Source organism: Prosopis cineraria, unplaced genomic scaffold, assembly GCF_029017545.1.
Source record: "Prosopis cineraria cultivar Desert tree isolate PC_DT_omini unplaced genomic scaffold, ASM2901754v1 PC11, whole genome shotgun sequence".
Taxonomy (NCBI): Eukaryota; Viridiplantae; Streptophyta; class Magnoliopsida; order Fabales; family Fabaceae; genus Prosopis; species Prosopis cineraria.
Window position 1 is genome coordinate 24718306 of NW_026555342.1, and position 72089 is coordinate 24790394.

At 31.8% G+C, this 72089-nt stretch overlaps 3 protein-coding genes across 8 annotated transcripts in view; 1 reads left to right on the forward strand and 2 right to left on the reverse strand.

Annotated features, from left to right (window-relative positions):
- Positions 1–25803: 25803 nt before the first annotated feature.
- On the reverse strand, positions 25804–30594 carry LOC129285354 (G-type lectin S-receptor-like serine/threonine-protein kinase At1g11410). Its single transcript, XM_054920998.1, has 6 exons — positions 29291–30594; positions 27941–28072; positions 27567–27712; positions 27208–27418; positions 26349–26496; positions 25804–26258 (listed from the first exon to the last, which is right to left on the reverse strand). The coding sequence occupies exons 1-5, from the start codon at positions 30105–30107 to the stop codon at positions 26450–26452; spliced, it is 1353 nt and encodes a 450-aa protein (XP_054776973.1). The 5' UTR covers positions 30108–30594; the 3' UTR covers positions 25804–26258; positions 26349–26449.
- A 2083-nt stretch (positions 30595–32677) lies between these two features.
- On the reverse strand, positions 32678–50976 carry LOC129285355 (uncharacterized). Of its 6 annotated transcripts, XR_008587169.1 has the most exons (4): positions 50696–50976; positions 49190–49308; positions 44285–44396; positions 36038–36285 (listed from the first exon to the last, which is right to left on the reverse strand). XR_008587169.1 is itself a non-coding variant. In XM_054921003.1 (3 exons), the coding sequence occupies exons 1-3, from the start codon at positions 50931–50933 to the stop codon at positions 33010–33012; spliced, it is 363 nt and encodes a 120-aa protein (XP_054776978.1). In that variant the 5' UTR covers positions 50934–50976; the 3' UTR covers positions 32678–33009. The 6 variants fall into 6 exon arrangements, 5 of the variants coding, with proteins under 5 accessions (XP_054776978.1, XP_054776977.1, XP_054776976.1 ...); XM_054921003.1 differs by lacking the exons at positions 36038–36285; positions 44285–44396 and adding an exon at positions 32678–33015; XM_054921002.1 differs by lacking the exon at positions 44285–44396.
- Positions 50977–70102: 19126 nt separating this feature from the next.
- The window catches only part of LOC129286368 (uncharacterized), an 8748-nt gene continuing 6761 nt past the window's right edge, over positions 70103–72089 (forward strand). Inside the window, exon 1 of the mRNA XM_054922339.1 lies at positions 70103–70190. Within this exon, the coding sequence (XP_054778314.1) occupies positions 70103–70190 (88 nt within the window). The remainder of the gene's footprint in view (positions 70191–72089) is intronic.

Consider the following 72089-nt stretch of genomic DNA (forward strand, 5'->3'; position numbering starts at 1 on the left):
AATTATGAAGGGAGAATCATATTGAAGGACCTAGCAAGAAAGTTATTTGTAGATAAAAATTAATATAAAATGTATTATTATTAAAATGAGAACATAGACTTTTTTTTTCCTTTGAATGAGATTTGTTATTAGATCTTATTTGTAAATAAATTTTTTTCCCAAACCCTTGGGTGTGATTCTCCCAATTATAGACCCTAACATTTTTTAGCATTGAAGTGCAAATAAATAATTTTGAAAATTACAAAATTGTACCTAGAGTTGGAAAATGAACTATAGGTTTTTCCAACCCCGGTAAATTGTCTCAAGTATGCTTCTAAGATTCTCATGGGTGTTTTGGAGCTGGTCAAAGTAAGGAAAAGCTTTTAAGATAGAACCAGAAGGAATAAGCATAGCCTAGAAAAGCACTCGTCAACCTAAAATCAGTCTTGAGAAACAATTAGTTTCCAATTGTACGGAAGTGAGGTCATTTCACAATATTTTGCCCTTAGGTCCTGAGTTCTCCCAGAGTTTTATTGTGGCAAATCTTACTACAAAGTGGGGTTGTGATAGATCTCATGAGTTATAGAATATCCTGGAAGGACCCAAAGAGATTACAATAAATCCTATGGTTGCAGAAGACCTTTACTAAGTTAAAAAAAAATTATAATAATTCTTTAGGATGATTATGATTTAGGATGAGTTTGAAAGACAGAGACTTTTGAGTTTGGAAAAGTATTACAGAGAATTGATTTAGAACTTTTCCTAAATTGCTGAGTTTCTAATTAGGTTGACAAAAAGGAAAAGTAAGAAGTAAAGAAATTAAGAGAAGTATAGTAAGGAGAATAAGAAATAGATATATTTTACCTCTGCTATCATGTAACTTGATTAAGGGAAGAAGAAATTCTTATGTGCTAAATCAAGTGTAATGGCATGTACTGTGTAATGAGTTAGGTAATGTTCTTGAAAGTAGAAATATTAAGATGTTATAGAAAGAGTTGAGATATTGAGATAAGGAATAGTTATGGTATGAATTAGTAATCCTAATATTGAGCTAGCACTTGAAGCATTACCAAGAGATAAGCAAATATATGTAAGTGCAGCAAAAAGCTTGACTTTGAAATAGTTGAAATGGCTTCAGGCCTTTCTATTCAATTTTTTAGAAAGCCGAAATTTTTTTGTAGATTGGGCTCTCATACCTATGCTATTGTAAACCCAATATAAGTTAAGCATTTTGGGCCTATGTATATAGTTGTTTATAAGTCCAAGATTATTTACTTGTTTAAGAGTGCTAGAGGAGTTGAGTGTTTTGGGCCTTTTGTTTAGTCTCTTGTAAGCCCAAGAAAACATGTTTTTGGTAGGAAGCCCAAGAAGACATTGAGTAATGGTTCTTGTATGTTAAGCTCTTAAGCCCAGAGAAGTAAGGTTAATAGGGCCCTTATGTATAATAAGAGTAAAGTCGAAAAGAATTTTTATTTTAAGACATAACAAATTAACTGTCATTCCTTAAGTCTAATGAAATAGTTAAAAATTCTTTATAATAGAGTCAAGATGAAGTGTTCAAAACATTTCAAAAATATAAAAAATGAATATAGAATGTATTTATAGAGTGACATAGAAAATATGGCTGTGTATGAAATTTTTGTAAATATGTAATATAAACCATGACTGTAAAATTGTAGTTTATATATTGATAAGGTAAAGAGTCAGATGAAAAAACCAACATAAGTTAGTGGAACTACGAGAAGCTATGACACATTAAATAGCATTACTAAAGCTAAAGAACTCTAAAATGCCACTGAATAAAGTAACATATTATCCAGGGTCAAGTTATAAATTCTAAAATGAGTGACCATTGAGGTGTAAATAAATATTTTTGAAAATTATAAAATTGTGAACTAGAGGTTTTCTCAACCTTGGTAAATTGTCTCAAGTTTACTTCTAAGATTCTTGAGGGTGTTTTGGAGCTGGTCAAAGTAAGGAAAAGATTTTAAAATATAACCAGAATTAATAAGTGTAGCCTAGAAAAGCACCCACGACATCTAAAATCGTTATTACAGAACAATTAGTATAGTTTTCAAATTGTATGGAGGTGAGATCATTTCACAATTTTATGTCCTTAGGTCTTGAGTTCTCCCAAAGTTAGATCATAGCAAATCCTTCTTTAAAGTGGGATTCTGATAGATCTCAAAGGTTGTAGAAGATTTTAGAGGGGCTCAAAGAGGTTCTTGTAAATCTTATAGTCATAAAAGATCTTATGGAGTTACTTAGCTACAAAATTACAATAATTTTCTAGGATGAAAATGATCTAAGATGAGTTTAAAAGATAGACCTTCTAAGTTTGGAAAAATATTATAAAGATAACATTTCTTAAATTGCCGAGTTACTAATTAAGTTGACAAAAAGGAAAAGTAAGAAGTAAATAAAGGTAAGAGAAGTAAAGTAAGGAGAATAAGAAATAGAGCTTGTACACCACTACTACCAAAGTAACTTGATTAAGGGGCAGAAATTCTTGTTTGCTTAGATAGTGTATTTAAATCAAGTGTAATGGTATGAACTATAAATGTAATGAGTTCACTAATGTTCTTGAAAGCAGAAATATTAAGAGGATTTATAGAAAGAGTTGAGATAAGGAATAGTTATGATATGAACTAGCTTTTACTTCCCCATGCCAAATATTCAAAAACGAAAACTTTTACAGTCATCACTATTTATCCCTTGATATATATATATTACCACTCCATTGCTTTGCGGGATACAATAGTAGATGTCCTTCGCTTATTGTTAATCAGCACATGCAACAAAGAAAATGTCAATGCAATATACTCAGTCATGAAATGATACCTACATTGGACAACATGAATACTGGAAACATGATTATGTCTAATCTCCCAAGTCCCTAAAATTTTCTCTGTACACATTTTTTATTGTACTTGATCCACTATTTTCATGATGGTGCAATAAAATTTTAAGTTCGTCAATGCTTTTTACTCTTGACCATGCCACATACAATTGTCCATGCATGAATAATGGTTTTGTTAGATACAACCCAACATGATACAATGATTGACCTTGAAATTTATTTAGGGAAAATTACATACCTGTGCCCCACAAGGAAACTAATTACTATAAGTGGCTTTAGTTCAGTTGTTAATGAACCTTATAGTAATTAGTTTTCTTGGGTGGGACTTCAACGTAACTCTCTTATTTATTTATGGTCATTACAAATGATAGAGTCATTAAGAATTCCCTTTGTCACATGCAAAATGGCCGTATACTTTCAAAAGGGTTCATGTCTATCCTATGAATTAAAACTCTTTGTTTTTGCCTCGAACCATTTAGTTTTATGCCCTCAATAACATTTTCCCCAACTGACTTATGAATAACTGTGGGCAATTGCATAGACCTGAAGCTTGATTAATATTCCTCAATGAAAGATTATGTGGTGGTAATCCAGAGCAGTTAATTGTATTGAGAAATTCAATTGTATACAAAACTTTAAAGGAATTGTTGTCTTATGTGAACTTGCATGCTGAGTTACAACTTAAATATTCCATTGATTCACCAAGAATACCCTTCACTTTGATAACATATTTGGGACAACATATCTATTGTCTAAAGGAATACCTTCACTTCAATAACCCTTCCATAATCTCTATTTTTTTAAAATAGGGTATCCATATTCATCAAACATGTTTGGTTGTTGAAACTTTTTGGAATTTTTTTTTTGCATTTCCATGACTTTTTGTTTCCCTCTTTCTAGTTCTCTTTTGTTCGCTTTTATCCTCCCTTTTGACATGTGTCCTTTTTCATGATTCTTGGGTTTTCTAGCCTCCCTTTAGTCTTCTTCCATATCTGTAAGAGTTGTAAATCTTGATGTTGTCTCCTTTCTAACCCTTGCTGTGCCACCTTGTGTAACATCTTGAGTTTTTAACTTCAAAATTTTAAGTACTTAGGAAGAGTAAATTAGTCAAAATAAGAGATTTATGAATTAATGATGTTTTTAGATGACTAATATGATTTTTGAATCATTGGACAGCTTGAGAAGAGGGCTAACTTGGAGTTCCAGCAGATCGGTACACAGAATGAGGTTAAAAATCGTGTTTAGCCATTTTGTGCCATGTGTCGTGATGGATATGCAAAAATTTAAATATATTAGATATGCACATGGGTTGAAATGAAAGAGGAAAAATAGAACAAAACGTGAAAGGGCGACGGTGGAGGATTTGGGTCTGCTAAGGCATGACTCTTAGAGCATTTTGGAGGTATTTAGAGCTTGCTCTCCTTCTTCCGTCTCATTTATGTGAAATTTCTGTGGTTGTTGGGTTATGTAGGATTTGATTTCTATTTTCTGAGATTATAACCAAACCCATTAGCTTAGTTAAGGTCTTGAAGAGTTAAATCAAGCTTCCAAACCTATGTTTATAGATTTTATAGTGATTTGGAATTTTTAAGGATTGGATGAATCCAAAATGAAATTTGAGAATTTGGGGGCAATGTGGGAGGAGATTTGTATTTATCTAAATGTTTAGATGTTAAATAAGATTAATGGAATATATTGGAAATGTTGATGGTGTTAAAGTAGGATTTTAGGTATAGTAAGTATCTAAAATTAGTTTAAAAAAGGATTAATTAGAGTGATAATTGATGATTAAATGTTTAATCTTGTAGATTAAATATTGATCGTGCCCCGTTATGTGAGTGGACATACGTGAAGTTGGTAATTGACCATGGTAACCCTTTTTGTGACAAAAGGGTTGATGTAATCGAATTATCTAAACTTATTATTTGTGTACTTGGATGGTTGTGTGGTATTGTGAAAATTTATTCAACTATTATTTTGAATTAGTATACTATTAGTGAAAATAATTATAAATTTAGAAACTCTATATGAAGTGGAATGTATGTTTATAAATATGAGATTTTGAAAGTTTTATGTTAAATCCTATATATAAGTGTATGTATATGTGAAAATGTATGATTTAATATCGAAATGATTGTTTAAGAATAAATCATATGTATGGCTATGTGTTAATTGTTGAGCATAATGTTTGGCACGATCATTATGAGAGGATGGGGGTTCACTCTAGTGTTGCTTGGGAACATTGTTTGAAAATTCATATGGTACACTAGTATTATGGAGGTTGTGGTGCACAATTCTATTGTTGTTTGGAAGTCTCATTACTATTTGAGATATATTAGATATATAACACCCCGGGTATTCATAGAAAGGGAGAATTTATGGTCCATAATGAGTGAAGGCGCCTTTAGTCGGGGTTGTCTCCTATGATTGGTGAGCTTGAGCTAATCCAATCACGCGGAATTTGGTTCTATTAAATTGTCAGCCCATAAATTCAGTCAGAGGAAATAAGGAGGATATAAGGTGGTGTGTTGATCATGCATATCATTATTGTATAGCCATATGTGTGTATGTAACTTGATATATATAGAGTATATGTTTAATTACCACTTTACATACTCGCTAACTGTTCTCATACATGAATAGTTTGTTTTGATTATTTGGTTACTGAATTCTCGACTCACCCCGTAGTTATATTTTATAAGTGAAGGCTCCAATAGGGACAAAGGGAAGGAATGTGCTATGGAGAATGGAGGGACTTGTGTTTGTATAGTCCTCTTTCTTTATCTTTTGGTTTTGTAATGAATATTATTTGATATTTATGCCAATTCATGGACATGTCTTGTTTTGAAATCACTTGCATAATATTGTGTAATTGTGGTATCTCCATCTAAAAGGTTCAATTTGTGATGAAATTATTTTTGGGGTTGAGATACTAATGCAAGCAATGTTATTGTAATGTTTTATGTGTATTATGGATGGGCAAAGATCATCATATGTGATTAATTCATTATCCCTTGAATTATTGTGATAATGGGAATTTGATGGCCAGTTTGTGTTTGGATTGCTTTTGTTATTGTATGATTGGTCTATCAAATTGTGTGTGGTCCAGTTGAGTTAGTTCAAGAGGTTCTAAGGCTATTGGCACTAGGTTAGTGTTTTTGGACACCCTTGTGTTTGTTTTGAAAGAAAAATAGACAAAACCATGTTTGGGTGTCTAACTTTTTAATGGTAAAGTGTATGGGTGTGAAACTGATGCTAATAGCTAGAGGGCTCAATGATCTATGTGTGAACACTTGATTGCTTAAATCAAATGTCGAATGGTGAAATGGCACATTTTGAAAGTTGGACCCGAAGTGTTGTCATAACAATAGGGGTGTGCTGCAGTGTCAAGTGTGTGTGTTGCGATGTATCACATAACGAGAGCTTTGAGCTTTCTGTGCCATTTGCCGTTACGGATGGAGCATTATAATGGTCTGAAATGCCCTTTTTAATGCTTGTTTGTGATGTTATTTGGCTTTTATGCTTTCGCTACCTTATTTAATTGATTTTAAACTATAGTTTGAGCTTAAACGCCTTTTTAAAAGGGTTTTCTTAGGATCCCAATCTTTTAAACTAATTTTGTAACCCTTTTTATTATGATAACCTTAGATAAGGAGTTTAGTTAATCCTGGTTATTATAACAGTGTTATGTGTCTTGTGTTTTATGTGTTTGGTAATGTCAAGGTGTATATTACACCTTAACCCTATCCTTTCATCCTTATAGCTTGTAATTTTGCCTTATCTGGCTTTAGTAATCATGCACAGAAGGTGTAATGTCTGTCTTGACATGACTAAACACACATAACACCAGATATAGAATAACGTTATAATAACTAAGAATAATTAAATCCCTTGAAAATGATTATCATAACTCAAGGGTTATGAAAAGATTTAAGAAATCAGGATTCTAAGAAAAACTCTTTAAAAGCTGTTTGAGTTCAAATTATAGTTTAAAATAAAGCATGAGAGATAGCGGAAGCAATAAACAAATAATATCTAAAACAAGAACAAAAAGAGGCAATTATATCTCCCTTATAATTGCTCCATCCATCATAGTGGATGGCATAAAGAGCTAAGGCTCTTGTTAAGCATTGCTTTGCGGTCTGCCTCTACTGTCATGACAATACTCTAGGCCAAACTTTTAGAGTGTGCCAATTTTTCATTCGACGTTCGATTCAAGAGATTCAAGCGTCTACACATAGCTCTTTAAACTACCTAGCTATTGGCATCAGTCACACATCTAAACACTAAACCAAATAAAAGTTGGACACCTGAACACAAAATGGTACATTTTCTTTCCAAAACAACAACCAAGGTGTCTAGACCCACATACCAAGCGCCAATAACTGTGGAACCACTTAAACCAGCTCAAATAGGCCACAACCAAGCTATTTATACATCTAAACCATATGAATAACATTTCATACAAGATTTGACCATCAAAGCCCTAGTTTTAACATAATTTACTAAGGGTAACAAGAATTTGTCATAAATAGTTCTAAGACCACACAACCACATAACTATCTATCAAAACAACACTTATACTAGTATATTGATCTTTCACAACTATTATATCACAATTATAACATTCTAGGTTGAGATGCCTATAATTGCAATAATATTCATGCAAGTGTCCTCAAAATGACATATATTTCTAAGTTGGCATATGCATATTAATATGTTACAAACTAAAAGAAAGAGAAAGGACTATACAAATACTAATCCCTTCATTGTTCAGTAAAACCTTCATTCCCTTTACCCTTATTGGAGCCTTTACCTGAAAAATATAACTACGGGGTAAGTCTAGAACTTAGTAACCAAATAATCTAATCAAACTACTCATATGTAAGAATAGAGAGTACGTATGTGAAGTGGCACATAAAACACATAACAAGTTATATGCACATACATATAGCTATAAAAGGATATGCATGATCAACACACCCTCTTATACCCTCCTTATATCTTTTGATTGAATTTATGGGCTGACAGCTCAATAGAACCAAATTCATGTGATTGGATTGGCCTAAGCTCACCAATTATGGAGACAGCCTTGGCCAAGAGTGCCTTCGCCCATTATGGACCACAGATTTCTCTTATCTATGAATACTAGGGGTGTTGATGTCCAATCTGTCTCACATAGTACTGGGACTTCTAAATAATATAGAACTTTGCACTGAGGCCTCTGCAGTGCCAATATGCTATATGAATTTTCAAACAATATCCCTAACACCACACTAGTGTGAACTTTCACTCTCTCATAATGATTGTTGCAAACATATGCTCAATGATTTCTACATAACCATAACAAGTAATTTCGACTAAAATGATCACTTCCACTCACGCCATAGAATTTTGCAAATAACTATACTTGAATATAAGGTTTAATCTTTCAAATCCACAACGTTCAAAACACAATTTTCATTCCACTTCACATAAAGTTTCTAAATTATAATCATTTCATATTAATACTATACTAATACAACAAAGAGTATTAGCTTTTAAAAAAATAATCACACAACCATCCAAACACGCAAATAGAGATTTTAGACAATTCGGTTAGCTTAACCCTTTTGTCACTAAAAGGGTTATCATGGTCAAACAATAGCCCCACACGTATCCACTAATGTAACAATGCTCAATCAATATTTAATCTATAAGATTAAACATTTAATTATCAATTCACACACTAATTAACCCCTTTTAACACAAATTTCGGGTATCCATTATAACCAAAACCTTAATTTAAACCCCATTAATTCTCCCAATACACTCCATTAATTCCATTTAGTGTTTAAACACATAAATAACACCATTCCATCACCCACATTGCTCTTAATCTCCTAATTTCTATTTAGGGTTCATCTAAACCTTACCCAAAAACTTCATATCACTATAAAACCTATAAACCTAAGTTTAAAGGCTTAATTTAACTCCCCAAAATCTTAATTAAGATAATGGGTTCAGTCACAACCCAAGAAAAATGAAAATCAAGCCCCATATCACCCTAAACCTTTAGAAATTCGTAAAAAGGAAGAGATGTAGAAAGCTTACCCAAGGATGAATCTTGTCCCAATTGCTTCTAAAATTGCTCCTAATATCAAGCCTTAGCACCCACCGATTGCTCACCGTCACCCTCTTGTGTTTTTCTATTTCTCTCATTTTATTTTTGATCTAGTTCGTGAACCTGATAAGTGTAGATTTTTTCCTGTCTGCCATGCCTATGGTGCGTCAGCTATAGTGAAAGGCACATAAAGGCTTAGACTCGTTTTAGGCCTCTCTTCATGCTATAGTTTGTTCGAACTTCAGCTTAGCCCTCTTCTAAGGCTATCCATGATCCAAAAACCATATTATTCTTTCAAAAACATATTTAATTAAAAAAAGGATTTGAAACACTTTAATTTACCAATCTACCCTTCTAAACACTTGAAATTTTCAAGATTTGAAATCTAGGATGTTACAAAAGGGATTCTTGGGGAGTATCTATGTTCTATACCCTTCCTCTAGTGGTATACTATCGTTAATCATTGGTATAGAGCTTGTAATGTCCATCTTGATATTATAAAAACACACTATACTTTACTTTATCATGGTAACTAGGATTAGATAAATCCTTATATTAAGTTACCAAAATAGACAAAAGGGTTAAATTAAAACTTCTAAAAGACATGTTTTAAAGACTAGAATCCCAAAACTTTTTTTAAAAAGTGTTTGAGCTCAAGTATAAGTTAAAATATCAAAAAAGAAGTTGCAAAAGTGTAGCAATAGTGAAAAACAAACAAAACGTGACACAGCAAGAACAAAATGAGCATTCTACTCAAATAATTTCGTTCTCTGTGGCAAACTGGTCATTCACTATGACAAATGACTCAGTTGGTATCTATCATGGCCAATGGTTATGGCATGATTAGCCAAGGCGAAACATGCTTATAAGTGTGATGAACATGACTTATCATGACAGCATACTTGTTGTCATGACAGCACCTAGAGACAAACTTTAGTAGTGTGCCGTTTCACCATTTGAACTCCAATTTGAGAGATTCAAGTATCCACATGTAGCTAATAAGCTATATAGCAAATGACATTGGTTACACAAAAAAACACTATACCAATTTAAAGTTGGACATCTAAGTACAATACCATCACCTTTCCTTTTTAAAACATTTCAAGATGTCTAAGTTTTTCCAACAAATATCAAAAGCCTTTAGACCTCTTAAACCAACTCAAATACACCAAACTATACTTAACAAAGCAATCATACAATCTAATCAATATACCAATCACTTTTTGACCATTAAACCATATTTACTAATAATAACGAGGCATAACATCATGATTCATGGAAATATACCATAATGGCTAATCATATCATCGTAGCCAAAACAAAACATATACTTGAACTAATATTTCAGCCTCTCATCATGTATTTAACTCATACATATTATCCTAAGCCAAAATACACTAAAAAGACACGCTGCTATTATGCAAGTGTAACTAATGAATGTCTATCTTAAGTTGACAATGATAAATATATATACATACATTAGTTACACATAACCAAAAGAAGAAGGTTATACAATGAATAGCTCTCTTACTCCTTTGTTGCTTCTTCCTTCCCCTTACCCTTATAGAGCCTTCACTTATAAAATTGTAACCACAAGAGTGAGAAGAATGTTTTAATAACTAAATAATCTAATCTATCTATTACTAAGTTAAGAAAAATTATAAGCATGTAAAGTGGCAATGAAATAGGTAAGTAATTACAGAGTATAACAATATATTTTTACATCCATATAATGCATGATATCTCCCAACAACCTTATATCCTCCACGTTACCTTTGATTGAACCTGTAGTCCAATAATTTAAGAGAACTAGGTTTATATGACTAGACTAGCCCAAGCTCACTAATTATGGGAGGCAGCTTGGCCAAAGGCAGCTTTACTCATTCTTGGACCATAGATTCTCTCTTTTTGAATACTTGGAGTGTCATATGCCCAATTTATCTCATTAGCAGTATTGAAACTTTCAAACAAGTAAAACTGACCACTGAGGCCATCTAAGGTGCTAGTATCCTATGGATTTATGATTATACTCCTCTTGGATTGAACTTCCACCCTTTCATAATGATCATGCTCATACAATGTGTCTCAATAAGGTATGTATATATTCCAAGTATATATTTACATCATATTGTATCTAATTCAAAAACCATAAACTAGCATCTCAAAGTTTAAAATTGATTCATAAACATTTATATAAATACTTATGTTTGGCATAAAAACCTCTCCAGAAAATTTCCACTTTACATAAGTTTTTCTAAAACCATAAACATGTATATTTTATTGTAAAATAATAGTATAACATTTCATAAGAACTCATAACAAACCAAATAAACAAGTAAAAGAATTAGATCATTTGGTTATGTAAAGTCCTGACTCAATCTGAGCTTTAGCATTTCATATCACACAATTTATAAATCAAAATTAGAGTAATAGCGTTTTATTTATTTTCAAATCATGGGATCCTGACTCCTTAAAATATATATTCAAATAAGAGGGCTAGCGAAAGTGCCAACATAGTCAAAAGACTCAAAAGACATAACATCTACTCTAAAAATGGGTAGTGCGTCGTGGCATGTACCATATACACTGTGGCATGTGGTATAGAGCAACCTACTTTATTTTTATTTATGTTATGTGCTGCGGTGTGAGACACCATGTGCCAGTCTAAATTTTTTGCTATCATTTGACAATAAAAATAATAAACTTTTAACATGCTCCATTTTCACATCTGACGTCCGATTGGAGTAATTCAAGTGTCTATATGAAGCTTACAAGATATACTAGGTAATGGAATAAGTTTAGAACTGATCTAATGGTCTGATCTAAATTTTAATATTTGAGTGTAAAAAGTTACTTTTTGTTTTAAAAACTTACACCCTAAGTGCTAAATTCACATTCCTTGTCTCATTAGATCACTTTGGGCCTTGAATCAAGTCCAAAAGGATCATGTACACTTGATTAACACCACATATATCAAATATCACATCAGTAGCCTATTTTGACTTCTTAAAGCTACATTACACAATTGTAGACTTATATAAGGAATACAAATATATAACACATAATCACATATACAATTAAATTTGTTCTACTTTCAACCCTCCGACTCTTACATATGAGGCTCCACCTCACTATAAAGTTGGGAATCAATATGTAATTGACTCTTTAAAAGGGGGCTCCGCCTCACCATTTATGTCAAGTTCTAACATATTTACATAATTCACAATCAATTCACAATTAACACATATATACACAAGTGAAACAAGTTACATAATATCATACACTTACTTGTTTTAGCATCTAAGCCTACCGGTGTACCCTCTTAATAGGGAACCCTTAGCAAGATGCAATATCATATAAATATACAAGCAAGATTCACAACATAATTTACCTTCTCATATTCACATATACTTATGCATCTTAGTTAGCAACCTAACTCTATCAACACATTATACATTCATTTACACTAATGGTAGTCATACTATTACACAACAAAGCTACTCTTTCCTAGCTTCTTTCCTGACCTTCTCGTGCTCTCTTCGCCTGTGTTCAAAAGTAATGGAGTAAGATGTAATATTCTAAATTTAAATCCTAGGAACTAGTTGCTAATCAAGAGTGGATTAGTAATTAGTGGATTGATTGTGATTTATGTGTTGAGTTGATGCTTTGTGTTGTTTGGGTGTTACATTGATAGGATTGAAGGGCAGAAGACAATCTGAGGCATAATGCACAAGCACAAGTGAGATTGAACTCACTGTGCTACTTGCCACAGCGAAAGCTGCGTGCACTACAACACACCATCTAAGAATCACTTAAAGCTGACATGATTAGCTTGTGAAATTAGAAGTGAGATTGTTAAAAATACATCTGGAGGGGTGGAGGAGTTCAGCTTTGCTAGGGCAAGCAATATCTGAGCTTAGGAGTCCGCTTCGATTAATAACTTGCTGGGTAAGTATCGTGCAAACTCAAGTTTCAATTCTATCCCTTTTTCATTGAATTTCATCGATTGAGAAATCAAATTATGAGATCTTAAGTTGTAGTATTCTAAAATAAAGGATTAAAACAGGATATCAAATATAGAACAAAGATTTTATGACTAGTATGGAGTTGAATGGTTGAGCTTTGAGCATTTATGATTAAAATGGCCTAAAAATTAGGTTAATAGTAAGAATTTAGGTGAATGAGTGGATTAAGAGATTGTTATGGTTATTTAGATAGTCTATAAGGCTAACAATTATAAATAATGGATAAGTGGATTGAAAAGGGTAGTTAAATTGTTTTATGTGTTAAGAAATTCATTTTAGCCGAATCAATGCCTATGAAATGTGTTGGAAATTGACTGAGGGGTACTGTGTTATGTAGATTGAGCACCTGTGAAATTGTTCATGAGAATTTACGCCCCTGAGAGGTTAGTGTAGCTGGTAACCCTTAGTAGTAAGGGTTAAAGGTAAGTGGAGTAACTCTTTTACTTGTTTGTTTGTGAAATTATTTATAAGTATTTTGATATAACTACGTGCATTGTATTATGAATTGATAGAGTAGCAACATTGTGAAAGTATATGCATGCAGGTGTATGAGTATTAATTGAAATGAATTTCAAGTGGCACGTGTACTGACATGCATTGCACCCATGAGATATATCATGGATTATGGTAGGGGGATGCAGCCTTACCGTGAAGAGGTCTAGGATGTCCTAATGATCTAGAGCATAGAGCTTGAATCCGCGAGGACAGACCTAAGAGAAGAATCCTAATGATCCAGAACGTAGAGCTTGACTCTATTATGATGGATCTAGGATATTAAATGATCCATGATGTTACCCTAGACTAAGGTAAGGGGTCATGGTCCTACTTTGTATAAGGCTAGGAAGTCTTGATGATCCAGAGCATAGAGCTTGACTCCATCATGATGGCCTTAAGAGACCACCCATATGTAAAGAGCATTACCTGGTTTGAGCAGTGGTATGATGGGCCCTATTCCTTATGACTGGAAGTCCTAGTTCGGGTGTAGAGATTACTCTGCTAAGGGGAACTAGGAATGCATTACATGAGCATAATGAGATTGTTGAGAGTGAATTCCTGTATATGCATATGTTATTGTTTTATTAATACACATACTACTTTATCGCTTGTTTATGATTTTGCTTACAAACTGGTAATTGGAGTTATTTTCGAGTTATTGGGACGTATGTCTTACTTCGTTGCTTTTGAACATAGGTGAAGAGAGCATGAGAAGGCTTGGAAAGGAAGTGAGGAAAGAATAACCTCGATTAGTAGTGGTATGACTATCATTTGAATGAAATGAATGTATAAAGTTATTTATAGAGTTAAGTTGCCAACTAAGATGCATAGATGTATGTGAATATGAGAAAGTGAATTGTGTTGTGAAACTTGCTTATATATATGTATATGATGTTGCATTATGCTAAGGGTGCCCTAGTGGAGGATACGTGGGTAGGCTTAAATGTGAATCAAGTAAGTATATATTGTGTTGTAACTTGTTCTACCGGTATATATATGTGTTGATATGTATTGAATGTGAAATGAATGTGATTTGTATTATTATGTGAGAAATTAACACAAATGATAAGAACTTGACACAAATGGTGAGGTGGAGCCCCATTTAGAAGAGTTATGTACATTTGTGATTTTTGACCATATAGTAAGGTAGAGCCTTATATGTAAGAGTCGGAGGGTTGACATCAGATTATTATTGTCTTTGCTAGAGGTGCAGCTTAAGGCATCAAATTAAACTTTGAATGCGATTTACTCAACCATAATTTCCAATGAGTTTTAGAAAGAGATACGGGGAAGCTCAGTTAAAAGATAAGTTTTTATTAAATGTACAGGAAGATATAGAAGAAGGTCGTACTACTTTGTTTTAGTTCAATGATTACAGGTTCATCCTGTATAAAGAATGAATTGGTATATCGTGGATAAGGAGATTAGAAGGAGATTATTGGAAGAAGCTCACCAGAGTAGATACACGATGCATCCTAGTATGATTAAGATGTACTGTGACATGAAGAAGTATTGGTGGTGGTAAGGTATGAAACGAGATGTTATCGATTTTGTGAGCCAATGTCTCATGTGTTAAAAAGTAAAGATCGAGCATCAGAGACAAGTTGGTATGTTACAACCTCTAGAGATTCCCTAGTGAAAGTGGGACAGTATTTTAATGGACTTTGTGTTTGGTCTACCAAGGACTCAGACAAAATAAGACTCTGTGTGGGTTATAGTAGATTGATTGATGAAGTTAGCACACTTCTTGCTAGTTAAGACCACCTATGTGTGGAAAAGCATGCAAAAGTATATGTAAGAGAGGTGGTAAGATTACACGGTGTACCTAAAGACATAGTGTCAGATAGAGATCCTCAATTTACTTTGAGGTTCTAGGGAGTATTGCAGAAGGCAATGGGTATTGAATTGAGGTTTAATACCTCTTAACATCCACAGACCGATGGACAAACTAAGCATACAATACAGACTCTAGAAGACTTGTTATGATCATGTGCCTTTAAGTGGAAAGGCAGTTGGGATAGCATTTACCTTTGGCTGAGTTCGCTTATAATAAGAGCTTTCACTTGAGTATTCAGATGGTACTATATGAGGCATTGTATGAGAGAAGGTGTAAATCACCCTTGTGTTAGGTTGAGTTGAGTGAAAGAAGTGTGTAATTGGTCTTCATATAGTAGATCAGACTACTAAGAAGATAAGTTGATAAGCGATGTCAGCTGTTAGAGTTTATAGTAGGAAATCATGTATTTCACCGAGTTTCTCCTTTGACTGGCATTAGTAGATCTATAAGGGACCATATCATATTCTAAGTAGATTATCATATTCTAAGTAGAGTAGGTCCTGTAGCATATAGAATCGCTTTACCTCTTCCTCTATCCAGAATACACGATGTGTTATAATTGAAAAAGTATCAATCGAATCCATCATATGTGATTGAGTTAGAAAAAATAAAATTTCTGGAGAATTTAACTTACCGAACTAAATCGAAACGGATAGTGGATATCAAAGAGAAGCAATTACATAATAAGACTATCTAATTAGTTAAAGTGTTTTGGCGAGGAATGGCTCCTGGTGATGCGATGTGGGAGACAAAGGAAAGTATGAGGAAGCAATACCCTTACTTGTTCCTATAAGGTGAGTTTAGGATTTTGTTTGAATTTCAGGGAAAAAAAATTCCTCTAAAGGAGGGGAGAATTGTAACATCTTGAATTTCAATCCCAGGAACTAGTTACTAATCAGGGGTAAATTAGTAATTAATGGATTGATTGTGGTTTAGGTGTTGAGTTGATGCTTTATGTTGTTTGGGCATTACATTAATAAGATTGAAGGGTAGAAAGACAATCCATGGCATAATGCACGAGTACAAGTGAGATTGAACTCACTGTGCCATGTGCCACAACGCACCGTCTAGGAATTACTTAAAACTGATGTGATCAACTTGTAAAATTAGAAGTGAGATGCTAGAAATGCATTTGGAGGGGTGGAGGAGTTTAGCTCTGTTAGGGCAAGCGATATCTGAAGCTTGGGAGTCCACTTTAATTAATAACTCACTAGGTAAGTATCATGCAAACCCAAGCTTCAATTCTATTCCTTTTTAATTGAATTTCATCAGTTGAGAAATCAAATCATGAGATTCTAAGGTGTTGTAATATAAAAGAAAGGGTTAAAACTGGATATCAAATATAGAACTAAGGTTTTGTGACTAATATGGAGTTGAATGGTTGAGCTTTAAGCATTTAAGCTCAAAATGGCCTAAAAATTAGGTTAATAGTAAGAATTTAGGTGAATGAGTAGATTAGGAAGTTGTTGTGCTTGTTTAGATAATCTATAGGGCTAATGACTATAAATAATGGATAAGTGGATTGAAAAGGGTTCAATTGAATTGTTTTATGTGTTAAGGTATTCGGTTTAGCTGAATTAATGCCTATGAAATGTGTTAGAAATTGACTTAGGGGCACTGTGTTATATAGATTGAGCACCTGTGAAGTTGCTCGTGAGAATCTATGCCCTTAGGAGTTTAGTGTGGCTAGTAACCCTTAGTAGCAAGGGTTAAAGGTAACCCTTAGTGTGAAATTGTTTGCAAGTATTTTGATATAATTACGTGTATTATATTGTGAACTAATAGAATAGCAACATTGTGAAAGTATATGCATACGAGTGTGTGAGTATTCATTGAAATAAATTTGAAGTGGCACGTGTACTGACATGCTACTTTATCTCTTATTTATGATTTTTCTTACTAACAGGTAATTCGGGTTATCTTCGAGTTATTGAGATGTATGTCTTACTCTATTACTTTTGAACATAAGTGAAGAGAGCACAAGAAGGTCGGGAAAGGAAGTGAGGAAAGAGTAGCCTCAATTGGTAGTGGTATAACTATCATTTAAATGAAATGAATGTATAAAGTTATTTATAGAGTTAAGTTACTAACTAAGATGCATATATGTATGTAAATATGAGGAAGTGAATTGTGTTGTGAAACATGCTTATATATATGTATATGATGTTGCATTATGACAAGGGTGCCCCAGTAAAGGGTACGTGGGTAAGCTTAAATGCGAATCAAGAAAGTATATGTTGTGTTGTAACTTGTTCTACTGGTGTATATATGTGTTGATATGTATTAAATCTGAAATGAATGTGATTTGTATTGTTATGTGAGAACTTAACATAAAAGATGAGAACTTGATACAAATGTTGAGGCAGAGCCCCATTTGGAAGAGTAAAGTACATTTGTGATTCTCGACCATATGGTGAGGCGGAGCCCTATATGTAAGAGTCAGAGGATTAAAAGTGGAACAATTCTAGTTATATGTGAATATGTGTTGTATAAATTTTTTTCTCATATAAGACCACAATTGTGTAATGTGGCATTGAGAGGTCAAGATGGGCTATTAATGTGATATATGTGTATATGATGCTAATCAGGTATATGTGGTCCTTTGGGACTTGGTTTAAGGCCTGAAGTGGTCTAATGAGACAATGAACGAGAATTGAGCACTTAGGGTGTACGTTTTTGAAAGAAAAAGTGACATTTTACACCCAAGTGTGCAATTTTAGATCGGACTGTGAGATTGAGTCTAAACTTATTCCATTAGCTAGTATACATTGTAAGCTTCATGTGGGTATTTGAATCACTCTAATTGGACATTGGATTTAAAAACGGTGTACACCAAAAGTTTATCATTTTTACTGTCAAATGACAGGAGAAATTTCAGATAGGTGCACCGTAGCGCATGGCATCTCACGCCATGATGCATGACATAGAGAAATCAGGTGTGTGGCTCTGTGCCACATTCCGTGGTGCATGTATTGCACGCCGTGGCGTCTAACCCTTTTTTATGGTTGAGAAATTATTGTATTTTGAGTCTTTTGATTGTGTTTGTGCTTCCACTAATCCTTTTATTTGAATATATGTTTGAAGAAGTCAAGATCCCATGATTTGAAAAAAAAATAAAGGGCTATTAATCTGATTTTGATTAATTGATTGTGTGATGTAATGGTAAAGCCCGGATATAGTTGGGGCTTTATATGAGACATACGTTCCAGTAACTCAGAGGTATTCCCAATTATTGTTAGTAAGCAAAATTATAAACAAGCGATAAAGTAGCATGTGTATCAATAAAACAATGACATATGCATATACAAGAATTCATTCTCATCAATCTCGTTATACTCATGCAACGTATTCCTGGTTCCCCTTGGTAGAGTAATATCTACACTTGAACTAGGATTTATAGTCACAAGGAACAGGGCCCACCATACCATTGCTTAGACTAGGTAATCCTCTTCGCGTATGGATAGTCTCCTAGGTCCATTATAGTAGAGTTAAACTTGACGCTTTGGATTATCAGGACTTCCTAGCCTTATACAGAGTAGGACTGTGACCCCCTACCCTAATCTAGGGTAACCTTGTGGATCATTCAATATCTTAGGTTCATCGTGGTGAAGTTAAGCTCTATACTCTAGATCATCAAGATTCTTCTCCTAAGTCTGTCTTGGTAGAGTCAAGCTCTACATTCTAGATCATCAAGGCTTCCTGGACCTCCTTACGGTAGGGCTGCATCCCCCTACCATAATCCATGGTATATCTTGTGGATGTGATGCATGTCAATGCACGTGCCACCTCAAATTCATTTCAATCAATACTCACATATCCGCATGCATATACTTTCACACTGCTACTACTCTATTGATTCATAACACAATGCATGTAGTTATATCAAAATACTCGCAAACAATTTCACAACCAAACAAGTAAAAGGGTTACTCTAGTTACCTTTAACCCTTGCCACTAAGGGTTACTAATCACACTGAGCTCCTACGGGTGTAGATTCCTATGAGTAACCTCACGGGTGCTTAATCTACATAATACAGTACCCCTATAGGCTACTCAAACAATCATAATAATCTCCTAACACATCAACCATATTTTTACCATTTAACCTAACTTTTAGGCCATTTTAAGTATAAATCCTTAAAGCTCAACCATTCAACTCCATACTAGTCATAAAATCTTAGTTTTGTATTCAATATTCCATTTTAAACCTTTTTTTTAGATTAGAACACCTTATAATCTTGAGATTCGATTTCTCAACTGATGAAATTTAATAAAAAAGGGGTAGAATTGAAGCTTGGGATTGTGCTATACTTACCCAGAAAGTTATTAATTAAAGTGGACTCCCAAGCTCCAAATATCGCTTGTGCTAGCAGAGCTGAATGTCTCCACCCCTCTAGATGAGTTTTTCACACTACCTCTTCTAATTCCACGAGCTAATCACGTTAGCTTTAAATGATCCTTGGATGATGAGCCATGGCACACATAGCTTCCATCGTGGTACGTGGCACAGTGAGAAAACTCTCACTTGTGCTCACGCGTTTTGCCTTGGATTGTCTTTCTGCCCTTTAATCTTATCAATACAACATCCAAACAACATAAAACACCAACTCAACACCTAAACCACAATCCATGTACTAATTACTAATTTACCCCTGATTAGTAACTAGTTTCAGGGATTGAAATTTAAGATATTACAAGTTACCTCAACCTTTTGCCACAAAAAAGGGTTACTTGTAGGAGAATAATTACTCTTCTAGCCTCCACCAAACAGTTCAAACAACAATTAATCTACAAGATTAAATGTTAGACTTAAATTTTCAATCCTAATAATCACACTTTTAGGCTATAGTTAATTATAGATCTAAATAATTCTTCCATATTGGCTATAGTGCTTTCTACACAACCCTTGAACCTAGATTATCTATCTGATAAAGAAATCTTGAAAGCTCATCTTAGATCTCGAGTTCATTCTCTCCGAGGAATATTTGTATCTTTTTTATGATTCCAAAGGGGGAGAAAATACTAGAGATAGTTAGTAGGCTTAAGGGGAGTTCTAGTAGAACTTCATAGTTTATAGGGAGATTTGTATTCATTGATAATTTGTACTGACACTTGTTGTATTCTATCATTTATCAATGAAATATTTTGTTCTATTCATTCATGTCTCTGTAATCTTTAAATTTCAATTTTATTATTCTACACTTATAATTCTTTAAACTCCCATATTTGATTAAGGGGAGCATTGTATTGAATAAAATTAAGTACCTTGATCTTAAGGTTTCGTCATCATCAAAAAAGGGAGAGAATGTTGGATCATATATTTTGATGATTACAAAACTAAGAGAAGTGGTGTTTACTATGTTTACAGATACATAAAGAAGTATAGATGAAGATAAAATCTCAAAAGTATCAATAATCAAGAGAAGATGAAGATTTATAGGATAAGTTATTCAATTCTCATTCAATATGAAAACTTTAAGAGCTTAATCATATCTTATTATCCTTGAAATGAATGCATAATTCTTAACTTATAAGTCTCATTTTGTGCATCTTAGAATTCATCTTAGTATATTCAAGCTTGTAAGTTATGTCATTTTAGCTTAAGTTGGATCATAAAATTTGAGCTTTTCATTGTCTGATGATTCACTCGTGATTCAGCATGGTCCCACGCGTGATTTGTCATCTTAGGCATATTGACTGACGTTTCACACTTGAATTAGAAGTAAGCCACGTCTGATTTATCACTTGTGTTTGTGTAATGCCTTGACATAGCTTATGTGCTCCAATTTATGTAAGCTACCCTTGAGTATGCACACTTGAATTGTCACCTTGTGTTCCCTTGCATAATGTGAAGTGCCATTTCATGTTTGAATGAGAAGGCATCCATGTGTGATTTGTCACTAAGTCTCTTGAACACATTTTGTCCAAGTAAGTCTTAAATCATTTCAAGCTTGGTTCATATTGAAAAATTATGTGATTTGTTACTCTTCATTCTAAGTCTTTCCAATCATGCAATTCTTGCTTAAAAGCACATTAGTTCCATACATGATTTGTCTTCTAGAATGGCTTAGTTTTATAACTAGCCATTTCACGCATGTGTAATAAAGTATTTTACACGTGATCTGTCTTGCTAAATGGACTGGGTTTTAGAATCAGCCATTCCACGTGTGATATAAGGTTAGTCTCGCACGTGATTAGTCACACAGAATCAAGCTTGGCATTTGGCTAGTTAATTCAAGCGTGAGAAGCTGAGGGTCGCACGCTTGTTTTGTCACACAAAATGATTTGCATTTTTATATCCTCCAAAACATGCATGAGTAACCCTAGTATTCATGCTTGAATTGTCACATATGCATGTCTGGAGCTTGGATAGCTCCATTCCACACATGAAACATCTATTGCATATAAGAAATGTTACTAATGGCTAGAAATATTGTTCCAACAGTCTATCAACTACTAAAGCCATATATGTGATACAATTCAAGTTTAGAATAAGAATTTTTGATCCCAGAGTGAACTATTCATCTTTTGAGAATTCTAAAAGATTTTAATTGTGCATTAAAGTTTAGAATTCATTTATGATTCTTGATAAAGTTTGTTAAAAAAACTCTCACAAGTTTCTAAACTTTCAATTGTAATTTGTCTACTCTTTAAGAGAGTTTTTTTGTGAAAGTTTTATTCTTTAGCTAAAATCTTAAAAAGGTATTTTTCAAGTAATTTGTAACAACTTGCTGGTTGTAGCAATGTTTAATTTTGAATCAAGACAAGTAAAGTCTTGGGAGTTGTACTGTGGTAGCAAGCACCCATTGAAACTTGTAAGTTTAGTTAAAAATCTCAAGTGTGATATTGAGGACTAGACGTAGGCTATGGGTTAGGCTAAACCAAGATAAATTACTTATGTCAAATCTCTTCATTTTGTGCACCAATCTTCTTCACTTCTAATTTCTCTAGAAAAATTAAGTATCACTCAATTTACCATCTTTTGGGTGCCATCCTATCCAACAACTACTTGTTCTCACAGTTGTCTTTTTTTTTTTTACTTAGCCTTGCATGGCATGCAAAATAGTCTTACAAGAATAAGAAAAAGATCAAGAATCTAACTGAACAAAACAAAAGAAAATAAAATAACAAAATAAATGCTTAAGCAAAAACTATTAAAGGTCCGTTAATGCTAATCACCAATTGCCTTAATTCCTTGAAAATGGCACCAAAAACTTGATGCCCACAAAAATTAAAAGACACCACAAGTATACAAGTTGCACTTGAAGCTAGTGGCAAATCAAAGTCAATCCCTTAGAGAATTAATTAAAATGGCAAGTAGGCGTTAAATTTTCAAATTCATTCACGTTAAGCTAATAAAACTTGAGATTGATTTTGGAACAATTAAAATGAAAATATTAAAAATGATCAATTAAAATAACTTTCAATTCACAAACAAGCTAAAGTTAATGAAGAGAAGAGTGTTCTAGAGTTCTAATCTTCTATTTGCTTCCTAACCCTCTCATTTCAGCATTAACTATTTTCTAAATTAATCCAAAGTATCTTCCAACTACTAAGGACCTTAATTAATTCAATTAAAGCAAAATATTATTTTAATTAATTAATTGCATTAGAAACCTTAACCTATGAGGACTACCTAATATTATCTTCCATTTTATGTTAGTTGGCGATGCTAGCATTTTCTATAAGCATCTTGCTAGCTAGATGTATCATGGCGCGTCAAAAGCTAACCAAACTGTTATTAGCATCTAACATTTTGAACTCAATCCCCCTAATTAAAATTGAGCATGCATGGAACAAGAATGAAATTTCAAAATTTTTCTCTTTCAATTATACTATTCAATTATCCATTTTCATTTCTTATATTCATGTTCTTGTCCTCGATGCACAAATCTTTATTTGTATCAAACATAGAATTTAGTAAATAAGTTACTTTTGAAAAGTAATATTGTTTGCCATGTATCAACTTCAATCAATGCTTAGCAATAATATAAATTATAGGGAAAATCAAGAAATTGTCATTTATAAAACAATTGTTATAAAATATAATTTGCAAGAATGTTTATACAGTTTATAGAATAACAATATTAAACTTAAATAAAGAAATTTCTTAAATATTTTTTTAGAACTTATTTGAAACGCTACCCACTCACCTAAGTTTTCAAAAATCTTATAGTTAGATTCCCTCAATTTTTGTTTACTTCAATGATGCCCCAAATTAATTTAATTAACATGTAAACCAACACATTTTATGTCATTATGATTTCCCTTCTTAATATAAACAAGAGAAATTAACATTCAAGCTCTTTACATATTCTTTAAATTTCTTATTAACTCCTTAAATTCTCATTAAACCCTTCAACAACTACTATCAAGTAGTCAACAATACTATGTAACATTCAATCACAACCATCGTTTACTTTAGTATAATCTACCTTAGATATTTTAGGCTTCCAATTTAATAACTTAAATAACTGTTTACTCATGTTCCTTCAAAACTAATTAATGTTAAAAAAAATTAAACAACTTACGTTCTACCAAATGCTTCTCTTATATGTTTCAAGCTTAGAATCACATTACATACAGATGCAAACAATCACACATATTTCACTAAACTTTTATATAAAAATTAACCACTTTAATTCAACCAAATTGCTCTTTTAAATATTTTAACATCCCCTTATATGTATCCTAATTGACCTTTAAATAAATATTTCAACCAATAACTTAAGCCACTACTTACATATTTTATTTTGAGTTATATTATGCCAATTTAATAACATTCTTTCCATTAATATCTTCTTTCAAACATGTCCACAAACACTTAAGGCATTCTCCAATAATTAAGTTATGAAACAAACACACCCAATAAATTTCCACAACTCTCAACATTTAATTCCATAATTATATTTTAGCTCAACATCACCATAAAACAATTTCCAGCATCAACCAAAACATCACCTTAATCCTAACTAAAATAGCACAACAACCATAAGGAACAGGGGCTGCATCGGTCGGCTGGAGAAAGGAGGGAATGATTCGGTGGTGCTGTATAATCCAAAAAGGAAGGAAAGATAACAGCATCTCACCTCAACAAAGCTCAGTGGCAACAAATATAAATCAGCCACTCACCTGCGTCGAAGAAGGAGAAGATAAGAGCTCCAATCCGTATATGCACCTCCGTCGGCCACAAAACAGAGCAAAAACGAGGAAGATATTCAACCTCTCCACTTTCTGATCACGTTGGCAGCTGGAGGAAGATGGAGGGAGCAACATTTAAGACACCCAAACTCTCTAATCACCCACACACACCACGCTAGATCCAAAGAGTAAAAGAGACAGAGCAAAGATGGCCAACGCAGGTGCGGACGGAGGTGCAACGGCAAGTGACGCTGCTGGTGACAATGGAGGATTTCAACTACTCTCACATGCAGACGCGAAGAAGAAGAGGCAACTCCTAGCCTCCTCCAAGTCGTCGAGCGCGTCAAACAGAGGAGAACGGAGGTTTGCCGAGCTGCTACGGAGGAGAACGGAGTGGTCGCTTTGCCGTGAGGCGGCCATGAAATTGCAGATGATGAGGCTCAGCGAAGGAACATGATCGAGAAGAGAGGGAAAGCTGAAGAATTGGTGCAGAAAGGGGAAAAAAATGTGTCTCGCTTGTTCTGTGAAGTTCTAATGGCGGTGAGGGAAAAAAAATGAAAGGAATGCTGTGTTACACGCAGAGTTAAAATCTGATTCAAGAAGCTTTTGGAAAAATCACAAGAGCACGAGAAAATCACAAAAAGGGCACAAAACTATTACGAAAAAGATAACAAAATTTTTCTATAATTTAAAATCAAACTCTTGCTTGAAAAAATTTGAACTTTAAATTCTCAAAAAAGTTTCTTGCTTAAATTTCTCTAAACTATTAATTTCTACTTGCTATAAAATTTATTTAAATAAAATATTTATTGAAAGAAAATTTTATTCAATTTAAAGTTTAAAATCATTACACCATGACATTTAGCATATAGTAAGTAAAGTTGAAATGAAAGGCTATGCATATAACCAATAAATGTTTGTCCAATTGATAATAATTTGACTTATTACCTATAAAATTATGGGATCAAATTTCATTATCAATATAAGAATCTTGGTGGTGCTCTTTGAGCTTGGATTTAATTAATGCCCCAAAAATTTTTAACTTTTGTAGGATCGGTGTTAATATAACAGAGCATAGAAAGATCACTTGGGAAAATCAAAAGGAGAAAAGTGAAGACAATTTTAACTTATACAACATCATAACCCCTATTAATATATATTAATAAAAATACACATATACGAGTTTAAAACATCAATGAAACAATTGATCAACACACACAAGAATCTTCAGATGTTATTGCATATATAAATCCAAAACAAAATGTTACTAATAGATAAAATCTAATTTGCAAATGAAATAATTAATTACCAATAATTCCATCCAGGCTTAATTATACATGATTTAGCAAATTTTACACGCATCTTTACTTCATGAATTAATAATAGTAAAAGATATATGCTTCATTATCATTCACAGGCGTTGAAAAGTCTCATTAGAAGCACTCACTTCGAAAGTGGCAACACCATATAAGAACATGCAAGTACCATATATGTTCTAAGAACTTGACATCAACAAGCTTCAATCGCAGTTGTGCTCATTCCATTTATTGAATAAACTTCTTGACCAATTGATGGATTTGAATGATCACAAGTAGTTCTCTTGACAACAAAAGCTGGTTGTTTAGGGGGAGGAAGAGCTGAGTCATTGTCCAACATGGAAACAACTTCTAACATAGTTGGCCTATCTGATGCATGTTCTTGTACGCATAACAGTCCGATCTGGATGCATTTTAGAAATTCATGTTCATGGCATGGCTCATTATTTAATGATGGATCTACAATCTTCATAGCTCTTCTTTCTCTCCAAAGATCCCAAATCTGAATAAATCGTAGGCATTAGATAATTAATTAGACTATTGAGGAGAAAGCTTGAATTCATAGTGGTTGGTCCTTATAATTGATACTTACATGTCCAACCAAAGTAGAAGGGATGTCATCATAATGACCACTATTCTTTCTGCTTGTAACAATCTCAAGAAGTAAAACCCCAAAGCTATATACATTTGACTTTATTGAAAACAATCCTTCCATTGCATATTCAGGTGACATGTAACCACTGTAAATAAAGATTTTCAAAAGTTATAAATGGACACCCAGTCATTTCAACTCAAAATATTTAAATATAATTGTTAACTTAAAATATGTAGTTTAATGTATTGATATTTCTAGCATATTAACCTATATATCTAAGTCAGTAGAGATGCTATTTTATTACAAATAATGGATTTGCAAGTAACAAAATATACACTACATAGATATAGATATTGATATTGATGATGTCAAAAGTATTTACATCTACTTAATTGAACAACTTGATTGTTTAATTTTTTACCATTTTTATGTGTGGTTGTGAAAATTGGGAATCCATGTAATATAATGCTCAGACACTTTAGTCATGTGTTGCAATGTCGAGTACTTACTAGGTTCTAACAACACGGTTTGTACTTGCTTCAATTTGGTCTCCACTAAATATTCTAGCCATGCCAAAATTTGTAATTTTTGGGTTCAACGTAGATTCTAGCAAGACATTGCTAGCCATTTGATCTCTATGAATTATTCATAATCTTGAATTTTAATGAAGGTATAAGATTCCTCTTACAATTCCACAAATGATATTGATTCGTTTTCTCCAGTTTAACTGTAATTTTTTTGCATCATCTGAACAATAATTTTATAATATTAGAAGTGAGAATACTTGATCAATTTGTCTCTTTAAAATCATGAAAATTTCATTATAACTTGTGAACAAAATGAAAAGAAGACATACCGAAAATGAAAGAGTCTAAGCTTTTGTTTGGTAAATATTCATAGATCAACATCTTCTCTTCTCCTTGGATGCAACATCCTAAGATCCTGACAGGATTTCTATGTTGGAGCTTTGCAATCAGAACGATCTCATTTTTGAACTCTTCAACACCTTGTCCAGAATACTTTAACAACCTCTTCACTGCTATTGTTGTTCCACAACCAAGTAGACCCTGAAGCCAAATTCATAATCAATTTGTGAATGTATATACTCAACATTTGTTGAGAAAAAAAATTACCGTTAGGAAAAAACCCCCCACTATATCATCCGTTTTGCTCTATTAACTTACAATATTTCAGGCTAGTTACTAAGAATGGTACCTTATGAACAGAACCAAAACCCCCTTGCCCAAGCTTGTTAGCATCCGAGAAATTGTTTGTTGCTTCAACTATGTCACTCAGATCAAATAAAGGTAAATCTTCACTGTTTTCTCCATCAAGCAAATGTTCCTTAATTCTTGTTTGTGCTGCATGATAAACAACGACAGGGATGAATTGTAATACAATATAACAATCACAATCCACAAGAATAAATTTTTTTAAAAAAAGCAAAGGATTATAAACGGCCTTTTGACATAGATTGTAATGAAAATAAGAATATGGTACTTTGAGTAATAAAGTTTATTTGCAGGGCGATTGCATTGAATTTATATAGAACTTCATTTTGTGAAAATTTTGATAGAAATTTATCTTACCTTGTTCCTTGTTCTTTGCCAAACAAAACACAAGAGAGATGACCATGAACATTGTTAGGCAGGGAGAAACAACTATAAGTGTCACAATCCCCCTCTTGCCAAGTAAGCCATAAGGCCTTTTTTCATATTTAGCTGCAGAGATATTAATATGTCAACGCAGAATTCACCAAAAAATATGCCTCCAAAGTAAAGAATTTTTATGCGGGCACATTTGTTTTGATCCACTTTACTTTTCAATTAAAGAATCTATCTGTGATATAAAAATTTAATGTCATGCTATTTATTCATTATAATCAATCTGAAAATTTAGGTAATGCAAGAGACATGTTAATTAATGTATATTCATGTATTTTTGCATGAAGTCAATAATCCAAGTAGGCTAAGTTTATTTGGATCGAGCTTAAAATATTTAAATATATTAAAATACTCATATATAGCCAAGCCCAACCTTAAGGCATTAGGCTTTCGGGCTTATTCAAGATAATCCGAATACTCAAATTATTAAATATTATTTTATTTTTTCTTTTTCAGTCATTTAAATTTTTATCTTGAAAAATTAATATTTTACATTTTTATCTAATTTTAATTTTATTTTATTTTGATAAAAAAAAGTTTAGGTAAGTTGAATCCCGAGAGCTCACTGATAACTCCCTATTTTTTTGTTATAATTGACATATTTTTTGTTATATTTTAGGAGTCATTAATGGAAAAGAGAAGCATTATGGATTCATTGTAATATTTTTTAGGAAATTATTTAAAATGATGAAAATTGAAGTAAATATTTCACCCATATTTATTAATTGTTGATAGGTGGGGCATGAAGAAAATTACAACAAGAAAGAGAAAGGAAACAAGGAAAAGGTGTTTTCGATTCCAAGACACAAAAGCAAAAATACCTGCACATTGTCAGAATTTTCTTTAGAATTGCTCACTAGCATCAGGGCATGCTTCCATACTCAAATTGTACTTTAGAGGTACTTACAAATAACCCACCAACAAAATCCTCGTATTGGTAGTGAGATTTGATCTCATGAAGTTGTAAGCTAAATTCTTATAAACTAGATCAACCTTTGTTAGTAATTTTAATTTTATCTTTTAAAAACAAAAAAGAATTTGGATATTTGGGCTAAGTCCATTTAAGTTTGAGCTTGATTTAGATTTCTTCGAGGCTTATTTGGTGGGCCCAAATAAACTTGAAGTAAAGAAAATTTTTTAAATTTGCAAACCCAATTCTAAGATTTTTTGACCTTATCCAAATTGACGTGTAAGATTTGACCTAAATTACTAGCTTTATTTTTACGTTCAAAAATTACATCTTCAAGTATTATGAGATAGAGAATATATATGTACCTAGTTCAGTCGCATCCACACGTACGTACAATTCTTGTCCCACATTGTTGAATGTCCTGATATCTTCCATATCAGCATACCATGTTATGCACCCACTTTGCTTGACCTCGTTGGCACTTGTGTAAGCTACACACGAACAATCCCTTAGGCACTTCTCTTCACACCCTTCCAAGCTCAAGCTCTTACTCTTATCCGCACGTGCCTTTGACGTATCTGGAACCTTCACAGGTGCTAACTTCACAAACCCCTCGCCGTTTTGACACGTGGACACATTCTTCTTCCTCACACACCCACCCGATCCGTTCCCATCAGACCACTCTCGCGAGTTCCTGGGTTCAAATCCTGGCAAACATACACACTCGAATGTGCTGTTTTTATTATTATACACATCACAGATGCTGTTTGATCCACACTTTCTGTAGTTGTCACAGTCATCTGTTGGACCAGACCAAATTTCAAGCCATCTTTGCTCTTTAGCTTGCCAAATTGTTCGTGAAAAGTGACCAGTGTTGTCCATCACCATTCTGAAGAACACTGAAGGGTCTAGGACACTAACTGTTATGGAAACTTGATTAGCATCATCAACATAACTAATGTTGAACACAAAATTGGGTGTCATATGTGGTATCCCACTCCATCTTTGACCCGTCCAAGATCCCCATCGCCAAAATGGAGCTCCGTTTTCATATGTGAACAGTTGAGGATAGCCTGGTGGGTCGATGCTGAAGCTCATGTTCCCAATACTAGGATCATCATGGGATCTCCATGATGTAATGACCCTATTGAAACCAGTTTTTCGATCAAACCCAATTTTCATAAATGGAAGAATTGTGCCACTGCCATAATCGAAACTCTGCCATAGAACTTTCTGATTCTTTCCTCCATTTCAAGTAAAACTAGATTTCCTGTGTCGAGAAGCTGAGCAAAGGTGTCATTATTGTGAGTTTTGATCAAAACATCGGAAGACCAAAGAGGGTTGTTGAGTTTTGAATTAATGTTGTTGAGAACAAGAACCATGTTTCAATGGTTATTGATAGACAAAACTCCAGAAGTATCATTCAGAGGATTTTCTCTATTGGCTACCCACACAACGGTGTATTTAGAGAGTTTGTTAAACCATATTCCAACATATCGGTTTCTAGAATTGTTGCTGGGGCTGAAGAATCCCATGGCAAAGGTTGCTCCATCAGAAAGCAAAACGTCGCCATCTTTGAGGGGTTGGCTTGGGGTATTCTATGAAGAGTGTGACTATAAGAATGAAAGCGGGAGAGAAGAAACAACAGACTCGTGATTTGTACGAACGCTCGAACAGAAGACACCTTCATGATGTTATGTTGTTGGACTATTTTTTTGATATAATCAACATAGATGAGGTTCTAAAGATATATATGTAATGCGTGAGAGAACAATACAGATGAGGCCACGTGACCAACTTGCGTAGCCTGTTAGTTAGTTGGATGAAAAGAAGATAGATATTTTTTGTTCCTGACAGTTGAGGTCTTTATGACCCTTAATTTTAACAAAGTGGTCGAGCAAGTGGCAGATAGAATGTGATAGAGACACACAACTAGAAAACGTGTAGACTGGTTTACTTTATAGTCTTCGTGGTCTATCTTTTTAAGTGATTATGTTGAGGTTTCATGAAACTTTCGCAAAAAATCCTTGCATTGTTTAGGCCAAAATAAAAAATATAAATAAACTTTCAAAGGCTAATTTATTAGAATATATATATATATATAGTGACTATAAGGAGATTTTACTAGCATTGAGAATCCTTATTCATATAATAAAGGAGAGAAACAACAGGTGAAGTTATTGAATTTTATTTTATGGTTATCTATTATGAGTCTTTTATCATGCCCCACACACACACACATGTTATCACATTATATTATTATCCTTATTTAATTTTCTTTTAAATATACTCAATTAGTCGACCAATACCTAGTATGTAGAGGTGTGCGTGAATATGAATTCGGTTAATTATGAGTTAATTAAATTGAATAACTTGTTATCTGTCGAGTTGAGTTGTAAAAAAAAATGACTCAAATATAAACAAGATTTTTTTTTTAATCTAACCATTTTACGCCTTGATTTAAATGGGCAAACCCATATGAATTAGGGTTGGCTCAGTTACTTCATGTTAGGGAAAAAATGTTTGGGGGGAAAGAGGAAAAGTTTGAAGTTCACTCACTAAAATAAAGAAAGAAACAAAAAATTAAAAAAATTAAAAAGAAATTTATTAGGTTTTTTAACCTCCCCCTCCCTGTGTTCAGCTACTCTATCTTTAAGGCTCGAGATCCTCATCCACTCCTCACCTTTAACTTGTGAAGTTTTATAGATATGACATGATTTGTATTTATTGTGGATTGTATTGATCACAGATTATGATGGATAATTATATTTTTACGTTGTATGTATTATCGTGTATCACATATAAACAAATTATTTTAAAAGAGGGAAAAATTTATATAGAAATTGATAGGTTAACATATTTAACCCACAAATCCACATAATTTGAGTTAGGTTTTTTAACCTGTATATAAATGAGATTAACCCAACTCAATCCTCTTTTTCCCCAATTCATATAGTCTTGGTTGACCTATATTCCCACGTCTATATATTCTACCTATGTGTGTCATATAAAAAGTTAGATAAATGTGTCTTAGCTTTTTTTAAAAAGAAAAATTATTAATTTTTAGCAGAGAAATAAATGTAAAAATTGAAGTGGAGAAACAACCTAGTTTCTCTATAAAAGTATTATATATACCAGTATATAGGTTTCATATTTGAGATATTTGATAATTAATCTTGTATATATTGACTTATTAAAAAAATCTTAAAAATATATTTAATGAAATATTAGCACATAATTAAAGGAGTAAGAGAAGGAAAATAGAGTGGTAATAAGAACTATACCGTGAGTGGAAATTAAAAATTGTTGGAATATTTTAAAATATAAATATGTCTTTTAAAAAGTCATGTTCTTATAAATTTAAGAATTTTTATGAAAGGTTATGTTGAGAGTTATAATACTAAAAGCCACCAAGCTCATGTTTATCTAAATTTTTAGAGTTGTAATCTTTGGGAATTTATTGATATTGAACACTAACTAGCATTAGTAGAAAAAACCCTTTTAATGTCACATAGCTTAGGTCAAAAAGAAACTGTATACAGCAGAACCGAAGAATGTCAAAAATAACTAATGTAAAACGTAATTAAAAACACAACTGGATTTTCTTGAGCCAAAACAAGTCATTTTTATTAATACAAAAAAAAAAATTACAACCACTAATAGCGAGCCAAAATTAAAAACACAAACACAAACCTATGTATTTCAACCTAACACAGCAAGCCTCTCACACAAAACAAATCCTGATCATACAACCTTCAAAACCAAATATCAACACAAAACAAAATACAACAGACCTATTCCAGTAAATAGATCCATCAACCACCAATGCCACTTCTTTCTGAACTTTTCCTATAATCTTTATTGCCAGTTCTACTTTCTATAGTATAATTTAGTAACATCAGAACTAGAGGGGGCGTTAGTACTTCCACCGAGCCTATTGGGCACAGTCCCTTTCCACGAGCCTCAACAATCTAATCTGTTACCTTATTACCCTTTCTAGATTTTAGGATAATCGATAAATCTTCAAAGTACCATATATGTTTTCAGAATTATAGACTTCAACGAGCTTCTATCACAGTAGCCTTCAAAACTGAAACGTTATAGAATCATTTAAATGACCATAAATGATAGGTGTTTCAAACGTTGTATTAATATGACGGTTGTTACAAATATTATGTTTAAAATACTCATCATATTTACTATTATTTTTTATATTGAGCGAAAGATTTCAAAATATGACGGGGTTTATATTGAAAATTGAAAATTAAATATATGACAGGTGTGTCGTCTTATTTTGTGTAACCATCCTCTGCCTCCCCTTTATATCATAGGTTTTATTAATAACTCTTATATTTTAGGGCATCTAATATGTGTAATTCTATAATAGTGACAGAGTAATTTTAACATATGCAACATCATAATCCCACCCATTTATGTTAATTAAATCATATAAAATTATATATCTTTGAATATTCTGAGACCAATGGAAATCCACACATACGAGTTAAAAGCATAAATGAAACAATATAATTGATTTCCACATAAAAGAATCTTCACATGTTATTCCATATATGTACCCAAACAAAATGTCACTAGAAGATAGAATCTAATTTGGAAGTAATATAATTGATTATTACCAGTACTGCCATCTATGCTAAATTATAATTTAGCAAATTTTACACGCATCTTTACTTCATGAATTCAATAATAGTAAAAGACATATCATCATTATCATTCACATATGTTGAATCAATTATGGACTTCAACGAGCTTCAATCACTATAGTACTCATTCCATTTATTGAATTGACTTCTTCACCAGTAGAAGGATTTGAATGATCACAAGTAGTTCTCTTGAAAACAAATGCTGAATTGTTTAGGGGGAGGAAGAATTGAGTTATTCCCCAACATGGAGACAACTTCTAACATAAGTAAACTCCGTCATGGTCTCTTTTTCCTTGTAAAAGAAAGGCTACCTTAGGAACAGAACCAAAACCCCTTTGTCCAAGCTTGTTAGCATATGAGAAATTGCTTGATACTTCAACTATGTCACTTAGATCAAATAACGGTAAATCTGGGTGATATTTTCGATCCGCCTGATTCCTTCTTTTTGGTAACTGATTATGAGTTAGTCGATTAATTAACCCTCCTGATAGATCAGTCAGATTTTAAGCATATTTAACTAGGTAAGTATAGAAATGTGTTGGCCCAAGCAACCACGAGTTGACCCAGTCAACAAAACTCAACTACAACCTCAGAAATTAAGACAAACAACTACGCATGTAGGACTGGCTTAAATTGAAGTCCTTGTCTGTCTTCTGTGTGGCAAACATTGTTCTGTACAAATGCAGATGACTTGAGTGTGATGGGGACACACGACTCTGCAAGACGCGTGGGGTTCATTGACATTTCTTAGTGCAAATGACTTGAGTAATATTTTCCATATGTTTGATATACATCAGAGGAAATTGGAATTAGTTAAAAAATTATTTATTAAATTATTTACTAAATTAGTTAAAAAAATAATTTATTTTTTAAATTATTTAAAATCTTTTAATGGAACTTGAAATACTTTAATAAAGGATTAAACTTCTAACTGACCAATCAACTTGTTAAATGTTCAGGTGCGGTGGAAACTCTCAAGTGAAGGGTGGCACAATGTTGTCCCACATGTATTAAAAACAAAGCAATGTCACACCTCCATTAAATATTCATTAATTTGGTATTAATTATAGAGAAGGACCCATGAAATTACAAAAAAGACCTTATTAGAAAATTAGTACTGGTTAATTTTCTAAATTATAAATAAATATCCAGAGACTAATGTTATTTCTTGCTCATATAAAAGACGACAACATCATTTTAATCAACCACTTTGACTAGCTATTGAGTGACTATTGAATCATCAATGCTGGAAACATCAGTAAGTAACTAAATGATGAAGGATGGAGGAAATTTAAAAAAAAAAAAAGATAAAAAAAGAGAGAAAATAAAAAGAGTGAAGAAAATATTAAAAAAATAATACTAGTGGAATAAGTGTTGATCCTTATAGTTGTCTTTTTTACATAGTTTTGGTGAATATGTCTCTTTGGGGAATGATCTTTCATTAGCTTTCATGCTCTTTATTTAATGTGCTTAATTATCACTGACTAGAGTATGTGATGTTTCCATTGAATAATTTCATTTTAGTATTGATTTGTGTTTGCAATGGCATAATTTAATGGAGATTAAGATGAACAACAAGCTTATAATAAATGGGTTGCAATAGGTGAAATATAATTGAGTGAAACATAAACCTTTAAATACATTGGAAGTAAAGTGCAAATGCTTAACTGGTAAAGGACAATTTATTATAATTTATCATTGATTAATTAGTTAGCTTACTACTTAAATTTTTTAGAAGGTGGGGAAAAAATTTTGTTAGACCAAGTTTTTGAAAGTCTAAATTGTATCTGACTCTACAATGTTGTGCATATTAATTTTCTTTTGCTTAAGGATAAGTGAATATTAAAGTCTAGGGGCTTGATGACTTCCAATATATTGTTGATTTTATCAGAAAATTAAACTCAACTGGGAGTCATCCAGTTGATTTTCTTAGCAAAAATTTGATTAAATTGTTCATTGATTGTGATGAAGGAGATTGATACGTTTCACGGTGGCCTTAAAAGGTTAATGTATTAAATATGATAAATCTAGGGAGGGCCAATTTACGAGATTTAAGGCGAAAGATTCGAAACCCAAACTAGAGTAATTTCTGTATAGTATTTTTGCAACAAGATGCAATTTTCCGCACTAACAAGCTATTTTCTACAAAACACACAACTGCACTAACAATTGTGTTTTTAGGGTTTGAGGGGGGCATTTTTCTAGCCTCTTGAACTTGGAGGAGCTATGTCATGCTCCAAAATATAAGGTGTGACCAATATAAGATATATATACAAAACTCATATCTCGTGAACCTTAACTCGAGAAAGTTTAAATTTTAAACCATAAACACATTTAATATAGAAATAGGATTATTATTTTCTTTTCAAGATTTTTCATGCAAACAAACTTCGTAATTTTGTATAGAAATTTTAACAAAATCTCTCCTAAAAATGAGACTTTCCAAAATTTATCAACAACAGAGAAAAACAACATTTTAAACAAAAGAGCTCTGCTCTTTACCAACAAATATGCAATCTCATAAGAAATACAAGAATCCTGCGTATAACCAACGTAGAGTATCTAGGGCTAGACCATTAAATTAATACAAAGTTCAATTTACATTAAATACTATTTGCCTAAAATAATTCTTTCATTCCATTGCAACGATAAAACACCTCTATCAATACGTGGAGATATAGGTTGAGCTAGACCATCTAAATCCAAAAATATTTTTACATTAAACAACGTCCCAAATCTAAAATTAAAGGAAATGACAAAAAAATAAATGAAATAAGTATGAATTTAACAAAAATAATCATTTAAAATAGCAAGAGTTCATACATCAAATAAAAATAAATTCATTTAAACATTTGATCCAAAAACATCCTCATGATAATAACACATCAATCAGATTCCAAATTCTAATTATCACGCTCATATCAAACAATTAGGAAGTACATCACTTATTATAAAGAAATCTATTCATAAAAGCCATCTTGCTTAACAGGGTTAGTTTTAAAACAAAAATTTCAAAATTTTCTTTGGTTGAACTTTATCAGAATGAATAACAATCATGGATACTTAGTATACGAGAATAAATAACCAATTAACTGTGAACACAAAGTCCATGAGAATAAGAACTAGTCAAGCACAACTTAAAATCACAAAATGAGCATGACAAAACCACAAAACAATTGCAATAGGATTCACAAATCAAGCGTAGGCATAAAACCTATAAATAATAAGTGTGAGTATTATGCTCACAAATTACCAAACTAGTTAGGATTTAACCATGACGTGCTAATAATTAATGAAATCGCCATTAATAACCAACGTTTTAATTTAGTCTCGCAATTTAAATCAACTTTCAAACATGCACGGAAATTTTCATGACTAACATTTTGTAATTTCATTAACAAATTTCACGCATGACTTTATCAAATAAAATTCATTTGAACTTGTGTAAATACTTTATCAATCTATTCAATATAACATAATTTCACATAACACACTGCTCGATTAAATCAGAATTACTCAATAAAGGAATCATTCTTTTATAAAGGTGGTTTACTAATAGTAAAACAATAAAAAAACACAATAAAAGAATAAAAACAATAAAAATTTCATTAATAAATTTTATAAAGAAAATTTTAATGGTAAGTTAATTGAAATGCTATCAATTTACCTGTCATGTATGCAAATGCAAAACTTACTCCTAATTGACACTCTTGCACCAATGCTTGGTCTCTAAGTTCCTAATATCCAATTAATATCATTGTCATTTCCTCTTATATGCTTTATCATTTAAAATCTTTAATCTAAAATGATTTTAAAAAAATATAAGATCAAAATCTTAACTTCAATATTTCTCAAACATTGCATCAAACACTCCACAAGTATTCCAAAGATGAATATATAAACAAACAAATTTGGCCCTTGAATCACCAACAAAAATATCTTTTCCAAAACTCTCCAATTTCAACTCTTTTATTATAGAAAATAACTATCTTCCATATTTTTTAATTAGAAAAAATGACAATAAAATTACTCAAATTATATTAATGAAAATATTAATGAAAATATATTCCTTCAAAGTGGTACAATTCTTCTGAAATCCCTTTTTTGTCAATAAATTTTAAAATGAAAAGATCATTTTACTCTTATTAAAAATAACAAGCCTCAATCACAACTTTTACTTAACGATTAATAAATTTTATTCTATAAATCACAAAGTTAAATAAAAATTATAATTTGTTAATGTAAATTTTGTTATTGAAAAACAAGCTCCCTATCACTTTTGTTTAAAAATAAAAACTTTTATTCTGTGAATCGTAAAAGTTAAAGAAGAAATCACAACTTATCAAGTGTAATTTCTATTATTAAAAAATAAGTTCTCAAAATAACAAACCTTCATTCACAACTCTTGTTTAAGAAATAACAATTTTTATTCAAAAAATTGTAAAAATAGAATAATAAATCACAACTTGTCAATAAAGATAAAATAATCTTTTTAATTTAAAATTGATTAACACAGAAGTCCTTGGGGACTTCAGTAGAATTATAGCATTTTGAGATATTAGATTGTCATTTATATAAATCAAAAGATTTATTATCATTTTCCCTTTTAATTATCAACAATACAATCATCACACATATTTTTTGTCACTAAAATTAAAATTCGTCTAACAAACATATTACCAAATACCTTAAAAGCACTTGTAACATCCCAAAATTTTTAAAATCAAGATTTAATTTAAAATAAAATATATATAATTAATTAAAATTAAAAATAATTTAATAAAGGTTTAGAGTTCAAATTCTACTTAGCAAAATTTGATTTTATTTTACCTTTATATGAAAAAAATTACCAAAATTGTCCCAAGCTTTTAGGTCATAACAAGAAGATTTGGGCCCTTCCTTATAATTTTATCCAAAGTATTCAGTTTTTTTTAATATAATAGCACGCAGAAATGAATTTGGGGAAAAAAAAAGAAAGGAAAGAACAGAGAGAGCAAAGAGCAAGGAACGAAGAAAGAACAAAAGAGATAAAGTTAGGGCTCAAATTTAAAAGTTTTTGTGACGGTTGCAAACTTGGTTACGTAATAGATAATAGGTAAGCTCTCTATTTTAATTATCTTCATTCTCTCTTGATTTTCTTTAATTTTTAGAAGAGGAAATTTCTGAATTTTAATCCCAAAAGCTTTATTCTTGTAAGTTTTAACTTCTTTGGGTCTTAGAAAGATTGTTTTGAGTTTTTATATGATGTTCTAATATTTTAAATAGGCAATTTAATGAAAAAGGGATGTTTTGGGCACAAATGAAACCCTAAAAAATTGAGTTTTTCTCTTCAATAGTTTGAGCCTATTTATTTGGTTATATCTAATAAAATTTAAATTAAATTTTAAATTTTATTATAATGACTAATTGTGAAAGTTGGTAATGTCAAGTTTTGGTTGATTAAAATTGTATGGTTTGAAAATTGACCTAATGGTATAATAAATGATTTTGATGGTTAAATGATATTATGCAAATTATTGGTTTAATATATGAACCATTAGGATGGATTATAATTCATTGACCCAAGTTGTGCGGTATGAGTTATAATATTCTTTTATGATATTTGTCATGCAAAGTGATGTAAATCATTTATATGTTGTAAGGAATTGTTGGTGAAATCAGTGGCGAAGCCACGTTACCCCTCACTTTGAAAAAAATTACAAGTGGGGCATATAAAATTTACAACTTTGCACCCCCTATTTTAATATTTTGCCCCCTTTGAACTAAATAAAAGATATTTAAGTTTAAAAACTTATTAGATATATAATATTTTAATGATTTAAATAAAATATAAAGAGCATATTTATAATAAAAGACCATATCAACTTATTCAATATGATTTTTTTAAATGAAAAATGAAGATAAATTTATTTATAGTATAATTTTAAGCCTAGCATAATTATTACTATTTTTAAAAAAATATTAAATTTTATTAAATTACTCCGCACCCCTGATTGAGGGTCTTGGTTCTGCCACTGGATGAAACTTATTGAGAAGTTAAGAAATAAGCCAAAGTTTAATTTTGTGCAAGGGGAAACCATTTTCATACAAAAAGGTTAAGGTAATAAAGGAATTTATATTTTTTATTGCTTTGTTTAACTATTTTTGAATAGATAATATTATTTAGTATGCATTACATGTTTTAAACAATTGAATGCAAATAAATATGCTTTAAGAGGATTTAAGGGGTATTACTTTGATAATAATGCATCTATATTTACTATCTATTTAATAATGATTTTATTTATGGAAATGAGATTATCAACATGCATTGTGATTATAGAGACAAGGAGTTGTGCTTAGGGAAGTACAACTAAATTAGGTACCTTAGATAGGTTAAGGAATAACTTAAGGGAAAAATTATAAATGTTATACTACTTTAGAGTGTTGAAGTGATCAATACTCGAGAACGATAGAAAGGGTAGGAGGCATGATCTCAATGGGAATTCACAAATGAGATGTGGTCTTATGAAATTCTATGGCTCACTACCAGTATTCAGTGTTGTGTGATTTGTGCATTTTAGGGGTTTAAAATTCATTTTGAGAAACATCACCCAGGTAATCAAATTTTGATATACGGGGATTTTCTATCATTTGACAACTCTATTAGGTACTCCTAGTCCTATTTGACGTGTCCAAAGTGTTTCCCACAAGTTTGTGACTATTAAAATAAAATTTGAACAATTTTAAAAATAGTTTTTATTAAAAAGTTGCAATTTTATATTTGGATGTCTAAATATCAATCTGACCGTTGGATTTTTCTAAAATTTTGACCACAAGTAAAACATTTTATAAAATTCGTGTGGGCATTGAAATTACCTTGATCGGACATTGGACAGAGAAACAATATCCTCCAAAAGTTGGTCTAGAGGTACTATTATGACAACTATTTAATACTGTCATTACAACAACAGTTACTTAAATTGCTACATGCATAAGTTTTAATCTAACCATTGAATTTTTCTTAAAATTTGATACAATAATAGTACTTTTCAAAAGTGATGTGTAGACTCTAAAATCACTCTAATCAGAGGTTAGATGACAAAATGGTGTACTTTAAAAATTAATTTAGAGATGCTATCATGATAGCTAAATAAAGTTAGCTATCATGACAACAACTTTATCCAAATTTATAAACTGTTCAAATCTTAATCCAATCATTAATTTTTTTTTAAAATTTGGTATACTACTAGTATTTATTAAAAGTGATGTGTGAGATTAGAAATCACTCTGATCAGAGGCTAGGCAGTGAAATGAAACCTCCTAAAAGTTTACTTGAGAGGGCCATCATGACAGCAAATTAATGCTATCATGACAAAAAAATTAGTTATCTTTGTTTGCCTAATTTTCTTTCGTGCACTATATATATATATATATATTACTCCTTTAGGCTTCTTGAAAAGGTTTTAAATGTGTGTTTTGCTATTGTATTATTTGTTTATTGATTTAAATAGTTTGTTTTTTAAATTGATTTTAAAAACAACCCCTTGACCATACTTAATTAATTGGTTGTAGTATGCTTTTGTTAAAACTCAAGGCAAGTGTCATAGTAGCACTAATGTTTAACTAAACACCTAGCTCTCTTCTCTTCTAATTTCCTTCCAATAACATCCATTATCAATACTTCGATTTACCTACAAAGACACCAATAAGTTCACCCATTTAATAAATTCCTTCATACAAATAAATATAATAAATCATCCAATGATTAATCACATTTAAAATATGCTTTAGCAACTCAAGAAATACTTTAAAACTTTGTTATATTCAAGCCACTTGCAAATTATCACCTACCATCCACCTTGATCCTTAAAGAATTACTCTCAAAAGGTTCAAGACACATCCTTCAATAGTCATGCAATGTCAGGCCTTGAAATATAAGAGCGACTGACATGAAATATGTGCATAAACACATATTTTTTGAGCCTTAATTCAAGAATTTTTTTTAATATTTATATTTATTTATATTGAAATTAGGAAATCTTGAATAATTGTATTTAAACAAAAGCCTTAATATTTTTGTAAAAATTTCGAAAGCACCTCCCTTATAAGTATGACTTTTCAAAAATTCTACAACACAATTTTTACAAGAAAAATATCACTAAAATCAGGAGCACAACTCCATCCAGCTAGCAGACAGAGTGCATAACCAAATAGGGACCCTGAAATAGTCTATGTGGAGTATCGAACCATATTTTCAAAACATAATACATAAATTTCATAATTACATCAAAAAGAGATATTTACAAAACAAATGTCCACCTTGCTCAACAAAAAGTTTTTCAATAGTCAATAAGACATATAACGTCTGCTATACTACCTGAGACCAATAATAAATTTTCAATAAATAATGTCCCAACATAAATTTCAATAAAGTAAAGGGAGGAAATGTTTATAAAACAATTTTGAGTTCTACAAAAATAACCATTACAATGAAAACACGGTGTGGTATAAACAACCTTATATAAACATATAAATCAAACAGATACCTAGTCGATTAGAGATAATAAAGAAACTACCAAGTTATAACCTCTGCTTTACAATTGAGTTATATAATTTTACCTTATAAAATCATTTACGATCAAATAACAATCTATTTAATAGAAAAAGAAATTAAAAACAATAAATTTTTAAAAATTCACATTTCAATGGGACTTCATCAAAACGATTGGTAAGCTTGGACACAAAGTTCATAAGGATAAATAATAACAAATGTAGACACACAATTTACAAGAGTAAGTAACCAAGCATAGCTAGAAGTTATGAAATAATCAAGCACAGCTAGAAGCCAAGAAACAAGCACAAGCACAAGACTACGAAAACAAGTATGACTATAATGCTCATGAATTATCATCCCTCCATTTCACGTGTGTTGGCTATCACACAAGGCTAGCATCTCCTAAGCACCCTACTAGCTAAGTGTACAATGAAATGCCAAGGGCTTACAGTATTACTATTAGCAACTGGCATTCTAATTTAATCCCACACTTTAAATCAAGTGTGTGTGGGCCGATAAAATCAATATATTATCTTTTTTCAACATGTTCAATATAACAAATACTTTTAGATGTTTAATTGAAAGATAAATCTCAACTATTTCTATAAAATATAATATAATAAATTATAATATAATAAAAACATTTCCACACATGACAATTGAAAATAAAATTAAGATTATGAACAATAAAAATAAATAAATACATTAATAAATTAAAATACTATATCATTTATTCTTTCGAAATAGAAATGGTTATGTAAATAAGAGAGAGGGCACATGAATATGCTAAACCAATATTTTTATAAAAAATGAATTTACCCATAAATCATTGAGACGCTATTCACTTACTTAAAATATTCTCAAATACATAAATTACTCCTAATCAGTTGCTTTTATAATATCGTCTACTTCTTAATTCCCTAGCACCTAAGTGCTATCATTGTTATTTCTTTTATACATTTCGCAAATCCAAAATCTTCAATTCAAGATAATTTTAAAGCAATAAAAAGAAAAATCTCTAATTTGTCACCATTTACAACAAAAATACATGCTAAGTTTAGTCAATAAACGTCTTGAATACCTATATAAATCATATTCAAAATTTTCAAGTCTTAAAAAAAAATAAATAACTTTTACTATGACTTGTTCCACTTGCCTCGACCTCATTTTTTTTAATAATCCTTTTCATCAAGTACTTTATTTGCGTCCCAAAAGTTACCATAAGAATAAACAAACAAGATCTTTGAATTATCAATCAAATATCTTTTTCAAAATTCCTTAATTTTATCCTTTAAAATTCTTTTTAAATCTCTCTTCTTCCAAATCCTATAAAATTTCTTTATAAATTTTATTGGTGTTTGTTCAAATCAAACAATTTCCCATTTAACATTTATATAATCAAAAATAACTTAAGCAACTCAGAGTTCCCTAATTCGCTTTTTCTCTATATTATTTTAACCATAGGTATTTACTCTATTGCATTATAACCTCCCTTTACGCCTCACGTCAAACACTTTATGCGCATCATTTCCAAGCCATTTAATGGAGTTTCTTACCTCCAATTACCAGCCCAATAATTCTCAGCATCAACATTTAAATTTATCATATATATATATATATATATATTTTGCTCATCCCCCCAAGAATTAATTAAAGCTCAAATAAAATTCAAACCTAAATTCATTTTCCTCCTCTTACACTAATTAACCAAAGTAATCAAGTGAACTTTCTTAAAACATACATCTCATCTGGTTTTGGATCCCAACCTCTACCCATTCACGCACAGCAATTTAACATAGAAAGAAATTCATAATTTCAGCCACCCATCATTCATGCTCGCACAAATTCGATGAGGAAGAGAAGAGAGGTGGAAATTTCCTCATCTATGGGCATTCCACATCAGATCAGTGGCAGCAAACCAGGAAGAAAGAGAAGAGAATGCTGTCATGCGAAAATGGGGAGGGAAGAAGATATCATGGTGAAACAGGGGAGGACAGAAATCATAAATCGATCTTCCAACAGCGTCCAACTATCTCTTGCACTCGCTGGTAACACTCACACACCAGCCACCAAAAGGAAGATGACGGAAGAAGAAGAAGAAAGAACAAAGGAGATGATGCAGCAGGGATGACGAGTGAAAAAGATAAAATCTGGCGCACCTTCGATTTCCAGCGACGGCAAAAAGAGGCGCACCCACGATCACCGACCAACGGATAGAGAGGCAAGAGGAACAACGAAGGGCTCTGGCTCTCTCTCTCTCTCTCACGACTTCTAGAGAAATCCCAAAAAAACAATGGTAGAGGAGAAGTGTATTAGTTGAGTGAACCCAAAATTTTTGACTCCAACTCTCTGTTCTTGTGTACTGTTTTTTTTTTTTTTTTTGCAGGGCAAACATGTAATTTCGTCTACATTAAGCATGAGGACCATGAAGATTTAGCATGAGGACCAAGAGGAAATCCATTGTACCACTAGCACATTTTGTTAATCTCCCCCTAACAATTAAAGAAATATCATGAATTTATTTTATTATTTATTCCAAGTTTATAAATTTATTATGGGATATTACATGCAATATTCACACACTCGTTTATTTATCTGCGTATAATAATACAAAACAAGTGACCCAAACAGTAAATTTATAAGGTTTAGCTAATGTGAACAAAATTTTTTACTCAAACATTCTAACAAACACTTTATATGCGAGACAAAATAAGCTAATATAATAAGCTTCTTACATTTTCAATCCTTTATTCAAGCCTTTATATAGAGCAATAAATCTTCACATGGTTTACTAATTCTTAAATTCATTCTCCAAATTAAATCCTTCAATTTATTGACATAATTTAAATTTGAAAGAGGAAAAAAAAAAAAAGCAATCAAAACTAATAGAAGCTCTTCCCCTAGCTAATCAAAACTCTACTTCACTATTTTTATTTTTCCTCCAATCATGACAAAGAAGCAAAGAAAAGGAAGAAACAACAGTGAACACATGCAACCACGCTGACGCAATGAGTAGGATAAGAAGCCATGAATTTATTTTTCCTCCACTATTTTTATTGTTCAAGGAATATTTAAACCCAAAACCTTATAGTAGGTCGCACATAAGATTCCCACCAAATTATAAATCCCTCTCATTTCATTTACTCCCAAAACTTTAAGAGTTAAAGTGTATTTTTATCCTTAAACTTTTTTTCGATGAGCGCTGGATACTTTGTACTAATAAGTGGAGCAATTTTACCCCTACTTTATTTCTTTTAGGACCAAAAAACCCCCCATTACTAAAAAATTAAATTTAGCGAGAGACAAATAGCTCGCTAAATTCGTAGCTAAAAAAAAGTAAATTTAGCGAGAAACTCATTCCTCACTATTTGGTGAGCGATCTAGCAAGCGATGCAGTCCTTCACTAAATTTAATGAGGACCACAATCCCTTGCTAATCCTCTTCAAATATTAGTCATTGTAACGACAAAAATAGGGATATAGGTCCTCACTAAATTTAACAAGGCATGCAATCCCTCTCTAATTCCCTCATCAAATTTGTGAAGATATATGAATCCCTTTCTAATTAGCAAGTCATTTTTTTGCTGAGAATCTAGCGAGGGATGAAATCCTCTAAAATATAATTTAACAAGGAAAAATAAAAATTAGTAAGGGATTTAACCCTCGCTAAATTTTCAACATTTTGATTCCTATACAACAACACAACTAATCCTCCATTGAACTTTCTAATCACAATTCCATAATCACGTTAATATAACAAAAAATCAATGCTACATCAATTATATTATAAAATTCAAACTAATTCATACATAAGAGAATTGATCAAAATATAAAGGAGTAAACAAAAAGTTCAAAGCACTTCACACAAACATTTTTGGACAATCATTGCCACGTTCCAAAAATATAAAGTGTGACAGGCATGAGATATGTGTAAAAACTCACATTCCATAAACCTTGACTTAAGAAACTTTAAATTTCAAACCATAAACACATTTAATATAGTAATAAGTTTATATTATTTATTCATTTATTTATTTCAATATTCTTCATGCAAACAAAATTTATAATTTTATATAGAATTTTAACAAACTCTCTCCTAAAAAAGAGACTTTTCAAAATTTATCAACAATAAAAAACTATATTTCAAACAAAAGAGCTCCGCTCCTTGCTAATAATTATGTGATCTGATAAGAAAGATAAGAATCCTATCTATAGCCAATGTGAAACACTTAAACCAAACCATTTAATTAATACAGAGTTCAATTTACATCAAATGAGATTTGTCTAAAATAATTCTTCCACTCCCCTTTCAATGATAAAATGCCTCAATGAACATCTTAAGATAAAAGTTGATCCATATCATCTATGATCAAAAATATTTTTTCAGTGAATTATACCCTAAATTTAAAATTTAATAAAATAAAAGAAAGAAATGTAAATGTAATAGGCATACATTTAACTAAAATTGTCATTTAGAATATCAAAATGGAAAACTCAAACATCATTTAATTACTTGACCAAAAACATCTTAATATAATGATAACACAATAACCCAAAAATCCAATCATTATAAAGAAATTCACTTTCTATTTATCAAGCTCATGTTAAAAATAGTTAGGAGATGCTTTATCATTATAAAGAAAATCAGTCCTAAAAACCAGCTTGCTTTATAGGATTAGTGTAATAACAAGAAATTTAAAAATTTATTTAGTAAAACTTTATCAGAATAGATAACAAGCGTAGACATACAATCCACAAGAACAAATAACCAATCGAATGTGGACACACAGTCCATAAGAATAAGTAACTAGTCACGCGACTAGAAGCCACAAAACAAGCATGGTAGGAGCTATGAAACAAGCGTGAATATAATGCTCATGAATATCTATCCTTCCGTTCCACGTGCATTGGCCTGCGCATGGGGCTGTCGCCTACTATAAATACTTTACTAGCTAGGTGTACCATAATACATCAAAGGCTAACAAAACTATCATTAGCAACCAACGTTCTGATTCGGTTCCACACTTTAAATCAAGCATGCATGAGTTATAATAACACATCATTCCTTAAACTGCAAAATCAAACATTGCCAATGTATTAAATAATGGTAGATATTCAAACATAAAATAATTCTAACTGTTCTTATAAAACTTTGTACAATAGAAATATTTTTTTTATTCATGACAGTTGATAACGAAATTTAAAATGTAACAATATAAATAGTCATGAATGTATTTAAAAATTATTGTGAAAAATAAATTTACTACTAAGTCATTTGAGATGTTATTCACTTACCTAATACATTTTAAAATATATAACTTACTCTTAATTAACCATTTTTGTAATGTAGTCCGCGCCTTAATTCCCTAATGCCCAAAGAAAAATTTTTGTTATCTCCTTTATGCACTTTATAAATCCAAAATTTTCAATCCAAAAAAATTTAAAGAAATGGAAAAGAGAGTCTCAACATCAATCATTCAAAGATAAGAAACCATGTTGAGGATAATAAATGACAAATGTATATACAAATAATATTCAAACTTTTCAAGTCTTCCTATAGAAATCAAACAACTTATACTATAATTTAATCAATGTTACCACTCATGTATATTCAATTTTCATAAACTTCCCTCTCCATATATCTTATCAAACACTTTATACAAACTCAAAAACTAACATAAGAACATGCAAATTTGGTCCTTGAATTAATAATCAAATATCTTTATTCAAAACTTTCTAACTTCATTTCCGGCTTTGCATTATTGGGAATAATTACCTACTATGACAATTTACTTGACAGTAACACATTTTACATTCATTTGCTACAATAGCTAACAAACTCCTATCAAACATTTCATCAAACACTTTGCATGCATTCAAAATCAAACCATACAACAATCAATTTATTCGTTAGTTACAATTCCCAACAATTTTCCAATCATCCATAATTAAATTCATCATACTTTTCAAATTCAAATCTTTGACAAAAAACAAAAAAAAAAATCAATTTAAATCTTAAAAAGAACATCTAAATCAATTTCCTTCCTATGTAACCAAAGTACTTAAGGCATCATTACTTATTTAGAGTTAGCTTCCAAGTTTTCATTTTAAGTTTGATTGACACTAATCTCTTATTTGCACGCACAGTAGCTGATCCAGGAGGAAAAATAAAAATTCCAGCAGCTGAACAAATCTCAAAATTCACGCAAAACTAAAGCAAGGGAGAGAGCATAAAGTTTAAGTCACCAAGAAGCAATGAAGGAAATGGAATGGAGGATTTCACCAAGAAGCACGGAATGAAAATGGGAAGAGGGAGAGGAAAAAATCTGATATGTTGTGCGTCTTTTTTTTTCAAAGGGCGTTTTAGTAATTTTACAGTGCTAAATAAAAATAAATTATTTTCTATTACACAAGTAGGGATTCAAACTCGGAACAAGTAAATAAATAGCAGCCATAACTTCCCCTAAGCCACCAGTTGTTTACCTTATTTGCTCCACAATTATATGTAAGAAAAATATAACCAAAATATATTATCACAAATCTGCCCTGTTTTTTTGTAGTTATTAATTTATTTGATCAATTAATTTCTTCTTCTTTTTAAATATTCTTAAATTTCCTCATCATTACAATCATGATTAGAATTTGTTGCCTAGAGAAATCTTGTTGCCACCATGTGAACTACCCAGCACTGCAATCTTTGATGGATTGGCAAGTCCTAAGTTAATGATAGTCATCTCATAGTGACCTTGAGGTCACAAAAGCTTTGCTTCTTCAAGCTATCATAAAGAAACTAAATACTCAGATACAATTAGAAAAACAAATTAATACATTAATATATGATATAAGGTTAAAATATCTTACTGACATGCTGCAAAATTCATTATTCAATTAGGTTTCATTATTATTTTTTTGAGTGGCGTGCATTTTTTTTTATAAATTTTATCTTTTTGTACCGGTGAAGCTTGAAGCTTCTCTAGTTACAATAATATAATTGTTGACTCTACTTTTGAGCAAATTATCAACAAGAATAGAAAGGATACAAGCATATATAAGTTATAATATGACCTTGATGGTGCGGGCTGGCTTTGGAGATTGACCTTGATGGTGTAAAATGGGTGTCCACATATCAATTGTGCTGCCCCTCCAACAGTTGTTGCAGTGAGATCCTAAGCCACTTCCCCAATCTGCAAAATGAAGAGGAAAAAAAAGAATTGAAACAATGTAATAATATGAGTTCAAATTACCATATGATAAATTTAGGGTCCTTGAGAAACCATATTGAGCAAACTAAGAATGTGGATTCTGACATTAATAATATTACAAGTCATTCAACCTAATAAAAATTCAGTAATGGAAAGGCTGACAAATAAAAAAATTTCTGTCGGGCAATTGAGAGATGGATTAAACGAGCATCTAAAAGTATGACAAGATTCTAAGTCAACAACTTAATACATCTATATTCCCTAGAGAAGCAATGTTGGATTAATTGTTACTGTTCTAGCGGCTCAAATCTACTCTGTATTCCTTTGTTCTTCAACCATCAAGAAACTGAACCCAGCAGTAATACATTGAAGCAACTTAAGAGTAACACAATGGCAACAGCAGAACGAAACTGTTCAACCCAGCTATGTGCTACCTTTTCATTCAAGTTCCAAATAGAAAGGAAATGAGTTCAAAAGTGAGAGTGCATTGAAAAATCAGAGTGCAAAAATAACACAATCATGATAATGCTTCGACAGTACAAGGAATTTATAGCATAAATTGCAATTATAAACAAAAAAACCTTTACGAAGACTCATATAATCAACGAAAAGGTTTTCATTGTTCTTGATCATAAACATTGATTGATCCTTTGTATATCACGTTTCTTGTTCACTACATACATAATTTTCAATGGCAATGCAGCATTCTTATACAAACTAAGGTATGTGCAAAAGGAAAATCAGAAAGCACATTTAACCTCAGTAAAATTAGATAACAACTTCTGGCATTGTAAAAATGAGAACTAGATCAAATTCTAAAGATACATGCAAAAACTTTTAGATTGCCAGGTAAAGTTAAATGAGCAGAATTTTCATCATGGAAGTTAAAAGCGCATTGTTGGTGGAAAAGTTCTCACTGTTGAAGTTGAGCAGAAAACCGTGCAACTTTCAATTTACACTGGTTGGCAAAGTTTGTTCCGCATGTTCAAAAAATGCAGCAGCCCTATCAAAATATAAATATGCGTCCTTGATAATAGACACTTAGATTATTACAAAATTAAAAATAAAAAAGAGAGGAGATTTATAACAGGCACGAAAAAAAAATTAGAACAGGGCACAAACCAAAACAAGGTTCTACAGTTCATGGTTTCACTGAATTAGAACAAGGCACGAAAAAATTAGGGCAAAGATTAGAACTACTTCAGCAAAAAAAAAAAAATAGAACAGAAGGCAAAAATCAGAGCTGCCTTCAGCAAAAGAAAAGAACAAAATGAACAAGGAAGAATCAGTAGGCATTCACGAATCAGAAGTCAAAACTAGCAAAAAAATCAACAAAAAATCAAAACACCATAGACGAAGCTGAATATACCTTGAGAGCAAAGATCGAAGAGGAAAGGTGAAGACGATGACGAAGATGAAGAGTTGAAGACGTCTTGGATGGAGAGTTGAAGACGGCCAAGATGAAGTGTTGAAGACGGCGAATTGAGTGAAGATTGAAGGGGAAGGCGATGGTGAAGCCGCGAAGGCGAAGGAGAAGGTGAACTGAGGGAAGACCAGAGAAGGGAGGGATTGAGTGACTGAACTGTGCGCGTGCAGCTAGGATTCATGGCTCAGGCTTTGTTTGGTTAAAATGAAAGAGAAGGGAGAGAAGGGGAGGGGAGGGAATAGAGGAGAGAGAGACATCCTCCCAAGTTAGAGAGAAATTTTGAGAGAAAGAGAAAAAAAAATTTAAAAAAATTTAAAAAAAATTAAAGGAAAACTCTTTAAAAAAGATTTTTTAAAATTTTTTCTTTCTCTCCTTCAATCAAACAGGCCCTTAAAGTTTTTTCTCAAGGAGTGTTTGGATGAAAGGGAGGGGAGAGGAGGGGCGCTCCCCTCATTTGGTTAAGAGGAGGGGAGCTCCTCCCTTCCCCTCTCCTCATTTGGTTAGGAGGAGGGGAGGGAAAATTTTTAAAATTTTCCCTCCCCTCCCCTCCAAAACCTCCCCTCTAAATTGGAGGGAGCTCCCTTCCCCCTCCCCCCTCCCCCCCTTTCCCTCACCTCTCCTCCCCTTCCTTTGAACCAAACAAGTCCTTAATTCAGATATGAATTATTTCATTTTTATTCCCCTTAACACAACATCATTTAATTAAAAAAATAAAAAAACTTATATACTTAATTTTATATTTGTTTTTAATTAAATTAAGATATGTGCATCTTATATATATTATTTATTCTACAATAAATTTTTATTATTAATTTTATTAACATATTAAAATCTAATTATCATGATTTAATTGGATATAAGTATATAAATCTTACCCTAAATATAAACACCTTGGGTTGCATTGAAAAAATAAAATTTTATGTTAAGAAAATATAATTCTTTTAATAAATAGGAGTAAAAAATGCATAAAAATATCTCATTATTTACCTTGCTAATTATATATTATTAGAGGGTATAAAATTGGCTTTCTAATTTCCTTACTAAATATATACTTTTAGAAAGGTATAAATTTTTCTTGTTAATTTTCTCACTAATTATTTTATTTTAGAGAAGTATAAAACAAATCTCATTAAATTTCTCACCAATCTTCTCATTTTAGAGAGGAATAAATATTTTTCATTAATTATTTTATTTTAGAGAGGAATTGATAGTTTTTCATTATTTTTCTCACTAACTATTTTGTTTTAGAGAGGAATAAATATGAAAAAATAAAAATAAAAACCCTTCAAATTATATAAATGATAATTTAATCCCCTAAAAATGTCATAATACTAATAAAGTCTCCAGGGATCTCTTTGTCAATAACTTATTTAGGAAAAATATCATTTTACCTTTATTGAAAAATTGTGATTTCTTATTTAATTCTTACGATTCTTTGAAAAAAAGTTGTGACTCTTTAAATAAAAGTTGTGAATGAAGTTTATTATTTTGAAGACCTGTTTTTCAATAATAAAAATTACACTCTACAAAGTGTAATTTTTTTATTTAACTCTTGTGATTTATAGAATAAAAGTTATTATTTCTTAAATATAAGTTGTGATTAGGGCTTTTTTTCAATAACATAAATTATATTTGATAAGTTGTAATTTCTTATTCAACTCTTACAATTTACAAAACAAAAGTTATGATTTGGTAAACAAAAGTTGTGATTGAGAATTGCTATTTTCAATAAGGGTAAAATGATTTTTTTCCTAATAAAGTTATTGACAAAGAAGTCCTCATGGATTTTATTAGTGTCATGGCATTTTAAGAGATCAAATTGTCATTTATATAATTTGATGGGATTTTATTTTCATTTTCCCAATAAATATCCATCACTATATTCCTCACTAATTATCTTATTTTAGAGAGGACTTGACAATTCTTCTCTATTTTTTTGCCAATTATTTTATTTTAGAGAGGAATAAATGTTTGTCAATATTTTTCTGGCTAATTATCTTATTTTAAAAAGGACTTAATAGTCTCTTGTTATTTTCCTCACTAATTATTTAATTTTAGGAAAGAGTTGGCAATCCCTCGCTAATTTTAAGCTGTGCCACAGAATTATGATTTCTCATTAATTTCCTCACCAAGTTGGCATTTTATAGAAGAATGGATAATGTCTCGTTAAATTTCCTAGTTAATTTGTATTTTTCTAGTAGTGCACCTTCTGCTAGTCAATTGTTAATTTTTTCATTTTTTACTAATGTGGCATGTACATAGGGCACTCACAAAGACAGATAAAACTCTAGTCATATTCTTTGATGCTAATTTGCCTTTAAACTCTTTTTTTCAAGAACACTGAACACCCTAAAGCCTTTTTCTATAAGCTTTAGGCACCCTGAAGTCTTGCTAAAATAAAATTTAATAAATATTGTCAAAATATTAAGTATTTTAACATTTAACAAATTAATATTTTTATAAATGATAATATTTAAAATATTAACTATTAAAATACTTAATATTTTAATAATATTTATTAAATTTTATTTTAACAAGACTTCAAAACGTCAAATACACCTAGAAAAAGATTTTAGGGGCAAACTAGCATCAAAGGATATGATCAGAGTCTTATTTATCACTATGTGTGGGCTCCATGCACATGCCACATTAGTAAAAAATAGAAAAATTAATAGCCGACTAACATATGGGGTTTTTTGCTCCTCAAAAAAAAAAAGTTCAAAAGTAAAATTATCTCATTTAACAGTACAAGGTGTCTAGCACTGTTCAAAAAAATGTACTTTAATCCAAAGTGTAAATAAAATACAATTAAAATTTTTATCATAAATTTTAATTCTAATAAAATTCCTAGGTTATTACAATTTGAGTCAAAATACCAAGAAAAAAAATTATTTCATGTTAAATTTTCTGAATTTACACCAAGATCTCTTTTCTTAAATAAAATTTATTGCATTGTTTGAAATTCTTGAATTTTCTAGTCATTACAAGCTGCTAGGCGTCCAAGGGGAGTTTAGAAGTGAACAAAAAGTTGAGACTTGGAATTGGTACGGGAATAATGATTTTTAACTAAAATTGCTTTGATTAAGGTTTTATTCTCCCTTTCCTCATCATTATTTTGATGTATAAATTGTTGAGATTTGTTGTTGTGAGAGCTATATGTAGTTGAATTCTTCTTAACCTAGAGGAATTATAAACTTGTTGGTGGATTAGATTTTATTTTTACTAAAAAATTATGCTTAATGTTGATTATTTTGTTTATTGATTTGATTGTATGTTTGATGTTTGACTACCATTAGACATGAATTTAGGTATATTGGGATTTTTACTTGATAAAGGAGAATCTCAACTTGACTATTTGATTGAATAATATTAGATTAGATTATTGTCTAATTTGCAATTAGGATTGGCATATATTTAAGTGCCCCATATAATCTCTATGCAATGAGATAGAATTTGATTTGCTTCTTAAGTAATTTTATTAGAAATAACATCATTAACTTGAGTGAGGGCTATCGGTGGATCTAAAGATATTTGTAGCTACCAATACTCTAGATTAACAAAATCAACAATGAAATTAATTAATTATGTTAAAGCAAAGACATAAAACAAATAAGGGATTAGTGACTCTCTAAATTGCCTTCAACAACACAAGTGGTTGTTGGTTTAAGAAATTTATTTCATTTTTGTTTATTATATTTTCTTTTTCTTGTTTGTTTTCTAAAGTATTCTTACAGTTAGCAATCATAAAATTAATCCCTCAAAAAATTTAAGTGTCATTCAAGGAATTGTCCTTTTTCAAGTGATACTCTCCATACACACCTCCATGAATCAAGCCATGAAATGATGTTTAAGGAGCATGCAAATTCAATTTTCTTGTATTCAATCAATTTATATTTATCTTGCTCAATGTAAGCAACAACAACAAAAAAGGGAACTCCAGTGCCTAATCACCCTTTTATTTTATTTTTCGTGGGATTAACGTTGACACACTGTTATGTTGCATTTTTTTGACCTATATACTTGTAGTAATCACATTTTGTGTGCATCATTTTTTTTAATATATATAATTATGTTAAGATGTAAATTTTAAGTTGTATGAATTGACATGCATTATATAGGTATAAATTATTTTAAATTTTTTCAGAAAACAAAAAAAGTTAAATGGATTGATGAATTGGCCCAATTAGCTCAACATCCCATATGATTTGGGTTAGTTTGAAATTTTTTCAACTCGTATAAAATTAAGTTGAACCTAACTCAACCCATTTTTCCCAACCCACTCATGACTTCAAATATTTTGCTAATTTTATTAAGGTTTTTAATCATCCAGTTGATTTTTATAAAAAAAATTATTAAATTTCTCAATATTAATTATGAGGAAGGAGATTGATATGTTTCATGGTGATCTTAAAAAGCTAACGGATCAAATATGACATTAAACCTAGATTTTATGTTTGTAGGGAGGCTCAATTTATAGGCCAAAAGCTGAAAGATTTGAAGCCAAAAACCAAAGTAATTTTTGCAGAGTGTTGCCACAGCAAGGTGTATGTAGTTGCGACAAAGTCTATTTTATGCAAAATGCACAGCTTCACTGCACAGACACATTTTTTGGGTTTGAGGGGGCATATCATGAACTAGTTCGACTCTTGGCAGCATCTGAACGCCTAGGGAGGAGTGTGGAAGCAATGGAGGAGGTCTAGGAAGCTTGGGATATGCGTGGGAGATCACTGATTTGCTCCATTTATCATCTTCTTCTACCTATTTCCTTTAGTTTGATGTATTTAATGTTGGATTTGGTTATTGTTTGACCCATGAGTTGCTAGTTTCTTCTTGACTTAGAGTATCAATGAACTTATTTGTATATTAGAGATTGTTTCTACAGTTTAATTGTTCTTAATCTGAATTTAGTTTACTTAATCTTGTTTATTTGTGACTTGCTTATTGATTGGCCACCATTAGGCATGATTTGGGAATTTTGGGTTGAACTTGATAAAGGGAATCCTAAATTGACCTTGAGATTAATTAATGTGGAATTAGATCATAATCTACTTTGCATCTGGGATAGACATATCCATAGAGGCTATTCAAGTTAGAGTGAAATTTGGGCTGGATTGCACCTTGGATGATCATTGTGTGAGAAATTGCATAATTAATTGAGGTAGGGTTATAATTGGATTGAAAAACCATCATAGCTATTGAGAGTTGTGACTCTAAAATCTAGTTTGATTATTAAAAAGTAATAAAATGGAAATGATTAAAAAAAATCAAGACAAAAAATAAACTAAATTATCATTTTCTCATGGTAAGTATGGTAAAATTCATTAATATATATTATAAATGTGAGAATAATTACACTTTTTAAAAATTTTATGAATCATAATTTTCAATCCCATTAACTAAATCATCCTTCCTCTTATGATTATGCTCACTTATCCTCTTTAATTATCTTATTTTTACCTTTATTTTTTCAATCCATTCTATTCATTTCATATAAGCAAACAAGACCTAGATTAAGTAATTAAGCTTAAGAATAATTAATTCGGTAGGGATAAGATCTAAAACGAAAATCAGGGATTAGAAACTTTAAGTCACTCCTTGGATATAGTTGTTGCTTGGTGAAGAAAGTTTTCAATTATTTTAGTAATTAAATTTTGTCTGTATCATCACTTTAATTTAAATTGTTTAACTTGAATGAAAAATGAGAGCTCTAGTGCCTAATCACTTTTTCGTTTGATTTCTTTTTTCTTTTTGTGGGAACGATGGTGCTCCATTTGTGTGCATCACCCACCAATAGTGCAATATTGATTCTTCAAGGAAGGCTAATATAGATATAATTAATTTATAACTATAAATATATAATAAAAAATATATTTAATGAAATATTGACATATAATTAAAGGAGTAAGAGAAGGAAAAGTAGAGTATGTAGTGATCAGAACTATAACATGAGCAGAATAATTATTGGAATATTTTTAAAATGAAGAGATATATTTTATAGGGAGTTATAATATTACAAGTCACCGACAACATGTCTCTCTAATTCTTTATTATAATGTTCTGGGACTCTATTGATAATTGACATTGAAAACTAGCAAACATTAGTAGGGGAAATAAAATCCTTTTAACATGACATAGATCAAGTGAAAAAAAAAAAACTGTATACAGTAGAACTAATTTAGAATGTCAAAAATAACTAATGGTATGTTTGGATTAATAAGAATTTGGATTTGTATCAAATCCCTTATTTGCACATACAAAAAATTTATGGATTTGAATTGTATTTTTAAATTATCTTTACAGTCTGATCATTTAAAATTCTAATTACTTTACATTTTTGTCCTCATTGTGTTTTCATCATTGATTCCTTTATTATTCAAATATCTTTCTCATCTCTCATGATTGTCTCTCATCGATTAAAAAATAAAAGTAAATTCATTGCTTTCAATTTTTCATTTTCATTTTGAATTTAAACTCATCTATCTTCTTTATTTAAAATTTTTTAAACTTCCTATATAAATAATTTTAAATACATGAATTTTAAATATAAAATTTGAAATGTAAAATTTTAAATCTAAAATTCAAATTCAAATACACTCATCCAAATGCTACCTAATGTAAAATGTAATTTTCGAAGCAATAAGGATGTTCTATAAATCAATAATGTGTCAGAAGAAAGAGATGAAGCCAACTTAATTTTGAAATCTTTTAGTTGGATGAATAGAGTCTAGATATTTTGCACAACTATTGAGGCTGTTATGATGATTATTTGTAAGGATTAAAAGTGGTCCTACAAGTAATATTTATTGTCTGATAGTGGCACACAAATGGATTTTTTAAGCCAAAACAAGTCATTTTTATTAATATAAAAATATATGTTACGACTACTAATAGTGAAACCAAAATTAGGAGTGTTCACGGGACGGGACGAGATCAAGACACCCCTATCCCGTGTCCTATCCAAAAAAAAATCGGGATTAAATTTTAGTCTCGTGACCCGTTCTGTCCCAAAAGTCATCCCGTCCTGTTAGAAGTTGGGATGAGACCAGAACAAGATCGGAACTTCCCACCGTCTTGATAAATCAAATAATATCAAAAAAGATCTGGATAATAATATTCATTAAAATTTTAAATTATATAGTTTATTAAGTTTAAAATCAAAACACCACAAGTACATAAATCATAACAATTTAAAGTCAATTATTGAATTACATTAATCACAACTACACATTATAATAGCAAATACAAGTTATCTTTAGGCTATAAGAGTAGCAACAGCAAGCAAGTTAAGCATAATATTAAATCATTGTCTTCTATTTTAGTGAAGATATATTAAGCTAATTACTTTTTTAAAAATAAAGCAAAAGATATGTTATAAATAAAAGTTATTAAATAGATAGATATGAGAATAAATTATATTAATATAATTAATATATTATAAAGAAAGATATCGTCATGTTTACTCAATGTCATTAAAATTATCAATAAAAAAATTTAGTTTTAAATAAGAATTACAAGTATTGAAATTATAATTGATATAATTAATATAAGTATAAATTATATTAATATAATTAATATATTTAAAATAAAAAATAATATATATATATATAATATTTGGGACGGGATGAGATGTCCCGGTGGTAATCCCGTGTCCCGTCCCATCCTGAATTCCTTTCCCGTCCCCTCCTGTAAAGTCTTGTCCTGATTATTTTTAGGCCAGGACAAGACTCGTCCCGATATGATTGGGATGATATTAAGTTAATTGGGATGGATCCAAGCTAAACACCCCTAACCAAAATTAAAAAACAGTCACAAAAGCCTATGCATTACAACTTAAACACCAAGCCTCACACAAAACAAATCCTAACAAGCTACAAAACCAAATACTAACAACTCCTAATCACACAACCTACAAAACCAAATACCAACACAAAACAAAATACAATAAGATGCCAACCTATCCCATCAAGTAGATCCATTAACCACCAATTTCACTTCTTTATTAACGTCTTGTAGAATCTGTAGTAGCAATTCTACATTCTTCAGCATCATTAAGTAATATCAGAACTAGAGGGGGCGTTGGTGATTCCGTCGATCCTATTAGGCACAATCCCTTAATTTGCAGCCTTGTTAACCCTCTAGATGTAAGGATAATAGATACATTTTTAAAGTATCATATATGTTTTAAGAATTATAGTCTTCAACAAGATTCAATCACTGTAGTACTCATTCCATTTACCAAATTAACTTCTCCATTAACTGATGGATTTGAATGATCACAAGTAGTTCTCTCGAAAACAAAAGCTGGTTGTATATGGGGAGTCATCATCCAACATAGAAACAACTTCTAACATAGTTGGCCTATTTATCTGTTGCATACTCTTGTACACATAATAGTCCAATCTTTGTCACCACCCAAAATATGAGTTGTAACTTATGTATAGGTTAAGCTAGTTTGCCTCTAGTTAATCTATCAAGCCTAAAAACTTACACCTTTCACATGAATTACCAAAAAAAAATCCTTTACTCAACTTTTCATCAATCATTGCAAATATCATTATGAAATTAGAATGACAAATCAAAAAAGGAAATAAAGTTTTGTATATATTCAATGACAACACCTCAGCTTGACTCAAATGCTCTCATAGTAGTCACGACATCATAGGTTCCCATAATATTAGTGAACTCTTTACAATATATACTTCATATGCTTATGAAGAAATCTAACCATCACAAGTACTTTTAAAAGAGGAGTGAGTCTATCACTAACTCAATAAGGGTGTAAATAGAAAAGTATGCGGAAGGGATACTAGTACAAAATATGAAATTTATGGGGTACTTTTTACATCGGTTGGAGGGCAAACAGTGTAAAAAACTAAGACGGTGGCATTTTTGTAATTATGTTGAAGTATTTGACTGTTTTTACACCGAGTGGAGGTCCACCTGATGTAAAAAATGAACTTTTTACACTGAGTGGAGTCACCCGGTATAGAAAGTTGCTTTTCTACACCGGGTGGCAAAGTCACTCAGTGTAAAAAGTTTGTTTTTTACACCGGGTGGACCTCTAGCCAATGTAGAAAGCTCACTTTTTACACCGGGTGACTCCACCGGGTGTAAAAAGTTTCTTTTCTACATTAGGTGGAGGTCCACTTGGTGTAGCAAATTTTTTGAATTACCCTCCTTTTTCCTCCCATACAAACTTATATAGTCTCCTTCCCTTTCATTTGTCTATTTTAACCCCCTTCCTTTTTCTCATTTCCTCCTTCATTTCCTCCCCCTCCTCCTCTCGCAGCCGGTGCCCCGCTTTTCCTCTCTCTCTTGCCACCTACCCTCCCCTTTGCCACCCCTCCCCCTCCCTCTCCCTCCTGCACGCCCCCTCCCCCTCCCTCCCCCTTACAGGCCCTTTCCCCCTTCCTTTCCCTCTCCCATGCCCCCTCCCCCTTGCCGCCCCCATCCCCGTCCCCTTACCTCTTCCCCTCTACTCCCCCTCCCCCTCCTCAATGCCTCTGTCTTGCCACTAGTCCTTCTTCCCTCCTCACTCTCTTAGTCCCGAGCTGTTGCTACAGCTGCCGCCACCTAGGTATGTCTTGAATATGAATTTTTAGATTTTATAATGCTTAAATTTAGATTTTAATAGTATTGATTGTTGTTGGGAGTACTGTTAGTGGCTTTATAAGGCCTCAGGTTGTTACATGTGATCATTTATTTGGTCTAAAATTGTTAATTTTTTCATGTAAACTTTTTTAAAACTTTTGGGAAGTCCAATTTTTAAGGGAGACTCTGTCAAATTTTTTTTAAATTCATTCTTTCCTCTAAATTGCTTAAATTTAATTTTTAATGATATTGATTGCTACTGAGAGTGTTGATAGTGGCTTCATAAGGCCTCAGGTTGTTGCATGTGATCATGTATTTAGTTTAAAATTGTTAATTTTCTCATGTAAAATTTTCTAAAACTTTTGAGAAGTTTAATTTTTAGGAGAGACTCTGTCAATTTTTTTTTAAATTCATTCTTTCCTCTAAATTGCTTAAATTTAGTTTTTAATGACATTGATTGTTGCTGGGAGTGTTGTTAGTGGCTTTATAAGGCTTCAGGTTGTTGCAACTAATCATTTATTTGATTTAAAATTGTCAATTTTTTCTTGTAAATTTTTTTTAAAAGTCTTGAGAGATCCAATTTTTAGGGGAGACTCTGCCCATTTTTTTTTCAAATCTTAAGTTAATTAGGAATTTAGTTTCTTGAAATAGTTTAAAGGTAATAACATTAGTTATATTCTTTAGGAGGTGACATATGGATCGTAGTTGGATGAATGCTAGACAAACGAGTGACGAGTATGATAATGGGGTGAAAGAATTTTTGAAATTTGTTAAGAAAAATGTTGTTGACAGTAGTGAAAAGTTCTATTGTCTTTGTGTTAATTGTTTAAATGAGAGGAGACTAGGTGTTGCCAAAATAAGAGAGCACTTAATTTGTGGTGGGATTTGCAAAAGTTATACGATATGGATTTAGCATGGTGAACGATTGGAAAATTATAGTAACACATCTCAATATGTGAAAGTTAATAATCTTGATGATGAAGTAGAAATGAATGAAGATCAGTTAGAGGACATGATCCATGATGTTAGGGAAGAGGCTTTTGAACCAACACATGTGTATGATAACTTGTGCATTGATGTAGAGAAGCCTCTATACCCAAGGTGTATTGATTTTAGTTTTTTATATGGGGTGTTAAAACTGGTTACCTTAAAGGCAAGAGCTGGGTAGAGTAATCAAAGTTTCACATGGTTGCTAGAGTTACTTCAAATAATGTTCTAAAAGGTAATGCACTATCAAATTGTTATTATGATGCCAAGAAGATCTTGTGTTCAATAGGTATGAAGTATAAAAAATACACGCGTGTCCTAATGATTATGTGTTGTACATAAAAGAGCTTGAAGGGGAGGAGAAGTGTCTGAAATGTGAGGCACCATGGTACAAAGAGAAGGGGGCTCCTACAAAGGTCTTATGGTATCTTTCAATTATACGAAGGTTTAAGCATTTGTTTACTAATGATGCAAATAACTTGATGTGGCATGTAAATGAGAGGATATTTGATGGAAAACTTTGACATCTAGCCGATTCTCCTCAATAGAAGAAAATTGATCAATTGTTTCCCAAATTTAGCAATGAGCTAAGGAACTTGAGGCTCAAACTTTCTACCAATGGAATGAATCCTTATGATCGTCTTAGTAGTATACATAGTTCGTGGCCTATTCTTTTGGTGATTTATAATCTATCACCTAGGCTATGCATGAAACGGATGTACATGATTCTATCCATGTTGATTTTGGGACCAAAACAACTTGGAAATGATATTGATATTTACTTAAGACCTTTGATTGAAGATTTGAAAGTATTGTGAGAGGTAGGTGTGGAAGTGTTTGATGCAAATTAGAAGAAGAATTTTAAGTTACATGCTATGATCTTTTGTATTATAAATGATTTTCCTACATATGGAAATTTGTCTAATTATAGTGTGAAAGGTCATAAAGCTTGTCCAATTTGTGAAGAAAGCACAAACTACTATTAACTTTAACATGGAACGAAAACAGTCTACCTTAGCTATTGAAGGTTTCTTAGACGAGATCACTTGTATCGTAAATTGAAGAAAGCTTTTCATAGTCACTAAGAACACAATGATGCTCCAGATGCTTTGACTGAAGATCAAGTATATGAATGTGTAAAAAACATTAATATTGTCTTTAGTAAGACTAAAAAGAATACTGATGCAAAAAGCATATGGAAAAAAAGGTCTATCTTTTTTGACCTCCCATATTGGCACAATCTTGAAGTGAGACATTATATTGATGTTATGCACGTGGAGAAAAATGTGTGTGATAATATTATTGGAATGCTTCTGAACATGCTAGGTAAGGCTAAGGATGGTGTGAATGCAAGATCGGATTTGAAAGAAATGGAAATACGGGAAGACTTATACCCAAGACCAGAAGGTAAATGAACTTATTATCCCCTAGCCTCTCATACATTGTGCAAATATGAGAAAACAAGTTTTTGTGAGTGTTTACATGGAATCAAAGCTCCTTTAGTGTATTCTTCAAATATTATGAAGCTTGTATTTATGAAAGAGTTGAAACTGGTAGGCTTAAAATCTCATGATTGCCATGTCTTGATGCAATAGCTATTATCTTTGACTATTTGAGGCATATTGAAAGAAGATTTAAGACTTACAATAACTAGACTTTGTTTCTTTTTCAATGCTATATGCAATAAAGTTATTGATCCCTATAAACTGGAAGAGTTAAAACAATAAGCTTATACTATGTTATGCCAACTTGAGATGCACTTTCTTCTTACATTTTTTGACATTATGGTTTACTTAATAGTACATCTAGTAAGGGAGGTAAAATTATGGGTCTTGTTTATTTATGATGGATGTGTCCAGTTAAGAGATACATGAAAATACTGAAAGGGTATGTCAGGAATTCATATCAACCCGAAGCATCAATAGTTGAGAAATATGTTACTGAAGAAGCTATGGAGTTTTGTTCTGATTACTTGTCAAGTACAGAATCAATTGGACTTCCTAAATCTCATCATAAGAAAAGGCAATATAGTCAAGGCACACGTGGAATATCAATGAAGAGCATGAATCATGATGAATTACAAAAAGTACATTTATATATCTTGAATAATATTGATAAATTTAAAGATTATATATCTTCTCATAAAGAACTTCTAAAGGAAAAAAATTATCAAATGAGAATGACTGAATAAAAGTTGTTAAAAGAGCACAATAAGACTTTTGTAGACTAGTTTAAGCAGAAAATTTTAAATGAAAGTGTTGTTTCTGATGTAATTAAATGGTTGGCTAGATGTCCTAACTTTGATGTTATATGTTGGAGTGCCTATAATATTAATGGATATTCTTTTTATACAAAGTCCTTGGATGAGAAGAGTATGGTGCAAAATAGTAGAGTTATGATAATGGTTGAAGCCGTACACTTCTCTAGTTCAAAAGATAAGAAACCTAAACTAGCATCCAGAACTTATTTTGGGGTTATTGAAGAGATTTGAAAGGTTAATTATACAAAATTTAGAGTTCTTATTTTCAAATGCAAGTGGGTTGACATCAACAGTATTTGTGATGGTAAGTTAGGATTTATAATAGTTGATCTTAAAAAACTAACTTTGGGAGATGAGCCATTTATTATGGTAGACCAAGCTAAATAAGTTTTTTATGTCACGGATCCAACAAATAAAAATTGGTCAATAGCACTTAAAGGAAAAAGGGTGATTGATAGTGATAATGATCATGAATCAAATTTTGATATTTCTGAAACTGCTAACTTCTCAAGTGAGCTACCAATTTTGGATGTGGTAAATGAAGTAGATGATGAACATGCTATAAGAAATTATCACTATAAAGGGATATGGGAGAATATCCCTATATGAGTTTAGTTTTGAAATTAAAGTATGTTGATTTAGTTTAATTAAATTTATATTGTGAGATTTTTTTTAATTATCTTATCTTTGATTATTTTTTAATTATTTCATTTATTTAAATTAATAAGAATATGAAAAATCAAGGTGATGACACTTAGAGCTAGCCCACCACAAACCAATCAATTGGTAATGTTGCTCCTAGTGAGGAGCCGAGTCAGGGCACCTCTAGTGAGGAGCCAAGTCAAAGCCAGTCTGTGAGGAGGGAGAGACGTGGCACACAATTGAGAGATCTGACTTTAAATAGGAGTGCTAGATGTAGGTTACCAATTTAATTTGACCGGAGATGGAATCTGATAGGGCCATATAAAGCCAAGTTTGTTAGTTTTCTTGGCCTCCTATTGCATATCAAGCCTCCTATTGTGTTTGAGGATTGGCCTGATGTGCCAGATCATGTGAAGGAATAGATTTGGGAAAGTATTTAGGTAAATAATTAAAAATAAAATTTTTTTATGGTTATATATTATTGAGAAATTACTAATTATTATCTTATGTTTTTATTGTAGCTCACATACGATGTTCCATCTAATCAAGATTGTCGACACAAGTTGATTTTTTACTGTGGAACACGTTGGAGAAATTTTAAGACTAATCTTGCTAGAAGATATATCTTTGTCGATGTGCCAGAGGGTCAGGCTCGTCCCAATCCTCTTGATACATACCAGTTCCTTGATAAAGATACTTGAGAAGAATTTGTTAAGATTCAGACTTCTGAAAAAGCTTTCGTTTGTTGATTTTTAATTGATTTAAGTTTTATTTAGATTTACTTCAACTATAAAATCTAAAATTCAATTTGTTAACAGGAGAAACGAGCTAAAGGGCGAGAAATTGCTTGGCAAAATCAATGCCCCCACACCTTGTCTCGTGGAGGTTATACTAGAGCTGATGATATATTGATGACAGAAAAACAAAAGAAGAGAGAAGAAGAAACTAAGTCTGATCCTTCCATACTCCTTTCTCTACCATCACCTGTCTTTCGGGAGGAGAAATGGAGATATGGACATCAGTATAAGAAAGGAGGTTATACAAGTGAGACAGCATGTGAGATTGCTGAGAGGATTGTAAGTAAAATTATTATTTCTTGTCCCATTAAATTTCTATACAATTATATATATTGTTAATTAATATTGTTTTTTTTATATTACAGGATGTTCTTAAGGAGCAACAAGCCCAAGGAAGCTTCATTCCAGAGGGCAGAAATAATATCTTAGTAGTTATTACAGGCAAACTAGAGCATCCGGGTCATGTGAGGGGCATTGCATATGGTGTGGGCATTAAGGACTATTTGGAGCACCTGCACGTCCTAATTCAGGAGGCATAGTAACTAAAGAAGAGCTTGATACATTGATATTCACTGTGAGGCAGCAGACTAAGGATAAGTTTGAAGCTTCATTTATAGCTTGGCTTCTACAAATGAAAGAGCAAATGAAAGAGGAGATGATGAGCATGATAAACTCATGATAGGAGACAACTGTTGAACCAGTTCACACGTCTCCTACATTTCATAATACAAAAGGGATTAATGTTCTTGAGCGTGTGTTAGAGGGTCCTTCTGGTGACAACATTAGAGAATCGTGTGAGATATTTCTAAAAGATCTTGATAGATGCTTGGTTGCTATTGGTAGCATCTACAGCTTGGGGTCAACCATCCACCATAAGCAAATTCAAGATGATCAAGTAAGAGTGGTGGTTACAGATCTAAAAGTGCCAGATACTTTGGTTCTATTCCCTGCTTATGAGGTGAAGACTGTGGTTGAAGCTGTTGGTAATTTTATCCTATGGCCTAAGAGACTTGTGAATTTAGTTCAAGTTATGGTACAAAATTTCATGAATTTTTATTATGTAGCAGCTTGGGGTCAACCATCCACCATAAGCAAATTCAAGATGATCAGGTAAGAGTGGTGGTTACAGATCTAAAAGTGCCAGATACTTTGGTTCCATTCCCTACTGATGAGGTGAAGACTGTGGTTGAAACTATTGGCAATTTTATCCTATGGCCTAAGAGACTTGTGAATTTGGTTCAAGCTATGGTACAAAATTTCATGAATTTTTATTATGTAGCAGCTTCCTAATATATTTTTTTATTAACTACTTCTTGTCTTTTTATTATGTAGAAGCTTTCCTCGTCGAACCTCCCAAAACTTCCACAACCCTTATTGACTCTACATCAGCAAATGATCTTAATGGCATATAATTCATCATTCGAATTCAAGAGTTTAGAAATGGATTCGGAGGTTGTGGGTAAGAAAGACATGATAGTGACAATTGAACAGGAAGATTTGGTTCGACTTCTATCGAATAATTAACTTACCACACCACACATTGAACTATTTATGATGTAAGTATGTTTTTCTTTAATATAATTGCATTGTTGTAAGTAAACTTAATCATCAAGTTTAGTAAACTAATATAATTGCATTGTTATAGGTACCTTCATCATTTGTGCATTACATCGGGCAAAGGTGATAAGTTTGGATTTCTTTGCCCTCATCACATCATAGAGAAAGGTAATACTCCAGAGTTAAGGGCTGAGTACCTCCAATAGAGAATATGTAAAGTCAAAAAGGATGTTTTTATGGCTCCATATGTGCACTCGTAAGGATTAATTTATAATTAATAGTTTTTTTTCAATATGGATTTACTTTAACTTATATCATATTTAGTTGAAACCATTGACAATTATTTGTTCTTTTAATGAAGAGCAATACTGTCATCTTTTTATGCTCCCTCCATTACAAACTTGGGAAAGAAATGAAGAAGACAATAGACTTATAAGAATACTTTTACTAAACTATTTAATTTAATTTTTTTTGAAAATATTATTTACTAACTTGGTGATCTTGATCATAGGACAATGAGAGCATATCAAAATGTAGTCTTACAAAAGCATGGCCATGAGCTGAAGGATTTCACATGGATCGAGCCAAAGGTGATACTATACTTTATTAATATGTTCAATTATTAAGATTTTTTTTACTAATTTCTTATGATTTATTCTATATAGAATCATAGACAACTGGTGAGGATGAACTTGTGCGGTCTATATGTCATGAGACACATACTCAATATCATCACATTGGTCATGACCGAATTTACAAAAGAGAAAAATATATTTTTAAAAGTTTTATTTTATTATGTTATGTGAGATTGATTAATATGCCTATTTTGTGAATCAAATTTTAGATGTTCGATAATTCGGATGCATTTCTTGAAGCTGAAATTGAAGACATTCGCATACGTTAGGCAACTTATTTTGTGGAGGACTTGTGAGGTTTTTTTTTTAGTTTTAGACAAGTTTTAATTTTAATAGTTGACACAATTTAGACAATTGTTAGTTTTTTTTAATAGTTAAATAGTTTTGTATAGTTGATAAATACTTGATAAATAATTGTAAATGAATTAAGCTGTCTGATTTGGCAATTTGTATGCACAGAAATGGGTAAAATTGATAAAATAAATACAATATAAAAAAATAAAATACTTTTTACACTAGTTATTACCATAACCACTGTAGAATATAACATTTTTTACATCAATTATGGTAATAACTAATGTTAAAAGTGTAGTTTTAACATCAGTTAGACTGCCAATCGATGTTAAAAGTTCAAGTAATTTTTTTTATTTTCTTATATATAATTTTCAACATCGGCTTTATAACTGATGTAAAAATTTTAGTTTTTACATCGGGTTTATAACCGATGTAGAAAGATGAACTTTCTACACTCACTGGAACAACATCGCCTTTTTAACCTCTGTAAAAAGTTATTTTTGTACTAATGGGAATCAAAGATGCATAAGAGTTTTTTGCAAATGAATTTTAATGAGACGAGTCAAGGCCAACATATTCAAATATTCTTAAAATATATTTTTTGTGATAAGGAGAAGAAAACAAAATTTGACAACACTTCCTATCAATGAACCAAACAATCATATAACAATTGCAAACACGGCATCTTTCACATCCAATCATGCCAGACAATCATATCATTCAATCACAACAATTGTTCTAGACAATCATATTACTAAACATTCAATTGCAATGGCATTTCAATCAACACTTGTCTCCAATCTTGGTGGGGAATAATTATCCCACCTACAACATCCTATATGTATTTACACTACTACAGAAAGATGTATAATTGATGCCCTATAATTGACGTTTATTTAAAAAAATGATAAATAAAAAGGCAGAGAATACTTGATGGTTTCTACGAAACAAGCGTCAAATATTTAAGTAAATACTTGACGGTTATTTAAAGATAACCGTCAAGTATATATATTTGATGTTTTTTATAAATAACCATCATATAAAGCAAAAATTTACACGTCGGTCTTCAATAAACAAACGTCAAATTAATAGTAGAAAAAAAAATTAAATTTTTTCACATACTTGACGCTTGTTTTGAAATAACCGTCAAATTTGTCTGCCATATACTTGACGGTTGTTTTAAAACAAGCGTCAAATATGTAATACTTGACAATTATTATGAAATAACCGTCAAGTATTGTCATTTAAATTCCCTCCAGATTTCTTTTTCGCTCTCCATTTCTGCAAATCTTTCGTCTTCAGAAATAAACCCAGAGCCACCGAAACCCATTTTTCATCACTCTAACTGCCAAAAAACACGTTTTCGGTCTCGATTCTTGAGGGGTTTTTGATTCTCGGCCTCCATAAGTCTCGTGGGCACTCGTTCATTGGGATTCTCGGTCTCTATCACTCTACATCAGACTCTCGTCTCTGTTTTTCTGCACAGTCGGTGTTCCCTCTTCTTGTTGAGGTAGGTTCTTGCTTTCCCAATCATTAATCTTCATTTTGAATGTATGGGTTGTTGATTTTGATTTTCATACATAATAAATAATTTTTGTGTTATTTATTTTGATTTGCATTGTTGTTCTTCTCAGTGAGTGTTTGAAGTTTTGAGTTTTTGGGTACTTAATTATTGAATTAAGGGATCATCCAATTTTTTTGTTGATATGAGGAGATTCATTAAGGATATGAAAATAGTATACCACCTAATTACCTTGTTTTAAATATTTTTGATATTTTAAATTGATATTTATATAGTGTTTGATGTGGTTTAATATGATTTTAATTAAAATTGAGTTTCTTATTAATGTTGTTATTATTGTTGTTGGATCATATATAGTCTCATTATGGATAACTTGATTTTTTTAAAGGCATAAAGACCTGGTAATACTCATTTTAAGCCGTTATATATACTATCAATTTTTTTTAAAATTATTCTTGAATATAACTTTATGTGTTTGTTGTTGTTGTTGTCATTTAGATTAATAGGAAGAGGGGATAAGGCCCGGGAAACTCTCTTTTTTAAGTTGTTATGATGTCGAAATTATTTCAATGGCTAGCATTAAAATATAATTATTAGTTTTAAACAAGATTAAAGAGGGAATGTGCAAACATGTGGTTAGTGACTTATTGACTAATTGATCTTTGTATCTAATTCTCCCACTATCTAGGAGTAGTCAAAGTCATTAATCATATTTCCCTCTTAATCTTTCTAGGAATTATGGATAAGGAATGGATGTCTGTCAATCGTCTATCCAAGGAATATTGGGATGGGGTGGCAAATTTTGTTAAGCTTGCAGTTAAGCATGCGGAGGATCCTACTAGGATTGTTTGCCCATGTTTAAAGTGTGGTCTTGTGAAGCGGGTTAGTCTAGATACTTGTGAAGAACACCTCGTGATTAATGGGATGGATCAAAGTTACAAATGTTGGACAATGCATGGAGAGACAAGAGATGATATTGGTTGCAGCCAGAAGCATAGTAAAAGCTGTGCATCATCTCCTGATGATTTTGACACGTGCACACTTGAGGAAGATTGTCTTGAACAGATGGCTAAAGCAGTTGAAGAGGACCTCGAGGATTATCCGGAAATGTTTGAGAAGTTGAAAAGTGATGCGGAGACACCGTTGTATGCTGGTTGTAGTGCATCAAAGTTGTCAGCAATGTTAAAATTGTACAACATGAAGGCAAAACATGGATGGAGTGATGCAAGCTTTACTGAGTTGCTTGGGTATTTGAAAGTAGAATTACTTCCTAAGGAAAATGAGCTTCCTTGTCGAACATATGATGCAAAATAAGTATTGCGATCAATTGGCATGAGTTATGAAAAGATACACTCGTGCCCTAATGATTGCCTTTTATTTTGGAATGAATATGCGTCGTTAACCGAGTGTCCGAAGTGTAATGCCTCACACTACAAGCAGAATGGATCAAGTCCCGTGAAGGCACTATGGTATTTTCCAATCATGCCTAGATTTAGACGCATGTATAGCAGTGCAGAAATTGCGAAAAACTTAACATGGCATGCGGATGAAAGGATAAAAGATGGCATGCTTCGTCATCCTGCTGATTCTCCACAATGGAGAAAGATTGATTATGAGTACCCTGAATTTGGGGAAGAGAGTAGGAATCTATGCCTTGCATTGTCTACCGACGGGATGAATCCTCATGGGATTCAAAGTAGTAGCCACAGCACTTGGCCAGTCATTTTGGTGATTTATAACCTTCCTCCATGGCTTTGCATGAAGCGCAAGTATATGATGTTGTCCATGCTAATTGCGGGACCTAAGCAACCTAGGAATGACATAGACATATATTTGGCTCCTCTAATTGATGACTTGAAGATCATGTAGGAGTCAGGTATAGAGGTATATGATGGGTATAGAGAAGAAAGATTTAATTTAAGAGCTATGCTCTTCGGTACAATCAATGACTTTCCTGCTTATGGCAATCTATCAGGGTATAGCATTAAAGGGCAACTTGGATGCCCTATTTGTGAAGAGGGAACACATTCTATAAGGCTTCAACATGGGATGAAGAATGTTTACCTTAGCCACCGTAGGTTTTTACACCAAGAACATCATTATCGACGGTTGAGAAAAGCGTTCAATGGAAATCCAGAAGAAGGTAAGACACCTTTGCCGTTAACTGGTGATGAGTTGTTTGAGAAGATTAAGGATTTGGATATTGAATTTGGCAAACCATTTGCAAGGCACCTTGGGACAACCGGATGGAAGAAGAGATCTATTTTCTTTGAACTCCCTTATTAGACCACCTTGGATGTTCGGCATTTTCTTGATGTCATGCATATTGAAAAAAATGTCTGTAAGAGTCTTATTGGGACTTTACTCCAAGTGTCAGGAAAAACAAAAGATGGCATAAAAGCAAGGTTGGACATGGTCTCTTTAGGAATAAGAGAAGAATTAGCACCCCAAGATAAGGGGAACCGTACCTTTCTCCCTCTGGCAGCTTATACGCTATCTAAGAAAGAGAAAACTGCATTTTGTGAGTTCCTTAATGTAGTTAAAGTTCCTGAGGGTTACTCTTCAAATATAAAAAATATTGTATCAATGAAAGATTTGAAGTTGAAGGGCTTAAAGTCTCACGATTGCCATGTTTTAATGGAGGATTTCATTCCAGTTGCTATACGTGCAATTTTACCCCTTAAAGTATGAGGGACGATCACTAAGTTATGTTTGTTTTTTAAGTCCATTTGAAGTAAAGTGATTAACCCACATAAGTTGCCAAGGTTGCAAGCTCGAATTGTATTAACACTGTGTGAGCTTGAGATGTATTTTCCACCGGCATTCTTTGATATTATGATCCACCTAACTGTTCACTTGGTTAGGGAGGTTCAAATGTGCGGGCCTGCTTATTTAAGATGGATGTATCCTATTGAGCGCTATATGAAGATTTTGAAAGGATATGTGAAAAATCGAAGTCGACCGGAGGGTTGTATTGTTGAACGGTATATTTGTGAAGAGGCTGTTGACTTTTGTACTGAGTACCTGAGTCATATTAGCTATGTTGGGCTTC

What these genes read in the sequence shown, in the direction of transcription:
- LOC129285354 (XM_054920998.1), bottom strand. Translation starts at nt 30,107, where the DNA reads ATGAAAATTGGGTTTGATCGAAAAACTGGTTTCAATAGGGTCATTACA. An exon ending in TGTGGATGCGACTGAACTAG is followed by an intron (nt 28,073 to 29,290) that starts GTACATATATAT and finishes ATATCTCTGCAG; the next exon opens with CTAAATATGAAAAAAGGCCT. An exon ending in GTTTTGGTTCTGTTCATAAG is followed by an intron (nt 27,419 to 27,566) that starts GTACCATTCTTA and finishes ATTTGGCTTCAG; the next exon opens with GGTCTACTTGGTTGTGGAAC.
- LOC129285355 (XM_054920999.1), bottom strand. Translation starts at nt 50,933, where the DNA reads ATGAATCCTAGCTGCACGCGCACAGTTCAGTCACTCAATCCCTCCCTT. An exon ending in CTTCGATCTTTGCTCTCAAG is followed by an intron (nt 49,309 to 50,695) that starts GTATATTCAGCT and finishes TTCATTTTGCAG; the next exon opens with ATTGGGGAAGTGGCTTAGGA. An exon ending in AGCCAGCCCGCACCATCAAG is followed by an intron (nt 48,901 to 49,189) that starts GTCATATTATAA and finishes TCTTTATGATAG; the next exon opens with CTTGAAGAAGCAAAGCTTTT.